Raw genomic sequence first — 71,537 nt, 5'->3', positions numbered from 1 at the left:
GCAGTGCCTTGAAGAAGACCATGGTGTGCGCCGGCGGGGACATCCGCTCTGGGTGCAATGTGAGTCAGCAGCTCTCGTCTGCCCGAGGTGGTGTGGGGCTGCAGCCACTCCGCTGGGTGTGCAGGGCCCAGGGTACTTCTGCTATCTGCCTGGGAGGAGAGGGAGGAATCTTGACTGCTGGGCTCATTCAAGCCTCCAGGCCAGGCAGGACTTGGAGGAAGTCACTGCGGCCCAGGCACACAGCTCTGGTCTCTGGACTCTAGTCCCAGCTCACACACCGACTTGATCCGGGACGAGTTACTGTCCCTTCCTCGACCTCAGGATTCCCATCAGTACCGCAAGGGATATGGACACCATGATCTCTAAAGTCACCTTCAAATCTGGGGTCCTGAAGTTATAATTAAGCAATACTCTCACTGTACTACAAGTGAATATGAATAACAATATTAATAACTAACTGTGGTACTAATAATCAGAACTACCATTTATTGATTGCCTCCTCTCTACCAGGCACTGCGCTAAGACCATATACTTATCACCTCATTTAATTGTCACAAAATCTTGTAAGATATATATCATTCCTCATCACAAAGGAGCAAACTGAGGCTCAGAGAGGTCAAGTCATAGAAGGGTTTCTGAAAATCCCCAAAGTCTGAACCAATTCCTTAAAGCTCAGACACAGCTCAGTCCCCCACTGCTCTCCAACCATTCCAGGGTGACTCTGGAGGACCCCTCAACTGCCCGGCAGCAGATGGCTCCTTTCAGGTCCATGGCGTGACCAGCTTCGTTTCTGCCTTTGGCTGCAACACCCGCAAGAAGCCCACAGTGTTCACGCGAGTCTCGGCCTTCAATGACTGGATTGAGGAGGTAAGCAGGACAGAGCAAGCAGCGAGGGCTCTGGGTGCTGGCTCTTCTCAGAGGTGCTGGGGGGATGGGTGAGAACAGCAGATCCTGATCCTAGGAGGTCAGCAGTGGGAGTGGGGCACATGCCAGAAGGGTTTGAGGATGTTTTCTGCTGCAGTGTGGCCCTAAGAATCTCAAGGGCTTCTGGGTGGAGCTTTGAGCTACTGCTGAACTTCCTTTTTTCAACAAGTGTATATGAAGTGCCTCCTTTGGTACAGGTCTTTTCTTGTCATGGAGGATAGAGTGATGTGTGGCTTGTGGGGAACAGACGATTAAATGAGCAAAATGATGAAATGTGGTGGAAGCTGTGATAGGTGAAGCTCAGGCCCCAGTGAGAAAGCAAACCTCATCTGGCAATGAGCGGTCAGGGAGGATTAATACTGTTCGTGACAATAGGCTTAGCCACCATTTATGGACTCTTAAACATATGCCAGGCACTGTGATGACACCTTAGTTAATAGTTTAATTTAAAACCCCCATGAGGTAAGTACTATGATTACCCCCATTGTACAGATGAGAAAACTGAGGCTCAGAGAGCTCAAGTCACTCTCCCAGGGTCATACAGCCAATGAGTAACATGGTTGGGAGTTGAACTCAGTTCCATATGGCGTCAGAAGCTGTGTTCCTGACTAGACTATTCTGGTTTTTCCCCTCTCTTTTTTCAGACCATTGCAAGCCACTAGAACCAAGGCCGGGGTGGCAGTGCCCATTCACTCTCTTTGTGAAAAATAAAGATCTCTCAGAAAATTCCAAATTGAGTCTTTCTTCCTTCTTTGATTCACCTCTTCCCCTCTGGCCTGTTCCTAAAATCTTAGATGTGATATGTAGAGATGAGAAGAGAACCAACCCTCTCATATGAGAATGAGAAAAAAATGAGGCCCAGAGAGAAGGGAGTTGGTGTCAAGTGACCGACCATCACAGTTTTCCTGGGACACAGGACTTTCCGCGGTTAAAACTGGGTGAAGGGGCTTCCCTGGTGGCGCAGCGGTTGAGAGTCCGCCTGCCGATGCAGGGGACATGGGTTCGTGCCCCAGACCAGGAAGATCCCACATGCCGTGGAGCGGCTGGGCCCGTGAGACATGGGCCGCTGAGCCTGCGCGTCCACAACGGGAGAGGCCACAACGGTGAGAGGCCCGCGTACCGCAAAACAAACAAACAAACAAACAAAAAAACTGGGTGAGGGACTTCCCTGGTGGTCCAGTGGTTAAGACTCCGTGATTCCACCACAGGGGGCACGGGTCAGGGAACTAAGATATGTCCCGTGGTGTGGCAGAAAAAAAACAACAAAAAATCAACATCAAAAACAAAACCAAAAAAAACCCAAACCGGTGAGTCTTGGGAAGTTGTACAGCCACGTGCACAATCACTGGCTTTTCAATGCAGGCATAAAAGCATGGTAGAGTCTGCAGAAATACTGTCCTTACCAGCCCCTTGGGAGGCTCATGTTGGAATTGACAGGGCTGTGCATTTTCTGCTTCCATTGATGGGCTGGGGAAGGAGGACTGCAGTCATTCATTCATTCAACAAGCATTCATTCCTTCTTCTTGAGGAGGGCTCACAGGGGGAAGACGACGTGGATCCTGCCCTGAAATGGCTCATTATTTAGATGGAAATGAGCATATCAGAGTCATTCATTAAACATTTACTAGGCACCTTCTTTGTTGAAAGTTCTGGGCTGAGAGAACAGAGGTAAGCAGGACAAGGTCAGGGAGAGCCCTTGCTGCAGGGCGGAGACGCACACACAGATGCACACACAATGCGGAGACCGAGGTCGGACCCCAGTGGGCTGTTGCTGAGGTCCAAAAGACTGCTGCCATGCCTCCAACTCAACATAAAAACAACCGAGTTCTTTTACTCACGTTTCTCCTGAATACCATGAAAGGAAGCATGGTCCCCACAAGGACACACGTATACAATTTTTAATATTAACGTTGTTCCATTGCTCCCTTCCTTAAAAAATTATGCTTCCAGTGTTGAAAAGTTTAAAAGATACAACACGGAGAATAATAAACAAAACACCCAAATAGCCTCCCTCCACAATGAACAAATTTCACATTTTTGCTTCATATTTTCTAAAACAACTACAGTTCAGGTGGAGGCCCCTTTGTACTCTTCCCAGGGGTCTTCACCACCATGGGTGTGGGGTTATCCACCAAATATTACTGCTTTTCCTTTGGGGCACATAGTAGGATAGCTGTTACCTTCCCTCTTGAAGTTGAGTTTGGCCATGTGGCTTGCTCTGGCCAAGGTGAAGATTTGAGAGACAGGACGATTTCCCTTTGCCTCAGTAACTGGTGGCGCCAGATCAGCCTCGGCCCAGAGCGAGGAGATGTGGAACACAGCCTCTCTGCTGCCCCCTGATGGACATGCAGCACAAGCAAGAAATACAGTCTTGTTACAAGCTGCTGCGATTTTGGGTGTTTGTTACACTGGCATGGACCTAACCTATCCTGACTGATAAAAGGAGTTTGGTGTTTATCCTTTCACTCCATGCTATTATATTTTTATCACAAATATAAATATCCATAAACAATATATTGCATTGCTTTGGTTTTTTAAAATACATGCATGGCTTCTTGCCATATGGATTATTCTGCAACTTGCTTCCTTCACCCAATATTTTCACCCAGTGTTTTTGACGTCTATTTATGCTGATTCATCTATGCTGATTTATCTATCTCCAGTTCATTGCTGCTAGTTTTGTAGAGTATTCAATTGCCCAAGAACACTAGTTATTTATCCTTTCCCCCTCCTGATGGACATTTAGAGCAGGGCCAATTTTTTCTGATTACAAATAGTGCCTCAGTGAACATCCTTGGACATATTTCCAGGTGCACATGTGAGAGTGGCTCTAGGGCATATTCCTAGAAGTGGAATGGCTGACTGGGAGAGTGTGCTCATTTTCAACTTTACCAATTGCCAAATTGCTCTCCAAAGTGATTGTATCAACAGTATCTCTTAAAATTCCCTTTTTTTCTTTCCCCATCCACTGGTTCCACACACTACAACTGCCACACATTTTTCTCCTAAAACCACCCCTGGAATCTCAACTCTTTCCTCCAAAACCCTCTCCTCCAGTCCTTAGCCCCACTCCAGCTCCTACAAAAGCCCAAGAACCAGTCTGACAAGGCCAGAGTGAGGGCAAGGAAGGAACTGAGTCCAGCAGAGCAGAGACCTCTGCATCACAGGAGAGTGGAGGAGGATGGGAGAAATTCTGGAGCCAGGACACGTTAATCATTTGTATGGAGACAATGCTGAATGGCATATGCAACTGTCAGGCGCTCCCAGGGCACTGCAGTATCTACTTCTTCCCAGTGGGTCAGGGAAGAGCCCTTAGACAATTTTCCAAAACAATTTTAGGACAAAGGGCAGCCAAACATGTAAAATTCCACACTGTGGCTGGGCGATGGACCCTCAAGTGTCCTCCACCCAGCTTCAGGGGAAGGCTGAGAGCTTCTATGACACCCTCCTCATGTATGGCCAACAGGGAGTTAGGACATGTTGCCTAAGAGTGCTAACAATTCAATGAATAATTCAAATTTATTTTTTAAAATTTCCAAGTATCAACAATTCAAATCCTTTAAAAACTATATAGACAATAATTTAATTTTTTGAGTAATGATTAGAGTATCAACACCAACAATTTTTTGTTTTTGTTTTCTAAATCATGAAGAACAATCCACTTTTTGAAGATGCACAACGTCAATACTTCAATTCTCTTCTAAAAGTGACAAAGGGGGCTTCCCTGGTGGCGCAGTTGTTAAGAATCCACCTGCCAATGCAGGGGACACGGGTTCGAGCCCTGGTCCGGGAAGATCCCACATGTCACGGATCAACTAAGCTCATGTACCACAACTACTGAGCCCGTGTGCCACAACTACTGAAGCCCGCGCACCTAGAGCCCGTGCTCCGCAACAAGAGAAGCCACCACAGTGAGAAGCCCACACACCACAATGAAGAGTAGCCCCTGCTCGCCACAACTAGAGAAAGCTCGCGTGCAGAAACGAAGACCCAATGCAGCCAAAAATAAATAAATAAATAAAGTTTAAAAAATAAATAAAATATAAGTAAATAAAAGTGATAAAGGATCAGCGTGGCAATGCTCTTTTTTAACCACAATGTCAACAACTTAGTTCTCATCTTAAAATCATTGAAGTGTCAATAATTCATTTTTTTCAACTCTACCTCAACTAAAAAATTTTTTTTGTTAATTCAAAAAGAAAAATAAAAACATGGTCACCTTAAAAAAATTCACTTTTTTAATCTTAAGAGTCAACAATTCTATTATATTTTCTTTTTTCAGAACATTCATACTGGTTATGTTTTAGAAACTTCCACTTTGGGAAAGATTTGTAAAAATCACCCACTTTCCCTCCTCTCTTACACAGCTGCTTCTATCATTTTGATATGCTTCCATCCACTTTTTTTTCCCATCTACTTCTTTTTCTTTCCATTTAGAAAATCTATCACACAGACATAGAAAACAAACTTATGGTTACCAAAGGGGAAAGGGAGGTGGGGGGAAGGATAAATTAGGAGGTTGGGATGAACATATACCCACTACTATACATAAAATAGTCAGCAAGGACCTACTGTATAGCACAGGGAACTATACTCAATATTTTGTAATAACCTATAAGGGAAAAGAATATGAAAAAGAATAGATATATACATATATACGTATAAATGAATGGCTGTGCTGTACACCTGAAATTAACACGATATTGTAAATCAACTATACCACAATTTTAAAAATTTTTTTAAAAAGAAAGAAAACTTATCAACAGTTAGATTCAATGGACATGGACTGAGCAGCTACTGGTATTCTGTGCCAGGCATGGGCAGCGGAGAATGACCTCGACTTGGGCCGGACCCTCGAGATTCTAGTCTGGACGGGAAGCATGGGTGGAGACTTGGTTCATTGTTCTAATGAAGGCCCAGAGTAGTATGGGGCCCAGGGAGCTGGGGTCATACTGCCATGGGAACCCTGGAGTACTCGATGGCCCTCACATCCAAGTGATTGAGGCATCAAGGGACTCCTGTGAAACATGAAGCTGTCAAACCTTCTTTTGTCAATTAACACCAAAGACAGTGCTGAGAAACCTCATTCCCTAAAACCAGAGACTGTCAGAAACTTTTTGAAATCATGTCAGGGAGAACAGAACATTCCCCTCTTGTCTGGTGGGTTGGAGCCAGATTTGACACAGAGAAGCAGCCTGGATTACCAGCCCAGGTGCAGAGCTTCAGATAAGGGGTTTCTGGACACAGTAGTTCTATATTGATCTTAACTTTGTGGTGTCCAAGGAAACAAGACCATGAGTTCGCTTCTCAGCCCAAGTCAAATGTTAACCCCTCTCCACACAGTTAGGTTTGCTTTGAGCCTATCAAGACTGCTTCATTTCATTTCCACCTAAATTCCACCCTGCCCCCTAACCCTATGATAACCCTGTTTCTTCCTTTGTTTGGCTCCTCTGGGTGTTGTCTCCCTGGCTGCAGCAAGTTAATAAACCAACCTAACTTTGTTAAACTATATCTATGTCCCTGCTGGTCTTTATCAGTTTAGCTTTATCATAAAATCCAAGCCTTCTCTGTTCATTCACTTACCCATTTATTCATTCAGTGAACTTTTCCCCAGCCCATGCTCAATTGTATGTGTTGGAAGCATGGTGAGAGGACAGGCAAGGTCCTTGGCCTTGTGGACCTTGCTTCTAGTGGATGAGATAGAATAATGAACAGTCAATAAAAACAGGGTAACAGGCTATAAAGGAATGGGATGGGTGCCTTTAGAAGGGCAGGGCAGGGACTTCCCTGGCAGTCCAGTGGTTAGGACTCCGTGCTTCCACGGCAGGGGGCATGGGTTCAATCCTTGGTCGGGGAACTGAGATCCCACGTGTCGAGGTGTGGCCAAAACAAAAAAAGAATAAAAAATAAGATGGATTAAATAAAAGACTGGATAGATATGTGATTAAAAAAAAAAGAACTGAAGGGGAGGAATGACAATTGGAAGTCCTTACTCAAGTTCAATGCCCCTCATTTTACAGATGGGGAAACCAAGGCTAAGAGGAGGCAAAGGTGGTGACTGCACTGTAGGAGTGAGTGGGAGAAGGGCCCACAGTCGCTAGGGGAGGTGGGGGTAGGGCCATGGCAAGGAGCTCTGGTTCTCCAACCACCAACTCGAGTACCTGGCCATCTAGGAGTTTACTGACCAGTGGTGGCTGTGAAGACAAATGGCACATTTTCCCTTCCCCAGGGACATTGGCTCTGGGGTGATAACCCAGCAGGAGGCACTGAGGTGCCCCTCTTAATTTCGTAGCCCATTCCATTTTGGATAGGCCAGTTGGAAGGAGAACGGGACGGCCAAGTCCCTTCCCTTCAGAAATAAAAGTGAATTGGGAAGTCTGCCTTGGTTCGCATCTCTGCACCTTCTCTTACAGGCTGTGCTATTTAACCTGTGTGCCTTGACTCAAACCAGCTTAGTAAGAATTCTAAATTTCAGTTCTTAACCATGGCAACTGGAAAGTCTGGAAGAGACACACAGGGCTAAGATTCCGCCTCCTACGCACACGGGGTCTCCCCTTGGACAGACTGTCAAAGCTCCACGGGCACATGCTCACTATCTGGGGGGTGGGGGGTCTCTTTGGGTACACGGAGACACCTAACGGACCTGCGCCCTCTGTCCATCTGGAGTGACTCCACGGGAAGCCATACAGACCACTGACAGCCAACAGCAGCCAGCCAGCCAGCCCTCTTATTTTGGTTTCTTTCCTCTGGGTGGTGCAAAGGCTTACGGGTGTAACCTCAGGGTGGGGCGCTGACTCAGCTGCCGGCAGTCTCCAGGAGTGTCTCGATTCCTGCTTCATCCTCTTTCCATTTTGTTGGGCAAACTGCGGCTCAGAAAGACAAAGGCCTTCGCCGCAGCGGAAAACCTCCTAGGCCGTGCCCAAAGCTCCGCACGGTCGGGAGAACTGGGGACTGAGGGAGGCCAAGAGACCAGAACGGGTTAAGATCATGAAGCTGCGGAGCACCGCCAAGGCCTAGAGAGACCGGGCGCCTCGAACCCGGTTCCCCCTCCGCTCCCAGCTTCCGGGTGGGGCGCGACTTCCGGTTCCGGCGGCGGGCTACAAAGCTTGGCGCCGGGAAGCTGGTTTCCCGTTCCTACAGCCGGCGGCGGGGGTTTCGCGTGTCATCGGCAGCCGCCCCGTCCCCCCGCCCTCGGAGGGGCACCTGCGCAGGTGAACTCCCCTTCCCGACCCCTGCGCCTCCCCTCCCCCGCGCATCGTCGGGTGGGAGCGGGCGGCCCTAGGAGCAGGGAGCCCCTGCCCGCGGGGTGTGCCGGCTGCTCGGCCTGCCGTGGCCTTGGGCCCCGCTTCAGCCCTGGAGGAGTAGGACTTCCCAGCTCTGGAGCCACAGACGCGCCTTTTCCGGCCGGACCTCGGCCCTCTGAGCCGCGCCCAGGTGGTGGGAGGAGTCGGGCTCAGATCCCTGCGGAGACGCCGGGGATTTTTGTACTGGGCTGAGTGGTCCCGCCACCTCCTAGCCTTGTGACCTTGGGCAAGTCCCCTTTCTCCGAGCCTAAGTTTGTCAGTGGAAATGACAGTAACTGTCATACTGGGTTATCGGGAGCATTGGATGAGGGAAAGCTGTCGCGCAGTATCTGGCTTATAAAGTTCAACAAATGTAGGGGCGGAGGCTGCCGTTAATGGAGATAACCGGGGCGGTAGAGAGTCCTATCGAGAATTTAACCTGAGTGGCTAAGAGGATCACGTAGAGAATGTGAAACGCTTAGCAGAGTGTCAGGTAGGAAATAAGGGTTCCGTAAACTGGAGTTATTAACTGGCGAGGGTCAGCATTCTGTCTGGCAGCGGGGCTTCTAAAACGGATAGGATTTAGAAGCTGGGTAAATCGTGGAGCTGGTCCATCTTTCAGAGCCAACCTTGAAAACTGGCCTACTGACAATTGAGACTGTTCCTAAAAGTCAAGCTTGTAAAAACTTCTGGTGCTAGGAACTAGACGAATTAGTAAAAGGGTGTTTTTCTAAGTGGATTAGGGGTTTTCACACAGAAAGGGTTTGAGCAGGAGGGGAAAACCTGAAAAGTTTCTTCCTCTTGAGTTGTCGCGAAAGTAATATAGGTGTAGTTAAAAAGAAAACAATACAGAAAGATAGAAGAAAAATGTTTCCCTCTCACTGTTGCTGCTCCTCAGAAGTAAAAGGAATTTCTTTGATAACTTTCCAGGTACTGTTTGGCGATATATCAGGTCATATATGCTTATGCTAACTTTTAATTTCCCCAGATGGGATCATACTACATATACTGATCTGCACCTTGGTCACGGGGTGCTGTGTTATGGACAGCTTTACATATCAGCTCTCATAGGCCTCCTTCATTCCTTACGAGGCTGCATAGTAGTCCACTGAGTGGGTGACAGTACTTTATTGAATCATCTCCCTGTTGATGGCTTAAGTTGTTCCCAAGATTTTGCTTTCCTACAGTGTTTCATCCAACCTTTCCTTGACTAAATATTTCCTTTTAATTGAAGGCACTCCAAGAATATCTCCGTGATGGGGTCTAGAATCAGTTCAAGGCTCCTAGAAAATGGGTCAGTGAATGTTTAGAGAACAGGTGATTAGGAGCAGAGAACCATTTAATTCACGTCAGCTGGTCAGTGTTGTGATTGTTGGCTTCTGTCAGTTGCTGCGCAGGAAACAGATTTGAGAATCTTTGACGCAGGAGAGATTTTAAACATCAACAATTCTGCAATATAGAGTAGGAAAGGACTAATCCTTGGGGGAGGTGGTGTTAATTTAAAAAAGATGATCCTTGTAAAGTGGCTTCATCACAGGGATTATGATTTATGATTGGACATTCCTTGTGTGAAAATTAATATAGTCATTTCTATACTGTCATCTGAAGTCTCTCTCTTTTTTTTCTTTTAAATAAATTAACATAGGATGTGGTTTTCCTGTAAATAATCCCTCTTTGGACTGGGGCTCTAGCCCAAATGAAGCAAAACCTTTTTTCCCAACGTTTCACAGGTATTTGATTTGCCCACCTGACCCCCATCCTCCTTCCTCCCACTACAGCTGGTTTGCTAATCCTGGAGCCGTCAAGCATCCGATGAGTCAGAAATGTATGCTGCTAGGCTTCTGACAAGTTCAATTTCCCATACACGGTGGGAGCTTAGGATCTTGATCTTAACATAAAGGCTTTTTTCCTTTTTTTTTTTTTTAAATTGCCTTAGACTCCATCCTGATGGTAGCTCCTAAAGTACCTTTTAAAAAAAAACTTATTTATTTATTTGGTTGCATCGGGTCTTAGTTGCAGCAGGCGGGCTCCTTAGTTGTGGGTCGCTGGCTCCTTAGCTGCAACATGTGAACTCTTAGTTGGGGCATGCATGCGGGATATAGTTCCCGGACCAGGGATTGAACCTGGGCCCCCTGCCTTGGGAGCATGGAATCTTAACCCCTGCACCACCAGGGAAGTCCCCTAAAGTATTTTAAACACTTGCTATTCTTTCATTCTCATGAAAGAGAGGGAGGGACATGGAAAAGACAGTAGAGTTGGATGTAAATGAACAGACCTTTTTCTCCTGTATTTTAGCACTTCTTCATAATTTGCTTTTGGACATAGCAAATGCTCCATAAAAGTGGCTGGAGGAAGCAAACACCCATGATTTTAAAGATCTCCCCTACAAATCATATGCGTATATGTTTGTATTGGGGGAAAAAATGGATGAAAGGTTTTCCAGCTAGCAAGGCCAGCATTCTTCATTCTTTCTTCTTTGAGAATCTACATCTTACATTTTGGCAAACTATTGATACATTTTCTCAATTGTGTCAGTTGATCCAGCAAGAGGAAACAAAAACAGAATTTCTAGTAGCTTTTTTTTTTTAACAGTTTATTTTTTATTATTATTATTATTATTTTGGCTGCATCGGGTCCTGGTTGCAGCACATGGGATCTTTGCTGAGGAATGCGGGCTTCTCTAGTTGTGGCATGTGGGTTTTCTCTCTCTAGTTGTGGTGCGCGGGCTCCAGGATGCATGGGCTCTGCAGTTGTGGCGTGCAGGTTCCAGAGCATGTGGGCTCTGTAGTTGTGGTGCGCGTGGGCTTAGTTGCCCCTTGGCATGAGGGATCTTAGTTTCCTGACCAGGGATCGAACCTGTGTCCCCTGAATTGGAAGGCGTATTCTTTACCACTGGACCACCAGGGAAGTCCCTCTAGTAGCTTTATTAAGAAACCCCGTTAAGTTTGAAAAGTTGGTGGAACCTAGGTCTGGACCAGATCCATGTGATCAAAGAGGTTTTAACATCCTTTGTTTTTGCTGACCCTGACTTTTCTCTTTGTGCCTAGGAGTCTGAGAAATCCTTTTCCAGGGTTCTAGAATGGAGACTGAAGGGTACCCAGAGATACAAAGAAATAGAGAAATCCAGAATGATGAAATAAGGTCATCACCAAATGAGAGGATGGCTGAGGAGCCAGAAGTTGTCCTGATAGCACTTCCCCAGGTCCAGGTTCCACCAGAGAGCCTCGATGAAGACTCTGAAGAAGACCTTGAGACTGTGCCCCGAGGGAGTCCTCTCAACCCTGCAGCCTCCAGGCAGAGGTTCCGGCAGTTCCACTGTGAGGATGCAGCTGGCCCCAGGGATGTCCTCAGACATCTCCAGGAGCTTGCTGGACAGTGGCTGAGACCTGATATTTACACAAAGGAGCAGATTGTTGAAATACTGGTGCAGGAGCAATTCCAGGCTGTCCTCCCTGAGGAACTCAGAGCTCGGGCACAGAGATGTCAGCCTGGGGTCAGAGTCACTGGCTAAATCCTACTGCTTGCTTCTTGCCCAGCCTACATGTGAGAAGTAACCAAAGGCTCTCTTTGTTACAGGATCCAACTGCAGTCATGGGAAATCTGAACTTCGGTTTTCTTTGAGCTTGCATTTGACTAGCTGTAATAAGAATTAACCAAAACCTTTTTTTGGCTGAAGCAGCTCTATTTCCTGGGACTGTGAACTCCAGAATGAGTTTCCCGGCCCTCTTGTAAGGACAGTCAGCCCGCTGCTTGTTTCTGCTCTGCTGAATGCCTCCTTTTTTGCACTTTGTGACATGCTTTAATATATTAAAGCATGTTTTTATGTATCCAAAGAGGTGATTGCTTCAACTTTAATATTCTTGATTCTTGTTGTGGTGGCATGAATGGAAGCTTCTCATTTGGGATGTCCTTGAAATATTAAAGCTCTGTTTTTAGTAAAATGTCCTTTGATGATTTACCAGTTTAGCTCTTAGTAGTCAGCATTTGAGAAAGGTGAGATAATTATCAGGAGTAGATGTGAGCTCGAGATAAGAACTGTGTGGCATTCGCTGAGCTGGGAAATAGGAACAGGCCTGGCCTTTGTTTTCAAAGTCAGAATTTAAATTGGACAAAGCTGAGAGGGGTAAAACAGGGTCATAAGAGGTAACTCTCAGGCAGGGCTGTTTGATTTGCTCTTTCTCCATTTTCATCACCTTTGTTCTACAGCTCCTCTTCCTGTAAGAGGACTCACTCAACCATCTGACAATTCTGCTCTTCCCGAAACAGAGGCCATCCTGGCTTTGTGTGTGTGTAGGCCTGTACTTTGGTTGACAGCTGAGACAGAGCAGTATCTCTGGTTGTGACAGGCAGAGAGGGAACAGCAGCTGCTTCCCCAGCATGACTCAGTCTTGAGGAACCTTTCTGTCTCTGCGGCCTGGCTTTGGGATTTGTAGATCCGTTCCTGTAACACACTTGGTACCAATTTGGAAACTAATCTTTTGGGATAGGGGCTGCTTAACTCCATGCTGGAACTCATGTTGATTCTGCTGATGTTTGTTTAGTACTTCATGTGCCTTTGGGACTCTTCTAGATGCTAGCATATAAATACTATAAAACCAAGTTTGAAGGAAATGTATAGTTTTTGAGGAGAGGAAGAAGCTATCCAAATATATCATTAGACATGCTAGAGTAAAGCTAGTTTTCCTTTTGGCATCTGGTTTTGAGAGAGCACTAAGAAACATGATGACCTAGAGGGGTGGGATAGGGAGGATGGGAGAGAGGCTCCGGAGGGAGAGGATATGGGGACATGTGTATGCATATGGCTGATTTGCTTTGTTGTACCACAGAAACTAACACGGTATTGTGAAGCAGTTATACTCCAATAAAGATCTATTGAAAAAAAATGTTAAAAGCAAAGAGGAAATAGCTAAGGGAAGTGGCGTTTTAATTGAACTTTAGGAGTAGGAGATCACTGGACAGAAGGTGCACCTTTTGCAAAGAGTAAAATTTAACATTGGCAAAGGAGGAACTCTAAGTGTTGTATCTTCAGTACTTCAGTTTGTTCCAAACATTCTGAAGGTATTTCCTTTAGTCTGCAGGCATTAGGAACTCCTGGTGTTAAGGAATTTCCTGACCTGCTCCAGTTTCTCAGCTGCTTCAATGGCCTAGAATTTAGCATGCAAGTAAAGGACCAGAGTTTACAGGTGGACCAAAAAGTTTTCACTTTGTGGGTTTTATTACAAAACAGCTGAGGTTTCCTGGATTGAGTGCGCTTAGCACTGGTTTTTCTCAACCTTGGCACTTTGGGACCAGGTAATTCCCTTTTGTGGGGACTTATCCTATGGATTATAGGATATTCAGCAGCATCTCTATCCTCTGCTCACTAGTTAAAAGTAACACCCCCTAGATGTGACAACCAAAATGTCTTCAAACATTGCCAAATGTTCCTTGGGGGCAAGTTTGCCGCTGGTTGAAAACCACTGGTTTTAAGGAGGAGAGTTCATCCAGACATGCCACAGATTACCCTCAGGTCCATGGTCTCTTAAGGTTAATGTTGAATTGAGAAAGCTATTGGAAAAGTTGTATGAATTGGGCTTTATGGTTCCTTTTTTCTTTTTTAATTAAAAAATTCTTATTCAATGTTTAAAGGTTTTTACACTTACAGTTATTACAAAATATTGGCTATATTCCCCCTGTTGTACAATATGTTTCCTTTATGTGTTCGGGTAATGCCACTTACTCTGGCAAATCTTAAGAAGCGTTTTGGTAGGAAGATTAATACTATGCCTCCAACTTTGAGAATGTTTTATTGGGATGGTTGACTGTGTGCCAGGATCTAGACTAGATGCCTTCTTGATTCATTTAATCCTAACTCATGTGAGGTTACCTATTCAGGTAAATACACCTGCTTTACAGATGAGAAAACTGAGAACCGGCAGTTAAGTATCTTGGCTCATAAGTGGTAGAGCTAGAATCCGAGCCTTGGATTTCTGTCCCCTTAGCCTTGGGCTTTTTCCATCATGTCTGCAATCTCCTGTGTGCAAGATGTTTCTTTGGCTTTTCTCATCTTTATGTTACCATTTAAAATAACATTTCTTAGATTCATTTCACACAAAAAGTACGAAAAAACCAAAAAGGGTCCAAATGGTAACTCCTGTTGACATTTATTTTTTTTGCGGTACACGGGCCTCTCACTGTTGTGGCCTCTCCCGTTGCGGAGCACAGGCTCCGGACGCGCAGGCCCAGCAGCCATGGCTCACGGGCCCAGCCGCTCTGCGGCATGTGGGATCTTCCCAGACCGGGGCTCAAACTCGTGTCGCCTGCATTGGCAGGCGGACCCTCAACCACTGTGCCACCAGGGAAGCCCTCCTGTTGACATTTTTTAAGGTTATAAAATACATTTGCATGTGTATAGAAAAGTCCAATAGTATAGAAGGGTATAAATGGAAAATTTAAAGGCTCTCTTCCCATTAAGTTTCTTATGCATCCTTCCAGAAAATATAAATTATGTAAGCAGATATACATGCATGTGCACACAAATATGTATATCCCCTCCCCACTTTTTTTTTTTTTGGCCATGCCGTGTAGCATGTGGGGTCTTAGCTCCCCAACCAGGGATCAGACCCATGCCCCCTGCAGTGGAAGTCCAGAGTCTTAACCACTGTACCGACATCCCTGTATATCCCTTTTTATTTACACAAAATATGTTATGCATGTTTAGTATGTATATTTTTCATGTCCAGTAACCCTTAGCTGTCTTTTGCTGTCAACATACAGAGGTTTACTGCCTGCCAATGCAGGGGACACAGGTTTGATCCCTGGTCCAGGAAGATCCCACATGCCTCAGAGCAACTCAGCCCGTGCGCCACAACTACTGAGCCTGCAGCTACTGAGCCTGTGTACCTACAGCTGGTGCTCCGCAACAAGAGAAGCCACCACAATGAGAGGCCCGCGCACCACGACGAAGAGCAGCCCCCACTCACTGCAACCAGAGAAAGCCTGTGTGCAGTAACGAAGACCCACCTCAGCCAAAAATAAAATATTAAAAAAAAAAAAAGCAAGGTAGAGGAGTCAGGTATGGAGTCAAATCTCCAAAGCATAAGTGAGGTTTAGAGAGGTAAGTTACAGAACCAGAACCTCAAACCAGAACTGGCACAATGCCCAGCGCTGTCTCCCAGCAACCCTGTGGTACCAACGCTTTCTCATGGAAGTGAACTTACAGATGCAAATCCTCACCCCAAACCAACCCAGTAAGAGGAGAAGCTTGAGTTCATCTCCATTTCGTCTGGCTCTAGTCCCAGGCCCTTGCCATGAGGTCACACTGCCTGGATACTAAAGAGTAAACCAACTTTAAGTGTTTCAGGAGCCCTGTGGGGGTTTGGAGTACAGTCATTCCCGCTCTCTGTCGCCGCTACCCAAGATGATTCCTGGTCTTCTCCACCCAGTCGACTCGTTATCACCAATACCAGTCATTGTCATTTCTGAGTCAATGTAGACCCCAATTCTAAAGAACCCTAAACACTTTAAATTCTGTGAGTGACAGGGCAAGAGGAGGACAATGTAGAGGAGCTAGCGGGAAGCATTTCTAAAATGTCTCGTGTGTCTAATTTTCCCTTTGTGATTATATTGACTCCAGTTCCATAAGAGAATAATTGCATCTAGTTATTGAAACATGCTCCTGCCAGATGGCTACTGGTGAAAACCAGTGTTCTGACCACAAGGTAATATGAGATTTCTAGCAACTGGCTAGAGCCATGGAAAAATATGTCATCTGTTGGGCAGCTACTCCCTGAGCGGTGAGTGGGTGCCAGGCCCTGGCTGCTGGAAAGGAAGCCAACTCTGGGGGGTGTGGGGGCCACGAGGAGTGCACGAAAACGGTGGTGGCTGCTGGAGAATTCAAGTGTAACTGGCCTTCCTAGGAGCACCACGTGTGGTCAGTTTCCACAGGCAGCACAGTAGAATGCCCTTGACAATGAGTTGACTATTTTGCTAAGCATTTTCCACCCACCACCATGCATTTATTGGCCATTTTCCCTTGGCCCAAAATGCCCCATCTCTACGCCTCCCCTGATCTTTGCCAGCCTACTTCTATTCATTCTTTGTGACGCAGATAGCCATGGTCACCTTCGTGAAGCTGCCTTTGATTTCTGCCTTGAATCAGCATTTGAATCCCTCTTGTGAGCTCCTATAACACCTTCCCTTTAGTTCTAAGTCCCTGTTCATTCAGCGAATATGCATTGTGTACCCAATGTGCCATGCCCTGTTTTAAGTCTCACCCTGGAATGCAGTGCCTAGTTTGTGTCCCCAAGCAGATTGTGAACCCCACGTAGAGGGAATCTCTGCTCTTGGCCTCCAACACAGGACCTGCATGTGACTGATCTTCTAGGAATAGCTTAATTTTTGTAGGAGACACATGGTGGCTGCCTGACTTAAGGGGCTTCCTTCTATTGAACACAACTAGAATTGATGGGAAACAAGCATTTCATTGGGGGCGGGGGAGGGAGATTATTAATTCCTGTTTAAAGTTGGAGATGATGATGAAAATAAGACCCCCCAAAAGAAGAAGGCTTCACTCAGGCTTCACTGGGGTGGCTGGCTTTCTTCTCTGTTCTGTACCTGACATTGCAGTGAGGTGAGGTTAACTGCCTTTGGCTGGCTCTGCTTGAAAGCTCCAGGGCCCCCTTGGTGCCTAGCAACAACCTGACTGCCCAGAATAGTGATTTTGAAGCTGGGTGTGTCTTCTGCGCAGGAAGCCACCAACACCACCAAAGCAGCCAGGGCCTCCCCTTCACTTCCTCTGAGCTAAAACTCCACCTTCAATTGGGGCCAGTACTTAGTGTTTTGGAGCCCTGTCTTAGGATCCAGCACAAATGGGATGTTTCTAGCAAGGGTAACTCCAGCACTTATGAGGTGCGTGATCTCAGACAAGTCATGTCACCTCTCTGAGCTCCAGTTCCCACACCTGTCTTGCTTCTGTCTCATTCCCAGCTAGGGTCACCCTAGCACAGCACCGAAAGCACAGAAATATTCAATAAATGTTATTGTATCTGAATCTGCTTGGCTAAGGGAAGATTCAGTGAGTGACTCCTTCTCAGCTGTCCCTTCGATCTTGTTCTTTCCTTCTGAGCCCCTCTCTCAAACAGCTCTGTCTTCTCATTGCTCCACATAAAATCCTGTTTTTATCTTCCCACTCCTCCCCATCTCTCTCCTTATTGCTTACCTTATCCACAGACATTAAACCTCATCATTGAAAAAATTCCACACTTCTTTAAAAAAACCCAGGTGTTTTAGTTTTTAGGCCAATACTACTGATGTAGTGACCTTTAATTTTTAAGGTTTAAATATAGCACACATCCTGTAAAGTGCACAAATCTTTTGTATGACTCGATGAATTTATCCAAAGTGGGCATACTCATCTAACCACCTTCCAGATGAAGATACAGAATTTAAACAGCTCCCTAGAAGTCTCCCTCATGCCCTTTCCTGGTCATCAACCCCCCCAAAAGTAACTCTGTTATGATTTCTATTGCTCTAGAGTGGTGTTGCCTGTTTCTGAACCGAGTGGAGTAATACAGTATATACGCTTTTGTGTCTGGCTTCTTATGTTCAACATTATGTCTGTGCAATTCATCTGTCCCCTGAGCATCCTGCTTTTCCATGCCTGTGAACCTGACATGCCTGTTCTTTCTACCAGGAATCTTTCTGTTCTGTCAGCACGCCCCACCCTGGCCTGACCAGCCTGTGCAAGTCCTCTAGACTCAGATTAAACCTCGTTCCTTTGGGAAATCTTTCTTGATCACCTCTGGGTTTGAATCCACCTACCAGCTGTATGACTTTGGCCACGTGTTACTAACCTCTCCATTCCTCGTTTTTGTTGGAGATCAGGGTTTCTATATACCAGAGTTCTTGTGAATTTCAAATGAGATAATACATATTAAATACTTAGCACAATACCTGGAACTTAGGAAGTACTTAATAAATATTACATATAACTACTGTGAATACTCTTCTTACTCCCCCAGATCCTTGTACCTACCTCCTAGCAGCACTTATTTTGATTATTGTTTGTCCCACTACATGATCTTAATTCTCTGAGCAGGGATTGTACCTTCTTCATTCATTGTATTTTTTTCAACAGTCATTTATGAGTGTGCACTATATTCTAGCACTGAGGGTACAGTGGTGATGGAAGCCTTGAATTTACTTTTTAATGGGAAGAGACAGATAATAAGAAAAATAAAGAGGTGAGATCATTTTGGATAGTGATAAGCTCTAGGAAGGAAGTAAAGCCGTGTGGTGTGAGAGTGGGTTGGAGGTGCCACTGAAGCTGGGTGGGGAGGAGGTCTTGAAGACGTGATATTTGAGCAAAGACCAGTGGGTGGAAAGGAGCAGGCACGTGCGGAACAGGAGAGAGAACAGCGAGCGCAAGGCTCTGGGGTAGGCACAGGAAGCTCAGATGTGTCTGAGCAATAACAAAGAGGGCAACGTAGCTGGAGCCCAGTGAGTGAGTGAGTGGGTGGTCCAGAGGAGGTCGGAGAGATGGGCAGGAGCCGGAAGCCACTGAAGGGGTTAAGCAGGGGGCTATTGTTCACCTTTGCCTCCAAGGTGCCTAGTACATAATAGACACCTACTGACTGTTGAATATTGGTGACAACGTGCCCATGAGCAGTTAGCCCACATGAGTGATTCTCAGGTCATTTTCAAGTTAAAACTTCATCATTGTGCCATGTGCCTCTGGATTCTTACCAAACCCTACCGGATGGGGAAGAAGTCGCTCAGTTGTTTCTAGATTTTTCTCTTCCCTATCTCGTCTCATCCACCCTTCTTCAGTGACCCAGATTATCTCCACCAGAGATGTGTAACAGATGAAGGGAAGGAGGCAAGCCTGGGCCGGTTAGAGAAAAGGCAAGTAGGAAACAGGTTCGGTCAGTTCCTCTCCTTTCTCTGACTCCAAGAAGGGTCCAGGTCCCTGGACAAGCATAATGATGTGGCACAAAGTGGAGGAGGAAGGCTGAGTGGCAGGAGGGGCTGCAGAAAGGGCAGGAGGTGAGGTCGAAGCCTTTGGAGTAGGCTGCAGCTGCAGCAGCTCTAGCCCCCTAAGGTGTGGCAGGCCAAAGCAGGAGCCCATCTGGAGTCCTAGCAGCAAAATGGAGCTGCTGGCAAGGCCTGGGCCGTGACCAGTCAGAGGAGGGAAAGAGCAGCCAGTAAATCAGAATGGAAGGGAAGGCTTGCGTCTGAGTGATAGAAATTTACACAACAACATCAGCCTTCTAGTAACACCAGCGAGACTTTATTTTTGTTTTATTTAATTATTTCTAACCTTAATTTTTATGAAATGTTACACGTGAGCAAAAAGCACGTAAAACACACGTACAGTACAATGGATGCTTATAAAGCAAACATCCATGTAATCGTCACCCAGGTCACAAAATAGAACATTGTCAACACCATCCCCCCAACCCTGCACTCCCCCATCCATTCCAGGTTACAACCTCCTTTAGAGGCAGCCAGTAGCCGGATTTTTACAATAATCACTTCCTCGATTTTCTTGATAATTTTATCGCCTATGAATCGCACAGAAAGTCTTTTTTTAAAAAATAAATTTCCTTATTTATTTATTTAAATATTTTTGGCTGCATTGCTGCATGCGGGCTTTCTCTAGTTGTGGCGAATGGGGGCTACTCTTCGTCGCGGTGGACGTGCTTCTCATCGCGGTGGCTTCTCTTGTGGAGCACAGGTTCGAGGCGCACGGGCTTCAGTAGTTGTGGTACACGGGCTCACTAGTTGTGACTCGCGGGATCACTGGTTGTGGCACACGGGCTCTAGAGCGCAGGCTCAGTCGTGGTGGCGCATGCAGCATGTGGGATCTTCCTGGACCAGGGCTTGAACCCCTGTCCCCTGCATTGGCAGGTGGATTCTTAACCACCGCGCCACCAGGGAAGTCCCCGCATAGAAAGTCTTAAATTAGGATTTTCTCATGTAAATCCTAAGACTGAAGGCCACAAAGGAGAGCCTCTTTAATATGGAGTCTCCTGTAGTAATCTTGGCAGGCTCTGGGGAGGAGGTAGAGGATTTGCGTTCTTTGGCATTTGGCAGAGAATGCAGTGTTGAGGCTTCTCTCATTCAGCCGGTGTTTAAGTGCTCACTACATTTAAGGCACCTGAAGAGCACTTTTAGGGGCATGAAGATGCACCCCAAACTGAGCCTGCCCCTGGGAGCTTACAGTCAGGCAGAGAAAGCATGGGTAAACATCACAGAAGAGGGTGAGGCCCAAAGAAATCCTCAGATAAGTGCTATGGGAGTTTAGAAGAGGCAGAGATCACTTTTGGCGACAAGAAGCAGAGCAGGCTTTGTGGAAGAGGTGGATGACTCTCATTCATTCATTATTTACCAAACATTTTTGAGGGCTGGCAGAGTGCCAGGAAATTAGGTACAAGGAGACAACAGTGAATAAGATAAGGCCCCTGCCTGCTCACGGCCTAATGGTGTAGTTAGCACAGGTACAGATGATTCCAATATGTATGCTTTAAATACCAAGTGTAATGGGAATAATTGGTGCCTGGGGTTGTCAGCGAAGCTTTCAGCGCCGAGATCTAGGCTAGTCCTTGAAGAAAAGGAGTTCGGCAAACAGAGAAGGGAACCACTGAATCTGCAGAGTCACAGAGGTGGGAAGGGACATAAGGACAGTGTTGGCAAAAGGTACAGTTCGTGGTGGAAAGGAGAGTGGGACTTGACAGGTAGGTTGGATGATCAGGAAAGCTGTTCTAGGCAAGGGGAACAGCCTGAGCAGGGTCACAGAGACCAGAAATCATGGTACCTGCATGCACAATACTACGTAATTTAGTCTAGCTTCAGCATAAGGTGTGTGACAGAAGTTGTGATTATTTATTTTATTTTATTATTATTTTTAAAGTATTTTCTTTTTAAAAAAAGTTTTGGCTGCGTGTGTCTTTGTTGCTGCGCCCAGGCTTTCTCTAGTTGTGGCGAGCGGGGGCTACTCTTTGCTGCCATGCGCAGGCTCCTCATTGCAGTGGCTTCTCTCGTTGCGGAGCACGGGCCCTAGGTGTGCGGGCTTCAGTAGTTGCAGCACGCAGGCTCAGTAGTTGTGGCACGCATGCTCTAGGGCGTGTGGGCTTCAGTAGTTGTGGCGCACGGGCTGAGTAGTTGTGGCCCACAGGCTCTGGAGCACAGGCTCAGTAGCTGCGGCACACAGGCTTAGTTGCTCCACAGCACGTGGGATCTTCCCGGACCAGGGATCGAACGTGTGTCCCTTGCATTGGCAGGCGGATTCTTTCACCACTGTTCTACCAGGGAAGTCCCGTGATGGTTAATTTTGTATGTCAACTTGACTGGGCCATGGGGTGCTGAGATATTTGGTCATACATTATTTTGGATGTGTCTGGATGATATTAATATCTGAGTAGAGAAGATTGCACTCCCTAATGTTGTGGGCCTTGTCCAATCAGTTGAAGGCCTAAATAGAACAAAAAGCTGACCCACCCTTGAGTAAGGAAGACTTTTTCCTGGCTTTGGACTCAAACTGAAACATTGACTTTTCCTGGGTCTTAAGCCTGCTGGCCACTGGACTGCAACTGAAACATTGGCTCTTCTGGTTCTTAGGCTGTCGGACTTGGACTGGAACTATACCAGTTCCTGGGTCTCCAGCTTGCCAACTCACCCTGCAGATCTTGGGACTTATCAGCCTCCATAACTGTGTGATAAATTGTGTATAATAAATCTCTTCAGGTAGATAGATAGATATCTAATAGGAAATATAGATAAATACTATAGATATAGGTAGATGTAGATCTCTGTCTATCTATTTATCTATCTATCTAATCTCCTATTGGTTCTGTTTCTCTGGAGAACTCTGACTAATACAGAAGGGAAAGGGAAATAACTTTGAAAAGGCAAGTTGGTACCAGATCATGGAGGACATAGAATACCTGGCTAAAGGACTTTGAATTTTATTTTGAAGGCAAAGGAGAAAACACGGTTTCCTGAACTGGGAAGTGGCCTAATAAGAATTGAGATCCAGGGAATTCCCTGGTAGTCTGGTGGTTAGGACTTTGGGCTTCCACTGCAGGGAGAAGAGGGAATTTATTGGCTAATATGACTGAAAATTGAAGCAAGACTGGATCCAAGGGCTCAAACAATGCTTCTAGGACTTGGTTTCACTGTCCCATCTCTCAGCTCTGTTTTGCCCTCTGTCTTGGACTCATTCTCAGGTAGTCTCTTGCCTTACAGTGGGAAGATGGCCGCCAGCAGTGTCATGAGTACATCCTGCCCTCAGAAGATAGATTCATTCAACTGGACAGTGCTGACCAAAGGCTCAGAATTGACCTAAGACTCAGTGGTTCTCATTGTGTCATACGCCCATTGCTGAGATGCTGTGGCAAGAGAGCTCTCTAAAATGCTCATTGGCCAAGCATGGGTCACATGTCTATCCCTGCAACTAGGGGTAGACATCTCCTCTAGAGCCACAGGGATTGAGAACTGGGGGAAGTGTTGCCCCAGGAGAAGTGGAAGTGCTGTTACCAAAGGAAGAAGGAACAGACCCTGGGTTGGTAACCACAGGGGAAGGAGGCCTGGAGACCCACAGGCTGCGCCTTCTGCCAATATGAAGCAGCTGCAGCCAGTGGTGTTGTGGGGAAGGGGCACTAGGAGGTGGGGGTCTGGGCTGGCAGCAGGGGAAGGTGTAGACTGGGGTCAAATAGTAACGCTATTGCCTTGGGGGCTGTGAAAATGTTGGGGAGGGTCCTTCTGACAAAAACCTGACAACACGATAGACAAAGTGCTAAGTGAGTCCTTGTCTTCAGAATAAAGGCAGGAAAAGCCAAGTGGGTTGGGTGACACCTCATGAGATATTGCTGCTGAGGGAAAGGGCAGACACTGTCTGGGGACACTGATGGAATTGTGAGATGGGATGGAGGAAAGGTCACTGCCAACTGGTCTTGCAGGGGGAGAAATCAACCAGTTTTCCCTCAAGTTTAAGAAATTAAGCTCATGCATTTTTACAAGAGTCAAAAATTTACAGTAGAGGGCTTCCCTGGTGGCGCAGTGGTTGAGAGTCCGCCTGCCGATGCAGGGGACACAGGTTCGTGCCCCAGTCCGGGAAGATCCCACATGCCGCGGAGCGGCTGGGCCCGTGGGCCACGGCCGCTGGGCCTGCGCGTCCAGAGCCTGTGCTCCGCAACGGGAGAGGCCACAACAGTGAGAGGCCTACGTACCACAAAAAAAAAAAATTACAGTAGCCAAAGATAACCTAAATTCCAACAGTAGGAGATTGATTGAATAAACATCGTAATGCCCATATAGTAGAATGCAGCCTTTAAAAATGATGCTTTATTTGACATGGAAAGATGCTCACAATGTAGTTTTGAGAGAGAAATGCAGAGTACAATCTTTGTGCAACAAATGTGCATACATGTATCTATATCTATGAATATCTGGAAAGGTGTACACCAAAATATTAATAGTTGGCATCACTAGGGGTAGGACTACAGTTGAAGCTTATCTTCTGATTTCTTTGCAATAAACCTGCTAGGTAGTATGTAGGTGAACTAGAGACAGCCTCTTGGGTTCAAGTCCCAGCTCTGCTACTGCCTGGCTCGGTGACGTTGGGTAAGTCCCTTAACACCTTCATGCATCAATGAGTGGGGGTAATAGTTCTTAACTTATAGGGTGGTTATGAATTTTACATTACCTACTATTACGTGCAAACCTGTTAGCACCATACCTATAGTAAACACTCAAAAAATGTAGTTATTCTTCTTGTGTAATTAAAAAGTCCAAAAGAAAATATGACTATTAAGTATATTGGAAATAGGTGTTTTTCTTGGCCAAATAACTGTGGTAGTTATCAATAAACGAACTATTATTAAGATAAGCTATTTCCCTCTAACACTGGGAAACATCTGAGAAAAGACAGAGAAGGTTCCTATTCTCCCGAAGTTTGCACACTAGCCGGAAAGACACATGATAAACAGGTGCTGTGTGGATAGGATGATCAGGAAGGCAGTGACATTTGAAGGCTGAAAGCCAAAGGAAGGGCTGAAGAGGAGGAAGCCAGGAGAACGGGTGAGTGCAAGGCCTTTCGGTGGGGAGGAAGTCTCTAAACCAAAAGACGACCTATGTGGTTGGAGCGAGGGATAGTGGGTTGTTGGCAGAGATGAGAAGCGAGCCCTCAGCTCTCACGCCAAGGCGGAGTGAATACAGGCCTGGGGAGTCAGGAGGCCGTCCACTTGTAGTGTGATCTCGGGCAAGTCACTGCCCCTGTTTGAGTAGCCACTGTCTTCTCTGCAAAATCGGGATGATAAAACTTTGTAAGGTTGCAAGTATCAAAAGACATGTTAGTGGAAGCGCTTCGCAAACGACCGTTTATAGCATTATTACAAATTCCGCGGAACCAGTGGAGAGTTACCGACACCAGCCACCAACTAGCAAGCGGCGCTGGCTGGCGCGTGCGCGTTAGGCGGCCAGAACCCGGGCAGGGGATGAGTTCAGGCCCCGCCCGGAACCGCTCTGCCTCTTTTCGCCTCCTGGTCCCTCCCTTTTCCGCGGGCACCCAACCGTGCGTGTCCTGCGTGCTGACGTCAGGCGCGTGCCCCTGTCCGGCAGCTGAGGAGACCCCGCGCACTGCTGCCAACGCCCCGGCGGAGGAGCTGAGGTGAGTGCGGGGCCCGAGGCTCCCCGCGGGAGCGGCCTCCCCGCGGTCCGGTCCCCGCCGCGCTGCCCCTGGCCTTTCCCCGTCCGGGGGGGGACACCCCATCTCTGGGATCCCTGGAAGCCTGGGATCGTGGGGCGCGCGCGGTGGGGGTGGGGTGCCGGGCTCGCGCGGCGCCGTCCGGGCTCGCGCGGGTCCGGGTTCTGTCGGGGGACGGAGCGGAGGGGGTCGCGGAGGGCAAGGCTTGGGGGGGGCACAGGTCAGGCAAGAGGTGTGCGGCCGGGACGCCGGGGCAGGGCCGAGGGCGCGGCCGGGGCCGGGCTGTCACCTGGCAGCAGCGGAAGGAAAGGGTCACACCCATCCCGACTGCCCTGCTCCCCTCCCCCCGGCGCCGCGGACCCCTAGGGCGGGCGGCGGTCCGGGGCGCCTTGGACCGCGGAGCGGCTGGCGGGCGCCTGGGGTGCGCGGTGTGGCGGTGACCCGGACTCCCTGGCCGGGTCTGCCCCCCGCGCCCCGGCTTCGACTTCCTGCTTCGCCGGGCGCCGCCGCGGACATTTTGCGGCGAGCGGGGGGAGGGGAGCGGACTGCGAGCGCGGCGGGGAAGTGGCGGCCGGGCGGCGCGCGGTTCGCTGACGGCCCGGGGCTTTGCTTGCCGCGCGCCTTCCTCAGCGGTCCCGCAGCCCGACGCCTTGTCCCGCGGGGTGGGCCTGGTCACCGCTTCTCCGGTCTCCTTTATTCCTGCCTTAGGTCGAGTTCCTAATACCATTTACATTTCCTTCTCCAACTCGCCCTGCCCATTCAGCTGAAGCTTCCCTTTCAGGGAGTTACCTAACCACCTCCCGAAACTGTCGTTCTGCCGTTTGCCTAATTCCTCTCTTTAGGGGGAAATTTTCTTTGTTCGTTTTTTTTTTTTTTTTGTCCTCCCCTTTAAGTCCAAGAGAAATGCAGTGGGGAAGATTACGTCATCGCAATATAAGGGGTGAGAGTTTTTAACTCCTACAAGTCAGGGACTCACTAAATTAAGACAGCATTTTGTTGGCTCGGTTGGGTCACCCAGTATCAGATCCTGCCTGTTTCCCAACTCATCGTATTCAGAGATAATCTTTTGAAAGCCTGGCCATCTCATATGCATCTAAAAGCCAGGAAGGTTTAAAATCTCAAGATGAGCTTGTTCCAGGAAATAAAGCGTAAGACAACACTTGCGTAGGCAGTAACTTTAAAGATCCCTTTGAGTACTGGAATGAAGTTAATTTATTTGTGGAAGCATTTCTTTGGTCCAGATTGTTTCACTTCTCCCATATGACTTACTGATTCAGAGTATGTACCGAAGTCTACACTCGTGCAGTATTGTGGCAAGGGTATGGTGAAAAGAGAATCAGTTCATTTTACACCTAATCTTTGCTTGCTAGTCACTTTAATTTTGTAATTAAAAACGGGTTTTGGTTTTTTTAACCAAAAAAACTTGAGTAACATTTTCAGACTTTGGGGATCACAGTATTTGTTCTCCAGAATGTTAGGTACATCCAGGGTACTGTAGCACAGAAAAATGTTAGCATTGTAAAGCCAAAGAGATCCAACTGTGTAATGCATTGTTATAAGGAAAGTTCATGTTGAAACAAATATTTTCTTATTGTTTCTCCTTATTTGTATAGAGAGAACAGATTGCTCGTTAAGAAACACTTAAAAGAAGTGGTAGGTTTAAATCAGCTTTCTGTAGTGCGTAGGTGTTGGTAGACAAGACCCAGAAAGTGTCACAGCCTCTTAAAATTTTTGCACGTAATAACTGACACCTGTACTCAGTTGAACTTAATTTTTTGGCAGTCTGAGGCAGGTGTTACAGCCTAGGGTAGTCAGGGGCTAAAATCAAATATTGGTGAGATTCTTTTAAAGTCCACCAAGCCCAAATCTTGACTTTTTTGTAACTTCAAGATTTGTTTTCTTTTATTTGGATACTTTTTCCACTTATAATTTTGTGGTATATTATAGAAGCATTTCCAGTTATTTTAAAAATGGTTACACTAATAAAATGTTTTGATCCAAGAAGTGTTGCATTTGGAAAACTTTGAAGTACAATTTATTGTGTTGCCTGTCTGGGAGTAGTACTTATAGCCATTCTTGGAAGTAAAAGTCATATTGTACTTTATTTGTAGATATATTTTAAATGCATGTATCATTTTAGGGTCTTTTTTGAGAGGACAAAGAATGCTTAATGAGGAACACTTCAGGCTACAGAGCTTCCTCTGCTGGGGAAGGAGGGGTTAATATTTTGTTAACTTATGTCCCATAAATAGATCTGTATATTCTCCTATATTAAAGGGCTTCATTCTAGGCTTTCAATATTCAGTATTCTCTTCCAAGTCTATTAGTTTCTCCCACTAGAATGTAAGTCTATGAAGGCAGGGCTTTTGACCTGGTATGGTCACCCCTGTATCCCTGGCACCTAGAATAGTGCCAGACTTATGATGTGTCTCAAGAAATGTTTGTCAAATGAATGAATGTGATGTCTGAAGGTTAATATTTTCACTTTCTGCATATTCTGTAGGCCTGTGTACTGTGTTTCCTGGGACCTCTTTTGTGCTTGGTCAGCCATATTCATATTTGGGCTCATTGAAGTGATGATTACTCATCTACTTTTGTTTGACCATATCCATCTGTTTAGTCCTATATCTTCTGCAGCTGTACTGTCTGAACAGTTAACCATTGCTTAGAAAATCTTTTCTGATGACCAGTTCTTATTCTCCTAAAAATTATTCAGACTTTAATGTTTGTTTCCTTCCTGTATTTCTTTGTTTGAAATAGCAGTTTAATTTTTCCATTTCTTCCCCTCAACTCAACAGTATCAAATTCCTGGTCATGTTATGCTTTGTCCCTTACGTTTCTACTTTTAGTTACTCATCCCTTCAGTCCAAAATATTTTTGCTAAAGCAATTTTCATTACTTGTCATTTCAGGTATGTCTGCCACTGCTGCTATTATAAGTCCTGGGTGTCAGAACTCTTCGTTACTAATCGCCCCTGGGACATTGGTCTCAAACTGCTTATTCCATGAAGTGAAACCCCATTTTTGCCACTGAAGTGGTCTCCCATTAAAAAAAAATTTAAAAAAAGTGTTTTTCAACTATTTAGCTATTATGCTGAAGTCCAGAACAATTTCTAATATAGCAAAATACTACATATTGTTAAGTCATGGTGTTCACCAAGCCTCAGTGGTCAGTCACCTGAAGAGAACCTCTGTTGCTCACTCTGTTCTTTAACACTTTACACTTTTAACACTTGCATCATTTTCTCTAAGAGTAAGCCATTTGGATTTGCTGTTTTAATTCTGTTGTTGTATGTTCTTGGGAGAGACACTGTTAGAATAGGGATTAAAAGTGTACACTCTGGAACTAGACTGCTTGGATTTAAATCCTGGCTCTGGCATTTATTAGTTACATGCAATCTGAGTAAAGTCTTTGTCACTCAGTTTACCTTCTGTAGAACAGGGCTGGCAATAGTTTCTACCACACAGTGTTAGGAGAATCAGTTAACCTAAGTGAAGTACTTAAGACATTTCACTGGCACATAGTAAGTGCTCTGTAGGTGTTTGCCCTTGTTATTATTACAGCCTCTCAATGCCCCCACCTTTCAGAAGTTATCTGCGTTTCTCTCAAACATCAACAGTTTAATAACCATCCCCCCCGCAGATTAATCTCATGAAACCATAAAAATTAAATGAGGTGAGGATTGGTGTCTGCTCTAAATTTTTTTATTTTTTTTTTGCGGTACGCGGGCCTCTCATTGTTATGGCCTCTCCAGTTGCAGAGCACAGGCTCCAGACGCGCAGGCTCAGCGGCCATGGCTCACGGGCCCAGCCGATCCGCGGCATGTGGGATCTTCCGGGGCACGAACCCTTGTCCCCTGCATCGGCAGGCGGACTCTCAACCACTGCGCCACCAGGGAAGCCCCTGCTCTAAATTCTTATCCATTATCTTAACCAGTGTCATGGAAGTAGGGGTGTCAAGTATGCAGTATGTAGTCTGTGGACCAGGAGCGTAAGCATCAGCTTGGAGCTCCTTAGAAATACCAGGCTCCATCCCAGTCCTACTGAATCAGAATCTGAATTTTAACAAAATCCCCAAGTGATTTTTATGCACATTGATGTTTGAAGCACCCTCTTTAAGACTGCTGGATTTCACAAAAAGCGTTGAGTGCTTTATTTTTGTTTTTCCCCCACTTAAGTATAACCTGGTCTCTTTCAGGCAGCGTATCAGAATTTATTGCAAGGATTGTAATCAGGAAGTGAATGTGAAACCTATTTGGCTTTTAGAGGAATGAATTGTAGTTTCTTGCCTGTTGTGTAGAATCGCCTCATGTCTGTGTTCATTATCAGGAACTAATGTGTTGTTTAGTTACTAAAGAGTCATTACCCACTTAATAATAACTAAATAATCCTAAATTCTAGTTTTAGAACTGCTTGAACTTGAGTTCAGTTACATGTTTGAACGCAGTGACTTTTTATGGAAAACTGTTACGAAGAGCATATGATTAGGATCGTTCACATGATTGTTGGTTATGAAAACAGGTGAAATTCAAAGTTGGCATTTAGCTGATCAAATGTAAAAAATGTTTTCAGCTTTTTTTTTTACTAAAATAAACCATATCTCCAATCTCAAGGGAAAATGTTTAAAAAAAATTATTTATTTATTTATTTTTGGCTGTGTTGGGTCTTCGTTGCTGTGCGTGGCCTTTCTCTAGTTGCAGCAAGAGGGGGCTACTCTTCATTGCGGTGCACCGGCTTCTCACTGTGGTTGCTTCTCTTGTTGTGGAGCATGGGCTCTAGGCCCGTGGGCTTCAGTAGTTGCAGCACAAGGGCTCAGTCGTTGTGGCTTGTGGGCTCTAGAAGGCAGGCTCAGTAGTTGTGGCGCATGGGCTTAGTTGCTCCGTGGCATGTGGGGTCTTCCTGGACCAGGACTCGAACCCATGTCACCTGCACTGGCAGGCGGATTCTTAACCACTGTACTACCAGGGAAGTCCCAAGGGAAAATGCTAATAACTAAAATCTAGTTTTAATATAGCTACCATCCTGAAAAAATTATTGCTACTTTTAAAGGACTTGATTGAATTTTTCTTTTTTCTTACACTATTTGATGTAGCAGTGTATGCTCTAGAGCAATGTTTCCTAACCCTTTTCAAATCAAGGCAGACGGAAAAATATTGTATGCTACACTGGAGTAAATGGATAAGACTATTCTTGGCTTGCTAGAGGTGCTGCAGCCCCAGGAGAGCTGGGGGATCAATGTCTCAGAGAACACCTGTGTCCATTCTCTGTGTCCCAAATGGCAATATGAAGCTGTCTACTGTTGGATATTAAGCCACAGCCATTGTTTTCAGCTAAAAAGGTGATCACTTTTTGTTACTCCTTGTGTAAACAGAAGAGATTGAGAATAACAGATCAAATGAAACCAGAGGGAGAAATGGAGGTGGAGTGAAAGAATACCATGTTAATTAGTGTTAAAGAGGATGAGATGATAAATTTTGTAGAAGAAATCATAAGCAAGATTTCAGCTACAATCCATTTGCTTTGTTGGTAGGCAATTTAAGGATATTTGTAATTTTTTTTTTTTGGTTTGCTTTTAAATCTGTTTAAAAGCAGATGAAGAGGAGTAGGAAGTGAAAGAATAAAGTTTCTTAACAAAGAATCATTGTTATGTGTGGTTTCAAGGATTTTCATTCCTAATACAACTTCACTATAGTTACTAGTATTTGTTTCACCAGCTGAATGGTATTTGAGAGGAGCTCAATTTTAGAATCTTCTGAAGTGGAATTAAACCGTCTATATCACTTGTTACTTTGCCAGAGAACTATATTTTTATTGTGAAGTTTAAGATTAACAGTAAGATTTAAAAATAAACTTAGATTTTAAAATGCAAATTTTCATTTATCAGATAATTAGGAACGAATGGATAGTTCCTGTGAATATTAGAGTGCTGGGGTTTAAATCAATATCTAATACCCTCATTTGTTTCAGAAAGTGTACATATAGTATACATACTACAAAATATAAGCTATGAAAATGTTTGAATTATTTTAGGTCATATGATTTATTTGTTCATAAGGCCAAAGGGAATGTTAGTTCATCCTAAGAGTTTATAATAATCAGTGGAGATGGGGATAAGGGATAATTTAAATTTTAAGAGTAATGCCGGTATTGTTTCTCTGGTGTGTTTCAGAATACCTGGAAGAGATTTCCATGGGGGTAGGTATCAAATAAATTGGAAACCCTACATATTATATCCCCATCTTGGAAATTCATGATGTGTGTAAGTTTATTAAAGGTTCATAGAAGTTAGATCGTCAGAGAATCTGTTTAATTCAGTGTTTTTTTTGTTTTTTTGTTTTTGGCTGCACCATGCGGCGTATGAGATCTTCCGTGACCAGGGATGGAATCTGCACCCCCTTCATTGGGAGTGCGGAGTCTTAACCCACTGGACCGCCAGGGAAGTCCTAATTCAGTGTTTCTTAAACTTGTTTGATGACGGCCCTGCCTCCCCCACCCATGGAACACCCTGTAAAGCTTTGAGAAAGTGAACTGGGAGATGCTGGTGTCTCGTGGCTTGTTAATCTCTGTTAGGTTCAGGGGCTGTTGGTGTGGCTTTGCTATGGGTAGAAAAATGGGATAATTTTTCTCAAGTTACTGAGGCACGTGAAAGGTAAAGACTTCAGCAGAGGCCATAGATTATCTATTCTTCCTGTGGCCTAAACCCCACTCAAGAGCTATTGTAAAGAAATTGCTAATATATAGTTCCTTGGGATGGAATTTAGCATTTTACATATAAAACCCATCTTTGGGGTGTCTGTGGGGGATTAACTCCATCTCAACTTAAAAATGGGGAAGGTATTGGAAGGGAAAAGCAGACCATTATTAGGGACTGGGGAAGTGATTGTCCAGTGGCTGCAAAGGAAATTTCTGAAATGGAGTCACTGTCTCCAGTTTCCTTTGTTCTTGGATCAGTGATCCTAGTTTAGGTATTTATTGTTTTCCAGTATTCTGAAAAGCTTGCAGTAATTTCAAAGCCATTTTTTTAAAGCTCTGAAAGTCATATAATTTTTAACTGTTTTATTTGCGATCCAAAGAATTTCTATGTTAAAAAAAATAATTGTTAATGTACACGAGAAGTTTTTTAGGAGTTTGTGGTAGTAATCTGTAAGTTTTTTGTATTTTATAATTTGACATATTTCCTTTTCTTGTCGTATATACTGCCCAATCCAGTTCTCCCTCACAAGAATAAAAACTCACCCCAGATCCCATCTTTTACATTAATTTTTTTTTCCTGGTTGCATGTGTTACATGGAAATGAAGATGTATTTGCCTTAAAACTTGTCCTTGGTTCTAGTTAAATCAGAGCCAGGAACAGAAAAATCATTTTACTTATTATTGGATAGTTATCTGAGAGAGGTGGGGGTATGGGGAAAAGACATCATTTTGTGTATCATGATTGGGGTTAAGGACTTAGGTTGGGCTGTCTTAGTTCTTTTTAAAAAATTATTGTTTTTTGGTAATTTAGTAATTTTTCTTCAGGAGCAAGATTAATTCATGTCTTGGATGTGACACATATGTTGAAAATACGAAAGTTTGTTTTCTGTTGGCACGTTCTTTACCTCTGCTACTTTCAGTTGGAGAAATTGGTATAATTTCTGCTCTTATAAAAAAATCTGTCTCGCACTCTGCCTCTCTTTTTTTAAATATGAAGATGAGATGATTCTTTACAAATATTAAAACACACACTCTAAAAAAAGAAACCTAAGACATAGAAGCAGCTTTTAAAATAGAACTAATCAATGGCAAAGATTTTTTGAAGATGCAGATTCTGGAGATAACTTTTTGGCAATTATGTGATTCCTTAAGTTCATTATACACTATTTTTTTTTAAACATCTTTATTGGGGTATAATTGCTTTACAATGGTGTGTTAGTTTCTGCTTTATAACAAAGTGAATCAGTTATACATATATTCCCATATCTCTTCCCTCTTGCGTCTCCCTCCCTCCCACCCTCCCTATCCCACCCCTCCAGGCAGTCACAAAGCACCGGGCTGATCTGCCTGTGCTATTATACACTATTTTAATTGATTTAAATCTGAGTGAATTGTTCCAAAATTAGAAGCATGTTTTAATTATAAAATGACAATGTAAGATTGGTTACATTAACTGTGTCACTCTGATATAGTTGCAAACACAATGTGATACACATACTTTGTGGGGATCCTGCTGCTTCTAGGAAAGTATCGTTTTTTTGCTAGTTTAAAAATTGGTAGAGGGACTTCCCTTGTGGCCAAGTGATTAAGACTCTGTGCTTCCACTGCAAGGGGTGAGGGTTCAATCCCTGGTCAGGGAAGTAAGATCCTGCATGCCATGAGGCCAAAAAAAAAAAAAAGTCTGTAGAATTGTGCATTACTAGAACAGAATAGAGAATAGAGTTGCTAGAGATGATACAGGGTGTTTATTCCCAAAAATGATGCTGGGTGGCTATTAAACACTTGCTGTTAACTACTTTAGCTAATTCAGACTGTGGAAGTGACTTAAGCTTTAGGAATAGAATCCTTCTCTCTCAGAGGGTATTAAATTTTGTTTTGTTTTGTTTTGTTTGATCCAGATAGTAATAGATGAGGGTTTAGGAGATTAGAGGACCCACTAACGGGTATATTCTGAGTCCAAAGAACAAGTGTTTTTGACTTGCTGCATCTCTAACCCATACTATTTTATTAATTTGTGAATTCAGCAACCCTTTGTGTGCAAAGTCACTGTTCTAGGTATTGGGGATATAGCAGTGAATACAGTAGACCAAAACAGATCTCTGTCCCCATGAAATCGACATACTAATGTGTGCGTTGGAGATAAGTGTTTGACTAAAAATGAAGAAGGAGAGGCAGGGTACAGTGCAGTGCTTCTGGGTTTGTAGAACTTGGGTTGCAATTTAAAATAAGGTAGTCAGAGGAGTTCTCAACTGCAGAATGACATTTGAGCAAAGATCTGTAGGGGATGTGACTGAATGAGTCATCCAGGGAAGAGCATTATGGATAGAGGGAATTACTGTAGTCACTCTTGATCAGTGACAGGTACTGTTTTGCTTAATTTTATATGAAGTCTTTAAAAATAGACATTAAACAAATGTATTCCATGATACATCTGGAATATCATTATAGGAACTTAGCTTCTCGAAATACGGCGTATGTATATAGTTTCCATAGAAACAATTGATAATCAAGGTAGAAGTTTGTGCTTTGATGGTGTTGTCTTTGGTTGCAAAGTGTGCTTTAAAAGGCAGATTTGTTGCCAACACATATTGGTTGTTTTTCAGTCTTTGCAACTCTTATCTTTGTTGTTTTTGTTTCTCTTGATCTCTTTTAGTGAATAGAACTATATTGTTACTCACTGCTATGCAGCCTGCAGTCATGCCAGCTGTACTGCATTGACATAGAATTTAGTGCAAATGTTATAGCATCTCTTATTCTTTGTCAAGTTATTTCTTCAAGCACACAGTTGAATGCTTCTGTAGAAGTTCACCCCGTTAACAGATTTTACATCAAAATTGGTAGACTGCTTTGATTCAGAATCTTGGTAATCTGGTTTAAAAATGGCTTGTAGTTTGTAAACTAGATTGTATGATGATCTGAATGTAGGTACCTCTGCCTCATTAGATATAACAAACTCTAAATGATCATGTTAGTTTTGTAGTTGGCATCTCACCTGGTAACCTGTTCAAAGAAAGGTTCTCAGTTTGTCACTCATTTTACTGTGTGTGTGTTGTCTAGGTAATATAGTAACTTTTTTTTTTTCCTGCAAACGTATGCTTGTATGTGGGATTTCTGATACAGACTGGCACGTGATTTCATCCTTGATAGACTTAGGACCACAAGAGTGCTTTAAGAATTTTCTGAGCAGATGATGATTTGAGCTGAGATCTGAAGGATGAGAAGTCAACAGCGTTAGGAGCAGGGGAAGGCATATTTGGCATGTATAAAGACCTGCAGGCAGGACAGGGCTCGGCATGTTTGAGGAATATAATGAGACTTGTGTGGCTAGAGCATGGTGAGTGTTAGGCATAGGAGTATGAAATACGAGATTTAAGATCTAAGAAGGGCCTTGCTATGGAAGTTCAGAGAAGTTGGGCAGTTTTTTTTTTTAATATTATTTATTTGGCTGCACTGGGTCTTAGCTGTGGCACGTGGGAGCTTTTAGTTGCGGCATGTGGGATCTATTTCCCTGACCAGGGATCGAACGTGGGCCCCCTGCATTGGGAATGTGTAGTCTTATCCCCTGGACCACCAGGGAAGTCCCCATTTGGGCAGTTTTTGATAGCTGGAACAGTTAGGGAAGGTGTTTCAGTTAAGGTGGGATTTGGGGGTGGTAAGTTAGGATAGAAATAGGATGAGTTGTAAGGCTAGACATCCAAGGTTTGGAGAGATGATATGATGTGGATAAAGGCATAGACATTGAGATAAGCACCAAACCATATTGGATAATTTAAATAGTGTCAGACAGTTGGCAGTTGATTAGGTGGGCCAAGTAAGACGCATACTTAGCTGTGCAATTTCAGTCCTATTCCCCAGGTTGTCAAGACCTCAGAGCTGTGGCAGATTGAGGCTTGAGATTTGGGATGTGTGAAATGCTCTATCTTTTGTTATCCGATCTTTTGCGGGAAACTGAGGGGAGGTTTGAGTGTGTTTTAAAATCTCCTTGCCCTTTCTTAAGAGAACAGAATTATGTTGCCCTTAATTAAGAGACCAGAATGGGAAAATTGCCTATAAGGGTGTCAATATTAGTAATACTATTAAGGAAGAATATGGGGGGGGGTGATGCTTATTTGGTTATTGTCTGTATATGCCACTTTGGATTGTTGCCCCAAAAGGACATGAGCTTTGTTCCAGGCAGAGGGGGATATGGCTATGTATAGGACAATGCTTGCCACTTATTAGGTGCCTAATAAAGGTTTGTTGACTGAATGAATAAATCTACAAGTCTTGAATATTTTGAGGGAAAATCTTATTGTAATATCTATTCTCTTCTAATCAGATACTTAGTACTCTTATACATTATTGTATACTCTTCAGTTCTTCCAAATTGTTTTGAAATATTACATTCAAAAGTTATATAGCTTATGTAGATATTTACTAATTGGACTACCAATTTTTTTTGGTCACAAAGACAATATAAAATGATTACTTTGGCTAGCATCCCTTAGTTTTTGCCAATTTGAAGAAGGAAAACTCAGCATGGTAGTAAAAATAAGGACTCACGTTCTTATTGGATCAGACATTTCGGAATGAAGTCATTTTCAGAAATGAAGCTGACTCAGCAAACTTCTAGCCCTGCTGAAAACATCTTTTACCACATAGAATCATAATCTTTCATTTTTTAAGTGCTACTGTCAGCACTCTTTTCCCTGACAGTCGCTTCATTTTTGTGGTCTCAAGGACCCATAGAACCTTAATTTGACACCCGCTTCTCTACTCTTTCATGTAGGTTGTGGTTTCACAGTATTTATCAGTTTCTTTCACAAGTGACAGAAAATGGAAGAATTGAATAATTGCTTTAATGAGTGCCTAATGTTTGCCTTTCATCACTTTGCATATGTTAATGCATTTAATTGGCAGCTGGAGATATTAGGAATTTTGCAACCATTTTGTGGGAGAGAGATACGTGAAGAATTGGAGATGTTTTTGCCCAAAGATACTTTTGTTTTATGAAACATCTGGAAAGTACATTTAGGGGAGGGGAGAAAAACCCAGTATCTTTCCCAAAAAGCAAAGGCTGCAGTAGTGTTATCACTTACATTCTGCCCAAGTTTACTTCCCTGATTCCTTTGACTATATTTTGGTGAAATATCTACCAATTTTGCATATATTTGCCAGTCTCACGTTAAAAAATCAACAAAAAATCAACAACAGGGCTCTTGGACATGTACTATGGAGACTTTGTCCTTTAACTTTCTATAATGACTTAATTCTAGAGGTAAGTGGAATTTTTGGGGTAAATAAGCTTACAGCTATTTAAGGATAGGAAAGAACAAAATAAGGTTTGGTTTTTGAAAAGTTAAAAATTTTTTTAGCCTTATTTAAAGCAAAACGAGTGAATACTTAATTTCTTATTTTTATTTTACCACCTTTTTTAAAAAATTAATTTTTTTGGCTGCGTTGGGTCTTTGTTGCTGTGCGCAGGCTTTCTCTAGTTGTGGTGAGCGGGGGCTACTCTTTGTTGTAGTGTGCGAGCTTCTCACTGTGGTGGCTTCTCTTGTTGCGGAGCACGGGCTCTAGGTGCTCAGGCTTCAGTAGTTGTGGCACATGGGCTCAGTAGTTGTGGCACATGGGCTCAGTAGCTGTGGCACACAGGCTTAGTTGCTCCTCGGCATGTGGGATCTTCCCGGACCAGGGATCAAACCCGTGTCTCCTTCACTGGCAGGAGGATCCACTGTGCCACCAGGGAAGTCCCTACCACCTTTCTTGATGATAGGATTCTGGCCTTCACTAATTTCTTCCTGTTAGAATAGACACCTAGAAGATGGAACATAAACAATTGAAACAGCCAGTCAGCTCCTAGGGAACATGTGCTGGCTTGAGTGAGGAGGACAAGGCGCAAAAAAATGTTAATTATTTCAGGAGGATTTTCTATAAAGAAAACTTCTGGGTAATGAATGAAATATTTGAGACCTGGTGTTCTTACCTAGCCTCTACTCTAATAATTCTAAGAAACCATCTAACTGCTCTATTATTTACTTATACAACTTAAATCCACAACAAAATCATTATGTCTCACAAAGCTCAGTCAATTAAGTAAACAGGTTTGGGGATTTTATTTTACTCTCCTTACAAGCTAATATGTTAGCCTGATATTGTTTTATGGCTGCTGGCAGAAGACATGAGACTCTAGGGTCAGAGACAAAGAATTTAATTAAGCCACAGCCAGCAGCAGGAGATCAGTGTGTTGTGTGCTGCTTCCCCTTATCCCTAAGACTTCCATGTGGGAGATGCAGTGGGTTTGTGTCATAGCTGAGGAACACCGAGCTTGGGGAACCTACTATTTAATAGCATGCAGAAGGCAACCCTGCTCTTTGTCCCAGAGGGAGACATTACTGTATCCTTCAAGGTTGTTTGCTGCAAACACAACCCTATGACATGGCCTGGGTAGAGTGGTCAGAGCCTTGCATTCTTAGCATACCTAGCAAGATGGGTAGGACCACAAGAGACCTATGGGGTCTCTTCCAACACAGGGTTGTCTACTTTTTAATAATTGAAAGTTATTTTATAGAATTCCAATTTTAACTTATTTTTCCAATTGGAATGCATACATTTATTATTCGAAACGAAGGCAAACTACTTGATTATATTAAGCTTCTTTTGGATTTTTATTAGGGCAAATACGTTTGAGCAGTAGTTGAATTGCTTTGACTTTTTTTTTTAAATAAACTTATTTATTTATTTATGGCTGCGTTTGGTCTTCATTGCTGCGTGCGGGCTTTCTCCAGTTGTGGTGAGCGGGGGCTACTCTTTGTTGCGGTGTGCGGGCTTCTCATTGCGGTGGCTTCTCTTGTTGGGGAGCACGGGCTCTAGGTTTGCGGGCTTCAGTAGTTGTGGCATGCGGGCTTCAGTAGTTGTGGCTCGAGGACTCTAGAGCACAGGTTCAGTAGTTGTGGTGCACGGGCTTTGTTGCTCCGCGGCATGTGGGATCTTCCCAGACCAGGGAGCAAACCCTTGTCCCGTGCACTGGCAGGCAGAATGAGTGCCAAAGTTTTCTAAGATTATTTCCTATTTACTGAGGACTCTGAAAACAAATTATGAAGTTCAAAAAGAACTGTCTTTATGTGGCTTGTTCTGTATTTGCCTGAATTCTGAAGAGTTGGGAAAGAATGTCAGGATACATGAGTGTTAACTATCTGGCATAGGGGCAAGTCCTTTGCATTTAGACCAGAATATCTGCAAAATGATGGGATTTAGTTAGTTCATTAAGGGATATTCCAATTCGGAAAAAAAATCTTATTCTTTATTTTGTTTTTTTAAAGTAATATTGGGTGAACTCTTAAATTTTGGTTCTCATAAATTTTTTTGAAGCTAAATGTTTATTTCAAGGTTTAAAAACATTCTTCTTACAGTGTATTGCTTGTTTTGGGGGAGAAAGGTAACTATGGTGGAGGTGTAATGACAGCAAAAGGTTATATAAACCATATTCTCTAAAGTGGCTGGATTTGATACGAGAGACAGGTGATGCCGATTTTATTTATTCTGTTTAATCCTTTAACCAGACCAGCTGTTTCATTGGATAGGTAAGGAAGGCTTGTTATTCAGGGTTGTTACTCTCTTGATTCTCCATATCTCTTTCCTGTATCCTAAGTATGAAAATGGATTACTTCAGGGGGAAATGTGTTTCAAATGAAAAGAGCATTACTTTGAGTGTATTTTGTGTTAGTGTGAATGTAGTGTCTTTTTCCGACATCACTTCTGTCAATTCCATTGTAACACTAACTCTCAGAGTTAGTGTAGACCCCACAGCTTAAGGGCTCAGCCCCACAAAACTGCCTCCACTGCAGGCACCAGCTGCAGATGGGGTACCCAGGCTATCCACCCTTCTGCATGGCTGATGGCAAATTTGGGGTATGGAGTACGTGTCCTCCCCAGGCAGGCACTCTCCAGCACGACGTGTTGACTAACTTGGAAGCTCTCTAAATCTTGTTCGCCAGTTTTCACAGAGCTCAATCTCCAGTGCTCCCCTCCCCGTCCTCTCTTCCTGAGGTTGGCAGGTAGGGCTGAAAGTTCTAACGCTCTCATCACTTGGTCTTTCTGGTGAGCAGTCCCATCCCAAGGCTATCCAGAGGCCCCATCCTAAGTCATTATTAGGAAGGGGCTCATTATGAATGACAAAAGGTACTGCTACCATTTAGGGGAATTGCAAGGGTTTTAGGAGCTCTGTGGAATCCTGGACAAAGACCAAACACTTATTTTCACCACAGTGAATACCAAAAATTGGATGCGGCTTTTATTCACACTGTTTACTGTTAATATTTGACATCTTTTTATAAGGGATATAATAGTCTGATTGAGAATGTACATTTTTTGCAAAACAAGCTTATTAGCAAATACCTAACCCCCAAATCTTTTCATATGCTCTTTGTGCCTTGTGCCTAGAATGAACTGTGGGGCATGGGAAGATAGGGCATCTGTAGCTGGGAGCGTTTTCCCTTCCCCACATACGAATCCTTTTCCTCAGGGATTGCGTTGTTTGGTGGAGTTTAGTTGGCATCCAGCCAATAATAATAATGATACTAAGAGTTCCATAGCCTCTTTAAATCCAGAGCTCAAGAACCCCAGAAAACTAAAGGGGCTTTGGTTTTGAGATTCTCAAAGGGTAATTTGGACCTCCAAAGCATTTAAGAATGTAGGAGATAATGGTTTTGGTGTGGCTGTCAGGAGGAGTGATAGGTATTGGGAAGGAGTGTGGAAGATCCACCTTATTTCACAATTTATCTTCCTTATGATTGGCAGAATCATTTTTTATGCCTTAAGTTGCTCAACACCAACCAATTCCAAGTTCTGGTACAAATGAACTTCATTATTAAAATAAATAGTGCTTAGTTATTGGTGCAGAATAACTTTTCTAGCCACTCTGGATAGCAGAATGGTACATTGGTACTACATAGCCTCTTTGCTGTTATAGTGATTTGACGTTGTTTAAATAGGAAGTTAACATAAGGAATTACAAATATGTCTGGCTTAGTTTCCTCCATGTTGTTGAAGCTGGCATTGTATATATTGCAAGAACAAAGTCTCTCCCCTGGCCCCCCTACTCCCTCCCCATCTGTGGGTCATCTGGTGACCTTTCAGTACATGAAATTATTAATAATACATGTCAGATGCTTTGCAGAATAATCCTAATTAAATTGGAACTTGACTCTGAAATGACCACCTTTGTAGTGGTAGCTCTAAATTTGACTACATTTGTAGTAAAGACAATGAGTACTATAAAAGTACCTTTACTCATTTAAGAGTAGGTGCAAACATTTACTAAGCATTTACCAGAGGCCAGGCACTGTTTTGAATTCCTTACATATATTATCTTATTCAATCAACTTACCCTATGAGAAAAGTATTACTATTTTCATTTTTGAGATAAGGGAGAACTGAGCAGTTATACAGCTTGCCTAAGGTCACATAGCTAGAGTGGTAGAGCCAGTCTGACTGCTGAACCAGTGCTCTTACTTAACTGGGGATCCACAACCAGTTTCTGATAGATTGCTGAACTGTCGGGTGAGGAAGCATAAGAAATGGAAGATTTGTGGGTATATAGATAGAAAGGGGAAGAGTGAACTCTATCTTAAAAATTCTCTCTTCTCGCTTCCCTTCTCCCCAATAAGATTGAGTGGTTGTCTGCAGGGTGAAGAAATAGGAAGTGAACTTAACCCCTGTTTCTTGCTTCTTCCTCTGCCTTCCTCTTCCCAGTCTGGCAACTGTCATAGGTATATACTTGCCTCTCCATTTGTAGTGATCATATTTGTTTTGATTAATGTCACTTCTTAGGAGAAAGTAGTATAGTATAGAATTTTGGAGCAGAGCCTTGACAGACTGTTTGGGTTTAAATTCCAGTTCTGCCATTTACGGGCTCAGTAATCTTGGTCTATTTGCTTAACTTCGCTGAGCCCTACTTTTCTTACCTGTGAAATGGGGACAGTATAGTACATATCTCAGAGTTGAGAGGACAAAATGTATGAATATGTGTAATATGTTTAGAACAGTATGTGGCATATAGTAAGTGCTATATAAGTATTGCCACTGGCACTATTATTTGAGAACACTTGGGTTGAACCAGTTTTTTTTTTTTTTTTGCGGTGCGCGGACCTCTCACTGTTGTGGCCTCTCCCGTTGCGGAGCACAGGCTCTGGACGCGCAGGCTCAGTGGCCATGGCTCACGGGCCTAGCAGCTCCGCGGAATGTGGGATCTTCCCGGACCGGGGCACGAACCCGTGTCCCCTGCATCGGCAGGCGGACTCTCAACCACTGTGCCACCAGGGAAGCCCTGAACCAGTTTTAAAGCACCTCTGAAGTATCTTGGTTCGTGATCTCTCAGTATACAACATGAGTTTTTCATTACTAAATATGTAAAGTGCCTGGTTGATACAGATAATTCACAGTGATAATTTGGATTCTACTTTTAAGAAACTCACTTCTGGGTGATCTAAATGTCAGTAGTGTTTATCTTAGTTTAGATTCTTTTGTTACTGGTATTTTTTGTCTTGTTATCATATAGGGCAGTGGTTCTCAAACTTCACTGTGCATTAGAATTTCATAGGAAGTGTTGCGCTCTGATCTATTAGATTTGGGGTGAGGGCCCAGGAATCTGAATTGTTAACAGACTCATTTCAGGTAATTCTGACTCTGGTTGTCCGAAGTGATAGTTTTGGAATTGCTGATGTAGAGGCTGAATTCAAGCCTAACAGGAAAAAGAGATTATAAAAAACATTATCAATAACAATGTGAACATTAATAAACAGAAACCTCATTTAAGATGGAGTCAGGTGACCAGAAGGGGGAGCTCTCACACCCTACCACTAGACTTTAGTTGTAGACCTGAGAAGTACCTTTGTATCTCCAATAGGGAGAAGGTAAAATAACTGGCTGTTTTATTGTTTTAGGTTAACAACTGTCACATTTTCAGTAGTTTGCATGTAGGCAGTGATAATTAATAAACTAAAAAAGCATTTAATTTGGTGTTTAAAGATAGTGATAGGGTCTATTCCAACACCTAAATTATATTGTTAACACCTGTTAAGTAGCTTGGTTTTAGGGACTGCTCTGTAAATACAGGGAAATGCAGGAAATACAGGAAAAAAATAATACGGGAGTCTTCAAGTGAAGAAGGAATACTTGGGTGGATTTCTTGTTTTTTGTGTCATTAGCTAAATAGCAGCAAATATATTCAGTTCATTTTAGCCTATGTTTTTGGTGCACCTGCTTTGTGCAAAGTGTGAGAAGTTTTGATTAGGTAATAGTCCACCAAAGAGAGAAGAAAGTGCAGTGCAAGTTTTGATCCTCTGGACGAAAATAGGTATGGTGGGATTGACTTAACTGGCACAGTTGGTAGAGGAATTCATGTATATTGAATATGTGCTAGGAGCCAGGTCCTTTTATATTACTTAGTCTTTATAACTTTGCAAGGTGTTGGTGTAAATTATAATTAGTTTGTTTTACAAATGAGAAAATTGAGGCAAAAAGAGATTAAGAAACTTGCGTAGGTCACTAGTAAGTGCTGAGCAGAGGTTAAAACCCAGGGTTTTCCTGACTTCAGAGTTAGGAAAATTATTATTGTTATGTATTTAGTTTCTGTAGTTCGGAAAGTCTTCCCAGCTTTACTAAGCAGGACATGCAGGAAGGGCCTGATTGGCTTGGGGGCTGTTTCTCCTGCTGAGAAAAGATCCAGACTTCTGAAAGTTCTCAAAGTAGTAATGTTAGTGATCTTGCCAAACTGTTTGCGGACCACATTTCTCTCACAAGAGTTCTAGTCACCCATTATCTTTCATTGGAAAAGCTTAAAGATCTTCCTCAGAAAGTTTGGCATTTAGTTGTAGTGATTTTGCTCTTAAGAATGCAGAGAGGTTTTGGGACTTCCTTGGCGGCCCAGTGGTTAAGACTTTGCCTTCCAATGCAAGGGGTGCAGGTTCGATCCCTGGTCAGGGAGCTAAGATCCCACATGCCTCATGATCAAAAAACCAAAACATAAAACAGAACAATATTGTGACGTTCAATACAGCTTGTGATAGTTGTGACTTAACCATGTGGCAGTCATATTCATGTCTTTAATTATGGAAACTTTTTGTTTTCAATTTCTTCTTCCTTATTTCCTAGAGAATTTTAATGAAACTTGCAGGAAATGGTAGCTCTTCCTTCACTAGAAGTTTCAGGTTTATAAATGGCCTGATGATTTTGTATTTGCTAGGTAGTATGGGTTACAAGTCTTAAAAGTGAATACCATAGGTAGACCGAAGATAAGGATCTTCATATTTAGGGATGACAATTGATTTTAACCATAGTTAAAATTTAATAATAGCATTTATTTTATGTGTTTTTAAGACAAAGTCTCAAAAGTGGTCAAGTTTACTGTAAAGTTACTTGATAAATCCAAATATTATTATAATTTTATTGATTCTAAGACTTTTTCTCTTAACATTTAACACCTCTAAATTTAGGATGTATTTTAAAAATTGTTGTCTTCTTAGCATCCGTGAAATATAGTAATTAGGATTCAGTTCTGCTGCTGTAACAGAGAAGTCCAAAATAATAGGGGCTTAATGAAAGAGAAGTTTCTTTCTCATGTAAAAGTCTTGGAAGGCAATACAGGGCTGGCCCTTCCTATTGTGTTACTCATCCTTAGCATGTAATTTCTGTCTTCTGGTTCAGTGTGACTGCTTCAGCTTCCATTATCATGTCTGCATTCCAGCCTAAAGGCCGGGATAGCAGAAACTATTCCCCTTGTTTTTAAGGCTAGTCTTGAAAATTGCATCCATCGCTTCCATTCCCATTTGCCAGAACTTGGTCACATCTAGCTGCAAAAGAATTTAGGAAATGTAGTTTTTACTAAGAGCCATATGCTTCAGTAAAATTCTGTTACTAAAGAAGAGAGGAAGAATTGGAAGACCGCTAGCAGTGTCTGCCACAGTGATCAAACCTTACTTTCTGTCCAGTGCTTATGATTAAACTCTGTAAAAAAAAATTGCCCCATAATAATGGTCATGAGAAATAGAAGATACAGGAACTGAACTTGAAACTGATTTTTAGGCACCTGGAAAATATTCTGTAGGATGATCAGAACTCTCTCTGCTTACCTTTCTTTTCTTTACTCTGAATTGGAAAGAAATTTTACAGAAGACCTTGTTTCTTAGTAGAATATTATCCTGTTTTTCAGAGGTGGACTGAGGAACCATGAGAAGACAGCTATTCCTGTTTTCTCTTCTTTTATTATTAAGTAAAAGACATTCTTCTAGAATAATTCTCTAGAACTAATTTAGTGCTTGGTTTAGTGTGATTATTTTGATAGGTAATTTGATTTAGTTTAGGGATTAAGATCCTTAACCTAGTATGAGTACTCCTCTAGTGCATTACAGGGAAAATGTAGTCAAGATGGTTTTGATGAGGAACAGGAGAATGTATATTTCCTGTAGGTTACTCACTTGTATATACAGAGATTTTTTTTTCTTTTTTTTTGGAAATTAATTAATTTTTGGCTGCATTGGGTCTTTGTTGCTGCACGTGGGCTTTCTCAGTTGTGGCGAGCGGGGGCTACTCTTCGTTGCGGTGCGCAGGCTTCTCATTGTGGTGGCTTCTCTTGTTGCGGAGCACAGGCTCTAGGTGTGCAGGGCTTCAGTAGTTGTGGCACATGGGCTCAGTAGTTGTGGCTCGTGGGCTCTAGAGTGCAGGCTTCGTAGTTGTGGCGCATGGCCTTAGTTGCTCCGCTGCATGTAGGATCTTCCCGGACCAGGGCTTGAACCTGTGTCCCCTGCATTGACAGGCGGATTCTTAACCACTGTTCCACCAAGGAAGCCCTGATACAGAGATGTTAACAGACTTATAAGTCATGATTAAGAGTTGTGAAGGTTACTGTACGATCATATAGGTCTGGCATCCAATCCACAGTTAGATGGTTCTGTGACATTTTTATGTTTAATAAGGTGGCAGCTTTAGCTAACAAGAAATTGTAATCCCTCAGAATTATAACTGAAAAAGGATTTTATCTTAAAATATAGGTATAGAGGGTGTGGTGTTTCTTCTTTATTCTTCCAGAAAAACTGTTATAATTTTTCATTGACTCTAAGATGTCATATATCCCAATTTCGTAGATGTCAAAATGTGGGGGAAAATGGCTGGTAACAAGGGTAAGGAACCTTCGGTAAAGATACGTTCTGATTTTAGAAATGTTTAAGTGTAAAAACAAGCATTCAGAATTGAAATGTAGTAAATCCTTGGCACATTTGTAATCAATAGCTTCTTAGAATGGAGGACTACAGTAAGAGAAGCTAAAGTAATTGTATCTGTTTGTAAGTTAGAATGCTTTAGAGTGATCTGACTTTTTCATTATAAAAATCTAGGTTTTGACCTCTTCATGCCATGAATATTGAATTAGTAACTAGGCAACTTGGCGCTAAAAGAGCTACTGAGACCAGGGATCACCCTGATCTTTGTCCCGTCCCTCATGTTGCTCATCTATTACAGACGGGAGGTGGTGGTGCTCTGCTGCTTATTGGTTATAGCCTGAGTAACTATAGCTCTAAGGTTGGGTAAATGGACCATTCATTGAAGCAGTGGTCTTTGTATTGCAGTCTAGTACACATATACCTGTACACACACATGTGTGGGCATGTACAACTGAAGGAAAAGTTGCACAAATTAACCTGACACACTACGTGGGATTCATTTTCAAATAGCCTCTTCTCTTTCATTATAAAAAGACATGCTGCTCTTTATGCTACTTTTGATTTTTTAAAAAACACTTATGTCGAAAACAACCGGGCTTCCCTGGTGGCGCAGTGGTTGAGAATCTGCCTGCCAATGCAGGGGACACGGGTTCGAGCCCTGGTCTGGGAAGATCCCACATGCCGTGGAGCATCTAGGCCCGTGAGCCACAACTACTGAACCTGTGAGTCTGGAGCCTGTGCTCCGCAACGTGATAGTGAGAGGCCCACACACCGCGATGAAGAGTGGCCCTCACTTGCCCCAAATGGAGAAAGCCCTCACACAGAAACGAAGACCCAACACAGCCAAAAATAAATAAATAAATAAATAAATTAAAAAAAGAAAAAAGAAAACAGCCAAGGATCAGAAACTTAGAAAATTGACTCTTATTTGCAAGTCACTATTTCTCTTTTTAGGTTCTTTTAGCCCTAGTAGTTGGGTTGCTGGTTCTGTTATTGCTCTGAATGAGAGAGCCTGTTGCTAATTGAAGGAAAAAAACACATGTATAAGTACAACTAATTAACAGAAATATCTTTAATCCTTTTGTAGGTCATCATCAAATTTGAAATATTTAAAGTGGATACAAAACTGTTTCAGCAATGCAGACAATTAAGTGCGTTGTTGTGGGCGATGGTGCCGTTGGTAAAACATGTCTCCTGATATCCTACACAACAAACAAATTTCCTTCTGAGTATGTACCGACTGTAAGTATAAAGCTTCCATCTATTAGTGAAATATATTATAATTTGATATCCTTTTGAAAACTTTATGTACTGAAATTTTTCTGTTGTCTGCCTTTGTTTCCTGTTTTTAAAGATCTTGACTTATCATGGGTAAATTATATACACTTTAAAATTAAACAGCTGAAAAATCAGTGGAAAGTCAGAAGGGGTGATAAAAGGGTTTGCAAGAAGTGCTGGGAGGCAAAACTCCAATAGACAAGATTCTAAAGAGTGGTGGTCTCAGTCTGGAGAAGTATGCCCTACATTTTGGAAAGAGGTGATTTTTTTTGATATCTTGGCCAATGATTAATCAGTGCTTGGAGATCTTCTGGGATGATTTTGGGGGTCTTGTAACTTCAGGGAAAGTAGTATGTGTCTCCACTTATTCTCCTTAGGGAATAGAAGGAAAGCTTATGGAGCTGTTGTCCTAGCAGTAATGGAGCTCCAGACTGGTTTTTAGAGGCACAGAAGACCTGTTTTTCTTATGAGTACATCAATAGAAGAAGCCTTTGGGGATTCTCTCCCACAAATGCTTTTTATCAGCTCCTTGGAAGAGTAGAGGGAAAATGGGAATAACAAAGATACTGAAGTGAGAGAGACAGTTATTCAGAGTAACACTCATTGTGAATGTGTTTGGGGATCCAGTGTTTGTCCCAGGTTGGTTGACCAATCCAGTGGTGTAATTATATTAAACATAGATGTCTATTCTGTGGTGAGAGAGGAGCTAGGGTTGGCCTGGCCTGGCAATAACCACCTCTGTGAAGTGAGCTCTTTTAGGGGTGGGTTATGAAGCACCTATGTATGATTAATATGGAACTAGTATTGTTTGGAAGTAAAAAGGAAGAAAATGTATCATTACTTTAGGTTAATCTTCAGAGATGAGAGCATTTTTAAGAGGGTGACAGGTTAAAGGCTTGGTAATTATGTTAAATTATAATTGAAAGTCTATAATGTCCCAGGGCATATAAAGTGATTGAGGTAGGCCCAGGCTTTTGGAAGAAAAATTAGGTTTCTTTGAGGGGGAGAAATCATATTTTTAAATACGAAATCGTATTTTTGAGTTGGCCCATTTGGGGACATTCATAAGTGAAAGAAGTTCTGAGGTTGAAAGGGACTTTTAGGGGACTTTTAGAGATACATCGATTTTGTAGGTCTTGAGTGAGGGCAACTGTCAGATTATTTGTGTTTCAGTCTCCATTTAAAGTTGTTTTCTTGTAAACATGGTTTCTGAGTCTAGGCTTTCTATTTAAGGAGGGCTTATGGGTGTTTTATGTATGTGTTTGTATGTGGATCTCTGGAAGAGGGTTAGGTATGACTTAAGAAAATAACCTGAATGGTTTGAGAGCTTAACCACATTCTTTACACTTCCTTGTTCTTGTTATCAGGAACTGACTTTCCCTTAACTACCACCTCCCCCAAAGCCCTTGCTTCCAATCCACTCTTGCTTACATTTAAACAAACTCCCAACAACCCACTAAAACATGAACCAGAAAATTAGTGTTAAACAGAGCTGATCTTAAAATGTAACATCCTTCTCCTGGTTGCAAAGCCTTGCTTTTCAATTGTAAATTAATTCAGGAGTCCATGAATTAGTGTTGGGTCTTTTTTCATTTAGCACTGTTAGCTCCCATTTTCACAAATAACTTAGTACAACCAATATTAGTATATACTAAGTTTGTTAATGGGTTTTACAGTCTGTTTACAAATAGTATACCCTATTCACTATCCTTAAGTGTACATAAACACACACACCCCCCTACCTATATACTATCCTTAAGTATACCCAATTCAAAGACGATATCTTAGGTCATGTGATTTGTACCCAATAACATGAGTTTTATTCATGAAGTCCCAACAAATAATCTGCCAGCCGTTTCTTAGACACTTTCCTTGAGTACCTTGAGGGAACCTACATTTCTCTCTAATGGGAATGTTTGCAACAAGGCTGCTCCTGTCTTCAACCCTGAAAGGAAAAAGATTATCATGGATCTAGGAGATTTTAATACTAGATTAAAAGGAAATGGTCTATGAAGAAATAATTTCTTAGAAATCAGGTTGAAAATTGAGGTAAACTTTAAACTACTGTCTCAGAAGTTTCAAACTTGAATAGGATCATCTTGTATAGTCAGGGGACTCTGCTCCTGTGACACCTCTAAGCCTTCTGTGGATTTTTATCCAAGCTGCTGGGGTAGAGCAGACATCCCAGAATACATCTCCTGCCACTTTTTTCTAGAACTATTAGGTCATGGAAGGGCTTAGTTGGCAAGGTTGGTCATATAAGAAAGATGGACTAAGAGATGGTTGAGTCTTGGGAAAGAAACATTGTCTTAGCTTAAGAGTTGTCCTGTCCTGTTTTGACCATCCCCTTGCACACTAACAATGTCATATTTTTATGTTTTAGGTTTTTGACAACTATGCAGTCACAGTTATGATTGGTGGAGAGCCTTATACTCTTGGACTTTTTGATACTGCAGGTGAAAACTTGATGTCTTTTACAATGTTTTGGTCTGTAACTATAACACTTGGTGGTTGTCTTTTTTTGGACATTTGGGAAACTAGAATATTAGCAAACCATTTGCCTTTTGTTAATAGCAGGATTGAATATTATGATGGTCGATGCTTGACCAAGAAGCAGTCCCAGACCTGGAATAGCAAATAGGCATTTGGGGTACCCTGGATGGATGGTGTGGAAGGAGATAAAATAGGATGAGAGCAGAGTACCTTAGACAGGCTGTACTATCACTCTGATATTTGAAGACTTACTTAATATATGTGTCTGCATATTATATGTACAGATAGCTTCTTATATTACACTATAACTTGTTATTGTATACTATATTTGAAAATATTTTGAGGGCAAACCAATAATCTAGCTCACAGTATTGACATTTGTGGTCAACTTTTCAGATTTAAGGAACAGATTTCTTTCTTCCTTAAGTATTCCCAATTTCTCAGTGTTTTTTCCTTGTTTTAACAGTAGCTGCACATCTTCATTTCTGACTTTTCTCTGTTGTTTCTGTTGTCATCAGCTCAGTTAGGCAAAGGAAAAATTCAGAAAGGTATCCTTTTGGTATGTAGGAATCCTAACTTTTTCACTTTTTATGAGTTACCCTCTCACTGTCTGTCAGCTGACATATTGCTCTTATGGAGTGTATCATACTGCCCACTTTAAGGAACTGTCTAGATTCAATTGGGAGGGTGAAATGGAGAGACAATAGTAAACAGTTAAGTTTAGAGACCAGTGGCTTTCTTTATTTTTTTTGATAAAGTTATTTATTTTTATTTTGGGCTGCGTTGGATCTTCATTGCTGCACGCGGGCTTTCTCTAGTTGCGGCGAGCAAAGGCTACTCTTCGTTGCAGTGCACAGGCTTCTCATTGCGGTGGCTTCTCTTGTTGTGGAGCATGGGCTCTAGGCATGCAGGCTCAGTAGTTGCGGCGCACGGGCTTAGTTGCTCCGCGGCATGTGGGATCTTCCCGGGCCAGGGCTCGAACACATGTCCCCTGCATTGGCAGGCGGATTCTTAACCACTGTGCCACCAGGGAAGCCCCAGAGATCAGTGGCTTTCTGATGGTGTTTTAGGCCTTTAAAGTTTTTATGAATTAAAAATTAGGGGTAATGGTATATTAGAGGAAACTTGGAAGATAGACAAAATGAGATAATGACCTACATTTCGTGGTAGGTGAGGGATTTTTTGTGTTTCTGTGTGCCCTTGGAGGCAATCTATATACAGAGAGAAGACAATTTATGGCTACATGGGGTTGAAAATTAATTTAAAATTTTATTTTCAAATTTCAAAGCTTATTTTTATAAACCTTTATGGTTTAATCAGTGTTTAATTTTTTAGCTTTACTGAAGTACAATACAATAGAATTCACTCATTTTAAGTGTTCGGTTTATTTTTGCTGACCATATAGTTGTGTAACCTCCACCATAATCAATATACATCATCCTAAAGAGTTTCCTTTTGCCCTTTATAGTCAGTCCCTTCCCTTGACCTGGCCCTAGGCAACCACATATCTGCTTTCTGTCACTATGATTTTGCTTTTCTAGAATTTCATATCAGTGGAACCATACAGTCTGTAGCCTTTTGTGTTTTACTTCTTTCACTTAGCAAATTTGTTTGAGATTCGTCTATGTTATGTGTATCAGTAGTTTGTTTCTTTTTATTGTTGAGTTGTATTCCAGTCAATGAATATAGCACAGTTTGTTTTATCCATTTACGAGTTGCTGGTTGTTTGGGTTCTAATTTTAAGCTATGATGGATAATGGTGCTATGAACATTTGTATGCAGGTCTTTGTACAGTGTTAGTTTGGGAGTGGGTAAGCCTTTAAGTTTAGTTGCACACTTATTAAATCTTTTATTAAAACAGTCGGTTTTGACAGATTGTTCTCAAGGTGGCCTAGGGTCCTTTAATTAATATTGGTTTATTTAATTTGGATTGGTCAGACTTTAATCCCAGTCAGCCTCATTTACAACTGTTAAATTTCTTCTAACACTTTAGATTGCATTTATAAATTTAATGTATTTACTTTTCTGTTTTGAGCAATTCAGTTTGCTTGACCTGACAAGTGAAACATTTCCAAGTTTTTACATATGTAACTTTAATAAACCTGATAATTTATGATTTTCTGTATTTGTTTTAATTTATCTTAAACAGTATTATTTACAACTTTCATAAAATTGTTAACATTTTCAACAAAAAACCTCAAGATCAGTTACTCAATTACACAGTTTAAATTGGAATCAGAAAACTAATCTATTGTGTTCTTTAACATGGTGATAGTTTTTTAAAAAATAAATAAATTTATTTATTTATTTTTGGCTGCGTTGGGTCTTCGTTGCTGCGTGCAGGCTCTCTCTAGTTGCGGCGAGTGGGGGCTACTCTTCGTTGCGGTGCGCGGGCTTCTCATTGCAGTGGCTTCTCTTATTGTGGAGCATGGGCTCTAGGCAAGCAGGCTTCAGTAGTTGTGGCACGCAGGCTCAGTAGTTGTGGCTCATGGGCTCTAGAGCACAGGCTCAGTAGTTGTGGCACATGGCCTTAGTTGCTCCGCGACATGTGGAATCTTCCTGGACCAGGGCTCAAACCCATGTCCCTTGCATTGACAGGCGGATTCTTAACCATTGTGCCACCAGCAAAGTCCCATGGTGATTGTTTTAAATACTATAGACACTGAGTGTTAAATAAGAATAGGTTATTCCTAAATGTAACTGAAAATTAACAATAATAATGTTGATTTATTTCATCTCTATATTAGATTCTGAATCTTTCTAGGGGTTAAAGGCCATTCACTAAGGAAATTATTTTACTCTACCAGGCAAATTGGGGAGTTTTCACCTCAACTGGTTAAGGTCGCTATAAGCCAGAGATCTTTTTTGACAGGCACTGGAGACCTGGGACTGTAGGCATCCAGATTGAGTCTCCTATCTTTGACATACCTACAAGGAGACTCTGTGTCTTTCTCCAAAGGCCTTAATCTCAGAGTCCTGGTTCAAGTCATGCCATTAACTCAATTTTCTTTCTGCTAAAGCTTTCATCCCCACTGAGATAGCCTCTGACTTCCTTTAACTGTTTGGTTACTTTTAACCTGTTGATTGTGTTATTTTATTTTGAATTCTTTAATTTATTCTTTTTTAAAACCTTTTTAAAATTGAAGTATAATTAATTTACAATGTTGTGTTAATATCAGGTGTACTGCAAAGTGATTCAGTTTTTTATATATATATATATATATATATGTTTTTCTTTTTCAGATTCTTTTCCATTATAGGTTATTACAAGATATTGAATATAGTCGTTTTGAATTCTTTTTATACTATTCCTGTCTTTGGCTGAAACTCTTGTAGATATATTAAAATAATATCACTTAAGACCAGAGATAGGACTCTCCCTCTGTTTCATAGCTTTATTTCTGCCCCTGTGGTCACAACACCAAATTCTGTTTTGTTTTTTTTTAATATTTTTAAATTTATTTGGCTGCGCTGGGTCTTAGTTGTGACTCGCGGGGTCTTTTTAGTTGAGGCATGCGAACTCTTAGTTGCAGCACGTGGGATCTAGTTCCCTGACCAGGGATCAAACCTGGGCCCCCTGCATTGGGAGCACAGAGTCTTAGCCTCTGGACCACCAGGGAAGTCCCCCAAATTCTTGTTTAATGAGTTTCCACAGTTATTTATTTATTTTTTTCATATGTTTTACTATTGTGTATATAGTTCTGTACTTAAATTTTTTCACAATATGTTTATCATAGGCTCTTTTTCATATTGAATAATTCCAATTCCACCACCAATTCCTTTCTATGTCAAAATTAAAAATATTATTCTTTATTATAGAGATTACAGGTTTTGCTTATTACAGGAAAATCAAAATATAGATAAGCTAAAGGAGAAAATGAAAAAGCATCTATATCCAGAGACAATCACATCTTAGTGTATGTCCTAAACAGAGCTCTTCCTATACATTCATTGTATTTATACATAGGAAAAAAAAGGATATTCTTCTCTCTGTACCTGACTTTATCTCTTAAAAGAAAAGCATGGTGATACCTCTCAGTGTTGTACTTGTGTGTCATAGTCTTCATGGTTCCACAGTAGTCCGTTGTGTGGCAGTTCACACCACAATTTGTTTAACTTCTTTTGTTAATATAGGGGTCTGTTTGCAGTTTTCTTTCATGTTATGATCTTTACTACAGAAACATTTTAGTATTTGGACACACATTCTTTTTTGTCACTTTTTGTCTTGATTTAACTTCAGGCTTACAGAAAAGTTGCTAATACAAAGAACTCCTTACCAGATTCACCAATTCTTAACCTTTGTGACATTCTCCAGCTCTATATGCATATTGCTTTTATTTCTACGCCATTTGAGAGTTAGGTTGCATACATCATGGCCTTTTGTTCCTTAATGCTTCACTGTATATTTCTTAAGAGCAAGGATATTCTCTTATAGTGCACTTACCAAATTTAGGAAATTTGACATTATATATAACATTTTAAACTTTAACCTGTAGTCAACTCTCTAATTTTGTCAATTGTCCTAATATTGTCCCTTAGAGCAATTTTTCTTGTATAGGTTCTGACCTAGGATCGCACATTGCATGTAGTTGTCGCTCTCTTTGGTTAGTATCCTTTAGTATGGAACCTCAGCCTTTTATGGTATTGGCATTTTTTTAAGCAAACAGGCCACTTATTTTACAGAATGTTTCTCAGTTTGAGGTTGTCCATTTCCTCATGAGTAGATTCAGGATATTGCATATTTGGTTAGAATACCAGATCAGTAATGTTACGTCCATCTCAGGGTATCACCTTTTGGTAAAAGTAATTCTGATCACTTGATTAAGGTGTTGTCCAGTTTTCCTACTATATGTTTAGAATTTTTCCTTTTATAATTAATAATTAATTGTGAGGAGATACATTAAAATGGTGTAAATATTCTGTTGTCATTAAATAGCACCCCCTCTAGATTTAATAACCATTGACAATTCTTGCCTGAATCAATTTTTCCTACAGTTGTTGCAAAATGGGAATCTAGGTGCTAGATATGCTCATTGCTACAGAGGTCTGGACAGAGATAAGACAGCAAACAGCTGTAACATGCTAGCGACTTGTTCTGCACCACAGTGACTTGTCCTGAATATCATTCATTCAACTAGGGAAGAAAATATTAACACGTTTATTCTGGATAATGAGTTTTTGTTGATACCTCCAATTTAGTCCAACTCAGGCAGTCTTCTTTACCTTCATCAATTCCATATTTTCATCTCCATTTCTTCTATAGTTAGAAGCTAGGTTCCCCAAAAGATGTACCTGTTTTCAGTCCTGCAATACACACAAAATAGTTTCAGAATTGCTATACCATACCACTGTGAAAAACAAATATGTAAGAAGAGTTCAAGATTTGTTTGCAGTAATTTTTTTCTTTGGTCTAATAGCATACACAGTTCCTTGTTCAAAAATTACTTGGATTTGTTATCCCCACCCCCCCCAAAGTGTGGCTATATTATTTGTAATACAGTTGGGTTCATTTATGTTTACATTAAATTTGTTTTTCCCCATTCTCATTTATTTATATATAGTCTTAATTGTTTTCTTAGGTTCAATTTTCAAAAGCTAGCTTCATTTTTAAATTTTAATCATTGTAATCACAGTCAATCATTCCGGGCTTACCATGGTAATAAACAAGAGAAAGGTTGGACTTTGATGCTAGAAAGAGCAGTTAGCTAGATAGTTGACAAGTTGCTTAACTGTGTGGGGCTTAATTACCTTGATATGTAAAATGTTTAAAATATTTTCCTTTTAGAGGTGTTGTGAAGATTCAGTGATAGTTTAATAAAGTGTATACATATGTAAAAACTCAGGAGCTGTGTATTTATGATTCACACACTTTACTATTAAAAAAACCCAGCACAGGGACTGGAATGTGTTTGGTGTACAGCTAATATTATTCTCTTCCTTAGCAGAAGAATATTCAGAACAAGTCATAGTGGTGCACTTTGACCTGGTTTAGCTGATTCTGTTTTTTGTTTGTTGTGTTTTTTAAAAATAAACTCCTTTCATTGAGGTGTTTTCTAGTATCTGGCGACCTTCTGCAGTTACTGATCAATTACATTATCAGGAATGACAACGCTCTCCATAGAGATATTTATAGCTGCTTTGGTCTCTAGTTTAGTGCTACTGTAGAACCTTCCAAAGGCGTTACGACTAAGATTTGAATCTTCAGTAAATTCTGCATTAACATGCAATAGTATAGATTTTTACAGATGTTATACATAACATGGTAGGAATCTCAGGTTCCAGAGTGTCCTCATTTATTTTTGGATTTTTTTTCTTTTATGATATAAAAGGTACGGGATTATTTAGGAGTAAGCTCCATAGCACAGAGGAAGCAGGGATCACTAAGGGCCATTAAATTTTGAGTACTTGCTTGTAGAAAAAATGTTTAGGTTTTAATTTGTAGCGGTAAATTTTGTGAAATCTTTAATTTGTCTTCTTGGGTTTACAATGTCCTACTGGAATTCTCTGAAAGTGTTGTTTTTTAGCAGTATTCTTATTTTTCATACCATGAGATCACTTCAGATTTTTCATATGGACCAGAGCCCTCAGTTCAAACTGACTTAGTTCCTCTTGAATTCAAATTCTGAATATGGAGGAAGGAAAAAAACCAGCAACTCATGAGATGTATCCTTGCTTTTTGTCAAGTATTAGAAGTTAAGTGATGAGCTGGTGTACCGTTAGAGTAGATATAATTTAAGACTTGTAGTCAAAACCTGTCCTACGCAGTAGAGTGAAAATTTCTTGATCATGTTGTGTACCTTAAAGTATGTTAAATGATAGTGCTGCCTCATACTTAGAGGATAGATTTTAGCTGGATAAATTATGCTTGGATATTGAAGAATCTTGCTCATCTAAGGGACCGTACTCATTCTGTTTCCTTAAATGTAGCAATTGTAGCAAATGTAGATGTAAGGTAGCCTACTTTTTGTTTATCGAACAATTTTAATTTTTTTCTCCTTGGGAAAGGAAAAGATTTATAGCTTTGAGGGCTTGTTCATTGCAAGTAAATGGACAGACCAGTACAGCTTTGGATCTAGTGTTAAGAAAGAATGGCTGGGGCTTCCCTGGTGGCGCAGTGGTTGAGAGTCCGCCTGCCGATGCAGGGGACCACGGGTTCGTGCCCCGGTCCGGGAAGATCCAACATGCCGCGGAGCGGCTGGGCCCTTGAGCCATGGCCGCTGAGCCTGCGCGTCCGGAGCCTGTGCTCTGAAATGGGAGAGGCCACAGCAGTGAAAGGCCCGCGTACTGCAAAAAAAAAAAAAAAAAAAAAAAAAGAATGACTGTATTTGTTTTCTGTCACCAGTCCATCTGAATAGAAGGTTGGTTGCATGTAAAACATTGGGCATTTATTTAGATGCCCCTAGTGGTGCTCAGGAATACAGACTTGGATCTGTTTTTGTTGCAGGGGCTGAATGACTAAAAATGAAGCCTTTTCTAGTATGCCAGACTTAATTTTTGTGAAATATATTCCATTTGAATAGGGTCTAGGGCTAAGAAAAGGTATGTGAATGTCTGTACTTTTTACACAGCTTGGTTAACTGTTTTGTTGTCTTATTTTCTACATTTACTTTTTGTTTTGTTGTTTTATTGGAGCTTTGGTTGTGATGCCTCAAAGCTCCAGCTAGCGTTAGAGCTCAGGCAGTTTGAGACAATTGTTAAGAGTTAGGCTGATTTTGTTTTCCCCATTCTTTCTTTTCCAAATCCCTTCTATGTCTACAGTTGTACATTATATTAATAATTTAAGAAGTGAGAATTACACATCTTAGTGCATACCTTTGAATTCCTTTGATTCTAACCCTAGCATATTGCTATAGTAAGTATTCAGTAAATGCTAGAGGTACTGATGGTGGTTTTATTGTTTTGTAATATCTGCTGTTTGGACTTCTCCTTCAACCTTTATTTACTTTCCATAGAGTATTATCCTGACAGTACCTTTATTGTCTACTTATGTTGTATTATTTAAGTGGCAATAAGAATGACATCGTTAATTATCATGTTTTGATAGCTACCCTAAATTCTTGTATTCTCTCTCAATGCTGGCAAAAACAAAACAAAACAAAAAAAATCACTGGCATACAAAATATTTAACTTTCCTTTTTTCCCCTTAAAGTTTTTTTTTTATTGTGGTAAAATAATATAACATAAAATTTACCATTTTAACCATTTTTAGCATACGGTTCAGTGTCATTAATTACTTACCTATTCTTTTATTTGTTTGTTTTTTGGTTTTTTTTTGTTTTGGGCTGTGTGACATGTGGGATCCTAGTTCCCTTACCAGGGATTGAACCTGTGCCCTCTGCAGTGAAAGTGCAGAGTCCCAACCACTGGACCACCAGGGAATTCCCTTTTTGTTTTGTTTCTGTTTGTTTGTTTGTTTGTTTTTTAGGGCTATTCTTTTAATACATAGGATTGTTGTAGCTCACTTTTGAAATTGGACTGTTAAATCCTTCCTCTGTGACTCTTCCCTTCCCTTCACAGTTCTGGAAATGTGTATGGATATTTTAAAACACTTTTTATCTGGCAATAATTTCAAACCTACAGAACGGTTGCAAAAATAGTATCAGGAGCCCACATACATCCTTTAACCAAATTTACCAGTTGTTAATGTTTTACCCTATTTGCTGTATTTTTCTCTTTCAACATATTCATACATAATTTTTTCCCCCTGAACTATTTGAGAGTAAGTTGCCATTTAGCCTTGAATAAGTATGTATTTCCTAAGAGCAGAGACATTTTTGTATAATGGTAATCAACTTAAGGTAATTTAGCATTGATACCATACTCTAATCTAACATCTATATTCCAGTTTTATCAGTTGATCCACGTCCAGTTTTTTCTGCTTTTAGCATAGGACCATGTATTGCATTTAATTGTCATGTCTCTTTAGTTTCTTATAATTTGGATCAGTTCTTCAGCTCTCCTGCCCCCCCCCCCTTTTTTTTTGGTCTTTCATGATGTTTTTATTGAATACAGGCCCAGGAATCCTCTCTCCCTCTTCCCCTTACAAAAATGTTCTTCATTTTGGGTTTGGTCTGTTTCCTCATGATTAGATACAAGTTATGCTATTTTGGTTGGAATACTACCTTAGTGATGTCTTTCTCAGGATATAAATGTAGAGGCATATGATACTCATCTGCCACTCATTGGTGATGGCAATCTAGATCACTCAGTCAAGGTGATGTTGTTTCTTCACAATGTAGTTACGTTCTTCCCCTTGTGGTTTATTAATAATCTTTAAGACCATACAAATATTCTCCTTTTCACCAGAGTTTCCTCCATATTGATTTAGCATCCATTGATTCTTGTTGAATTTTTTTCTGTGTGTTTTCAGTTTCAGGTAGTGGTCTTACATGTACACATTAACTAAACATGTGAATCTGCTTTGGTAGTCATGGGCAGTGGATTTTGTCAGCTGGGTTTCATTGAGATTTTTCTTCCCTTAGATAGTTTCACTGTGATTGTTTCTTAATCAGATAGGAGTAGATTTGATTTTTAACTATTTCTATAGCAACAGTTTATTTTTGTTACATTATTGTTTGGTTGCTAGTAGACACAAAGATTGAAAACTACAAATCAGTAACAAAGCAAATAATTAATACATAACAAATTCATTGCTGTTCTAAGGACCTGAAATTTTTTTTTGGTTTTTGGTTTTGCTTTTCTTTACTGATGTGTAGTTGACTTACAATATTATATTAGTTTCAGCTGTATAACAGTTATTTGATATTTTTATATATTACACATCATACAAAGTTATTATAATATTATTGACTGTATTCCCTGTGCTGTACATTACATCCCTGTGACTTATTTATTTTATAACTGATAGTTTGTACCTTTTAACTAGAATTAGCTGAGTGAGAATATTGCTCAAATATTCTATTACAAAGCCATATATTTTGTTAAATAAGTTGCCTTCTTATTAATGATAAATGTGCTGTTAGCTGCATGCTTAGTCTGTTGACTGATTTGTGATTTTAATGCTATGAGGGCACCAAGATTCAGTTGCTGATTTCTCCAGTTTTTTTTCCCCTTAGGGCAAGAGGATTATGACAGATTACGACCGCTGAGTTATCCACAAACAGATGTATTTCTAGTCTGTTTTTCAGTGGTCTCTCCATCCTCATTCGAAAATGTGAAAGAAAAGGTGAGTTAGTCAGATATTCTTGTCCTGAAAAAAAGGTTGTCATAGAACTTCTGTTGATTGTAAATAGCTTTGGAGGCTTGTGGATTAATGCAGGTGTATTTTTTAAAATATCTTTTCTCTAGTGGGTGCCTGAGATAACTCACCACTGTCCAAAGACTCCTTTCTTGCTTGTTGGGACCCAGATTGATCTCAGAGATGACCCCTCTACTATTGAGAAACTTGCCAAGAATAAACAGAAGCCTATCACCCCAGAGACTGCTGAAAAACTGGCCCGTGACCTGAAGGCTGTCAAGTATGTGGAGTGTTCTGCACTTACACAGGTGAGGACTGTGGAACCCCACGTTTATTTACAGTGGAGTGGTTTCGAGCAGCAGTAGGATTCAGGGCTTATTTCTGACAGCGGTCTGCAGTGCTCAAGAAAGCTGCCCAGGAAGACTGTGACCAGCTTCACAGTATATATTCTTTTGTTAGAGGTCTCTGTTTTTATGGAGAAAATTATTAGTTTCTAAATAAAGCTCTTGTGTTGGTGAGTTCCCACGTTTTACTGAATCATTTGTAGTGGTCAGGGATTGTGTTAAAAACAAAAATTAACGGAAAGGTCCAGATTAGCACACACTTACAAGAATCTGTGAATGATTCCCCTCCCTCCCCCCCCAAACTTAAAATCTCATCTAAATAAATCTGATTTTTTATCAGTACTGACAATTGATGGTATACTGTTTCTGGGGTAATTCAACTGGGATAGGGAATTGGTTGTAATCATTGAGACTTTCATGTCAGAGAAAGCTACCTAGGCCATTTCTCAAGCATGCCTTTATATAGTGTCACTATTCTTATGTTTTTGGAGGCATTCCTTCTTTATGCAGTCCTCTTTTCTTTCTGAACGATTTAATTGGAACTCTTCTCATAGTTTGATGGGAAACTTCAGATTCTGAGGACAGGGAGCAGTGTTAGGGTATTTAGAGTGAGAGTTATAAGTGACCTGTGTGATTTCATTTTCTCTACCTTCATGGTATCACCAACCAGTTCTCCCCTCTGAGTACTGTTCTGGGGACCAAAGGAAAATATTATGTAAATAATTAGCACAGAACTCTTTTATTCTACTTTGACATTTGAACAATGAGCAAACACGCCTAAATAAAATAAGGCAAGACTGAAGGGTGGAGATTTCTTATAATTACATGAAATTCACATATTTCTCATGCTACTTTTTCAGGTAATTTTTCTTTTTTATGAAGTTTGAAAAAAAACATGTACTAAGTATATAGTGTGTAGCATGTAGACATAATTTAATAATCTCCAGTTTAGCCCTGGGTTGGATGTGCAAAGATAAAATTTTTTTTCTTAGCTGGATATTTCACAGGATGACTTCAAGGGCTAATTTCTTCTCCCAAACCCAGTTTTCCTTGGCAGTTTAGTCCTGTTGTATTGCTATTGCAGATATGTAAAAGTTGAGAAGATTTTACATCTTCTCACATGTAGCACTAACTGAGATTTTTTTTAAATGCCTGATGCTTTTGTGTTTTGATACCATCCCCAGAAAAGTGTGTGTGTGTGTGTGTGTGTGTATTGAAGAAGGATGTGTGTGGAACATTTGAGTCAGATAACTGTTACATATCCCCATTCTCTAAATACAGGTTGCTTTGGGGGGAAATGGAGGCAAGTAGGCCATGTGGATCCAATTTTAGGTCACTAGTGAAGCTTATTTTAGAGAATTGGATGCTTCCATGTAAAGTTTTTTACAGTATTGAACAGGTTTATATAGTAAGTCACTTTCCAGAGAACAGAAATTTGAAAAGGTCTTAGCAACTACATTTTTCTTACCAGATTTTGAAGTTTGGAGAAATCAAAAGAGAAGATAGAAAATGGGGTCCCTGGGTACTGTTTGGGAGCTATAATTTTTTAGGATTCCAGATTCTGTTTGTTGGTTCCTTTAAAACTGAGCTTTTAATATAATCAGATAGTGTGATTAAAGCAGGGGTTAGTTTTGTCTTGTAGGGGATTAATTGATCTTTGTCAATAAGCAAGAAAGTATTTGCTTCTTATTAAGGGATGCCCTGGTTTCTGATTGTCGTCCTCCTCTTTTTTCCCTTATAAAATTTATTTTTCTTTCTATCTTCCCTCCTTCCTTTTATGTTTGACAACCAGAGTTTGCTCCTAGATGTGTAGAAAGAATTTCAGAGGAACTTTAACTTTCATCATTTCTACTTTGTAAAAGACACAGAAGGAAGGAAACTTTTTAACCTCTTTGCCTCTTTCCAAGTGCTTACTGTTATTTCTCATTTATTTTGTCCCTAGTGGAATGTGTGAGTGCCAGTTCTCGAGGCTTCTGTGGTGGGGGGAGGGCAAGGTGGGGGCGGCTGGGGTAATCTGGGCCTGGCGCTCCTTTTCGGAGCCGTGCTCTGGGGCTTTGGGGAATGGTTTTACTTGGGATCCAACTGACCTAAAGAACATGTGGAACTTCTTTGGGAGGTATACCTGTGGCTGCAGATTTAGGTGAGTTTAGGTGAGTCTGTAGACCTGGTACCAGTACTACTGAGTCGCACTGTCACGCTGGAGTTCTGGCTGAGGTGTAAGTGTATTTCTGCATCTTAATCCCTGTAGATCTGAGAATATTCTTTGTTTTTCACTCCATGCTTTATGCTCTGATAACCATGCGGACATCTAAAAGCATTGGACTGCTTGCTAAAATTCATTCTAGGACCCTGTTCTTTGTTTTCCTATTGGGTGGTGGTTACTTGCTCTAATAACATTACTGAATAACTGAGGTGTATGCTGTTTCTAGAGTCTGTTGTTTAAACTTCTCCCAGTTGGTACTGCTGAACAATTAACACTTTTTCTAAGTGTCTGAACCTTTTGTTCTGGGAAACTGGTTTACTCTGAAATCCTGATTAATCCCATCCAGATATGTCATTGGATCTAGAAACATGTAGCATGCCTGTTAGCCTGCTATTTGTGTCCTTCAGTTATTCAGGGGATGAATTCACAGAAGCCTGCAGTTGTAGTAGGTGTAGTTCCAAAATGTGTGTGCCATTCTTGTCATTAGAAGTACTAGGGAATTCTGCAAGGCCTAATTATTCACTGCATGTATCTTGTGCTTACATATCCATTCCTCTCCTCTGGCATTATTTTCATTAAAATGTTGTAATTTAGATTTCAAAGTGTGATTGTTATAGAAGTCAACATATGGCATTTTCACAAAAATTGCTTTCTTGCTCAGTTAACCTTTTTTGAGGTAAGAAATTTGTTCTGTTATTTACTGTCTTGCTAATGGGCTTAAGATCTAGCTTTCTGGCAGTTATTTTTCTTAAGGCACATTGCTTCTGTGAATTCAGCCCAGTTAATCCAGACTGCTGTTGTATCTGCTGGTCTTTCTAATCCTCTAACCTGGCTGCTATTCTCTCTCCTCCCCTCTGTCTTGTAGAGAGGTCTGAAGAATGTGTTTGATGAGGCTATCCTAGCTGCCCTCGAGCCTCCGGAAACTCAACCCAAAAGGAAGTGCTGTATATTCTAAACTGTTTTCTCCTTCCCCTCTTTGCTGCTGCTTCCTGTCCCACTACTGTAGAAAGATCGTTTAAAAACAAAGGAATAAAACTATCCTGTTTGAAAGCCTCTGCGTCTTTTTACTCACCACCTTAGAGCAACCTCTGTATTAGTTTTTGATCAAGAATGCAATATCTTATAGAATATTTTTTGTGATCAGTAGTCAAGTTGGACTTGTTTAACTTTCTGCTGCTTGAGTTGCCTGATGCTCAGAGCTGTTTGGTTTGGATTACTATTGCAAAAGGGAACTTGGTCTGGCATTAAGAATGTCCTCTTGGAGAAAATAAGAAGAGTTTAACACTTCTAGATCTTAGTTCTAGATGGAGAAAATAACACAAACATCATTTTACTCTTACGATCAATTGTTAATTGTAATTGCATGACAAAATTTATGGAAAAAGGGTGACCTGCTAGTACAGTGTAATGGGGAAGGGAGGATTCTTTTCTGGTTTTCCTTTGTGTAGTGAAACTTTGTGTTGCTATTGCTTTGGCTGTCTGTGCTGTAGTGGAGTATTTGTCAGTCTGGGTGGGAAAGATAATTGATGTACCTGCTACTGCTTTATGAGATCATTTGTTACATTATCTTTTAAGAGTAGCATCCATTTTAACAGTTGACTTAAGGTTTGTTAATGTTGAGATGTAAAGCTGCCATCTTTATATTTTCCTGCTTCTGATTTTATTGTTGTGAGGGAAACATACAATTATGGTTACCTTCAAATTTTGAAATTAAAAATATACAATTGTTTGTATAAATGCCTGATGAAACTTTATTCCTGTTGCACTGACTGGCTTTAGTGTTACATATGTATCAGGTACCCACATTTTTGCTTCCTTGAATCCCCTTGGCTCTAATTGGTGGGATAAAGGGAGTTTAGAGTGACTATTTTTGATGCAGCTACTGTAATCGCTCTCTCCATCTTTGCCTGCGCCTTCCATATGATAAGGATGCCACTGCCCGGTGCCCAGCCTCTCAGTCCTGTTCCATATCCAGCTGTTTCATTCGAATGCAGAGCTGCTTACTTGTTTTTATGTAAAATGTTCCAGCAGCATACTACAAAACTCATATTGAATGAGCAAATGACATGTGCTTGTTCGCTTCTTGTGACATACATTGGTCTGCAGAAAGCTTTCTCAAAGGACCACTGTCTCACTCATGAATATCTGCTCCTCTCCTCCTGAATTGCTGGATCCTTCCAGTGCCCTGCCTGGACAAAACTTGGTGAAGTGAGATGATTGTGTTGAGATTCAGGGTTGTTTTTAATGTTTCGTTATTTGCCAACTCCTGGGGGTTTGAATGTTTTAAATTTGATCCTCAACTGTATTATACTGAATATCAGACTGCCCATTTTTTTTCTTTCTACCCCTTTTCAGAAAGGCCTAAAGAATGTATTTGATGAAGCAATATTGGCTGCCCTGGAGCCTCCAGAACCGAAGAAGAGCCGCAGGTGTGTGCTGCTATGAACGTCTCTCCAGAGCCCTTTCTGCACAGCTGGTGTCGGCATCATACTAAAAGCAATGTTTAAATCAAACTAAAGATTAAAAATTAAAATTCGTTTTTGCAATAATGACAAATGCCCTGCACCTACCCACATGCACTCGTGTGAGACAAGGCCCATAGGTATGGCCCCCTTCCCCCTCTCAGTACTAGTTAATTTTGAGTAATTGTGTATTGTCAGAAAAGTGATCAGTACTAGTTTTTGTTTTGTTGTTTCAAAAAAATTATTATTATTTTTTTTTGTTTAAAAGCAAGGCATGCTTGTGATGACTCTGTAACAGACTAATTTGGTTGTTGAAGCTGTTTCCGGGTTCCACTCTGGCGAGTAATCTGGGATATCTAGTTTTCTTTTTTCTTTTCTTTTTTTTGGGGGGCGGGGGAGTGTGTGTGGGATTTGTTTTTATTTAGTCATGTTTTTTAAATTCATTAACCATTGGACAGCCCTTAAGGGGAGGAGGATAGATTGATTCCACATTCCACTTCCTAGATCTAGTTTAGAAAACGTGTTCCCCACCTGGTGCTCTTAGGAAGGAGTATAGTAAACGCCTCATTTAATAATATACTCCTTTTTGAAAGTTGCCTTTTCTCTCCACCCTTGAGTAGGTCCAGTATTTGATGAAACTCATGAAAGTGGGTGGAACCTGTCTTGCCCCTCCTCTTTTCTAGGATGCACTATATATGTGACTGTGACTCTCAAGGAAATTTGTTTGCCATTTGCTGATTTTTTTTGAAGTTAATTTCTAACTTCTTTCACTGATAAATGAAGAAAAGTATTGCACCTTTTGAAATACACCAAATGGATTGAGTACGTAATTAAAAAACATTTTTTTTCCCTGTCAGTCATTGTCTTAATATGCTTAGCATAGATGTGCAGCTTAATAGTGTATGATACAGTGTTCCTAGAACACAGCTGAAGACCTGGTATATAGAGGAAATCCGAGGGGTGGTGCTAGAAGACAGATGTCTATGGGATGATTCACATCCTCTTTCAAGTTATGAGGATGGAGACCTGCTTCATTAAGAAGCTGGGGGTGGGGTGGGGTAGGGTGGGGGTGGGGAGAACATTTAACAACATGGGGACCAGTCAGGGAAATCCTCTTATTTCTGTTTTGCATATGAGGAACGCTAGAGCAGCCAGGTGAGGCTCTCTAGTTTAATAAAAATCCTGGGGAGAGTCTTATGAAGACTCTTCATAAGTGTTAATAGGGATTTTATCAGCTTATTTTGGTTGCAGTTTCCAAGTCTTAAAAATGTTAGGTAATCTTCCCCACCTTCCCCAAATCCTACTTCTTGTAGATTTCATTAGTGTTGAACCAATGCTTTCTCATGTCTGAATTCTTTGTATATGCATTCTTTTCAGATGTATTAAACAAACAAACAAAAAAACCCATTACAAGTCAGCCTGGGGGTTGTTATTTTCCCTCCGCCTCTTAATTTTTAGATATTTAGGAATGGGAACTTGACTCTTATTGATATCAATTTCTAACAGATTTCAAGATAAAGATTTAGAGCACAAAGGTTTAATGTACTTTGTTTTGTGGAATTCAGTTTGAGATTTTTTTTCCCCTCACATTCAGGTTTGTGCCTTCTCCCCTAAGTTTGGCAGGTCGCCTACAGACTCCTCTTTAATACCAAGTGGGTTCATAACAGTTCTTAGTGAAGAAATGTTCTGGAAGCTCACTGCTCATGTTTTTGGAAGGAAATGGCAGCATACTTCCAAATCCATCCATCAGTTGGAAAGCAGCCATTTTTCTCCAAGTTTTCTGTATCAGTGGTTTTCAAACTTTGCTGCTTTAGTAGAGTGGAGCTTGAGCAGTGGGTTATTTAAAAGCTTTCCAGGTATTTACATTATGCAGCCAAGTTTGAGAACTACTGCTCCTAGGTTGTTAACCTCAAACTGCTTCTAAAAGATTCCAGATTCTGTGCTTTGAATCTGAATATGGGACACATTTTCTGTAGGTGACAAGAATGATTCATTTCCCTTAAGGGCATTATACTGATCTGTATGAGAGTCTTAGAAACTAAGGACTGTTAATCCAGTTAATAAGGTTGATACAATGTATAGCCTCATTTTGATAGTTTTCTATATGGAGTCATGTTTGACTTGATTCCATACTGTGCTAGAACTAAGCTGGGCTGATCGGGAATGGGTTAGGAAGAGGCAAATCTAAGCTTTGCTGTTTTAACGAATGTATCTTATTCCTTGTTGACCATACCAGGGAGAGACACCTGGATCATGTTATGAGACTGAGGGGAGCAGAAACTGTGTATGTGTATCCCTAGTTCTTAGTACAGTGGCATATAGGTCCATCCTGATTATTGCTGTAGCCCTGGCCTAGAGCAGTGTTTGACACATAAGAAATGACTCTAAAAATAGTCATTGGATGGGTACATGTTTTCAAGAATGAATAAATGAAATAAAGCAGGTTACATGGTTGTGTTGATGAATTATCCACACGTCAGAAGAGCAGTGGTGACAAGAGGATTGATTGAAGCTAACATTGTTTTCTAATTAAATATTTTCAATTTGATTTACACATATCAGATGAACATGGGTGGCAAATGGATGAAGCTAACATTGTTTTCTGTTTAAATATTGTTTTCTATTTGACTTAACAGACTTGTCTGTTATCTTTGGCTTAGTGAGTGATACTGCCCAGGGAGTGTGATCTAGGGATTGGAAAAGCGCTATTTTGAAACAGGCCTTAGCAGATTTAGCTTATGGCAAAATTTACAGTATCTAGGCTAATACAACGCCAGTACATCACTGTTTTTCTAAAATACCCATGTTTTACTGAAGGTCTTAGAAATAGGCATCCTTTGAGCTGGATTTTTTTTTTTTTTTTTCTTTTTGGCTGTGCCATGTGGATTGTGGGATCTTAGTTCCCCGACCAGGGATCAAACCCAGGCCCCTAACAGTGAAAGAGCCGGGTTCTAACCGCTGGACTGCCAGGGAATTCCCTTTCAGTTGGATTTTATGCCAGTAGAGGGAATATATTCTAAGGGGAAGAAAGGATTGATTGTGGAATCTAAGAAATGATTGCAATATTCCTTTATTCTGAGGTGTATTTTTCCTTTCTTGGGGGGCTCATTTTCATAGTATGATCAGAATACCTCTTAAAATTTGTGTATACATTTAATGTGGTGCTTTTTTTTTTTTGGTTCCGAAAAACTGTTGTTAAATCATTGGTGTCTTATTGGTATCTTCATAATACCTTCATAGAATGGATAAAATAATACTTTTTCTTCATTATTAGGTTTGGACTATTTTCTTTTTTTCCTTCTCCCATTTTGATGTTGTTAGTGGTTATTGGGGTGCTGAGTGCTAAGAAACTGGTATACGAGGACCCTGCTTCTTGAGGTTTGGAACTTAGCCTCCGCTGGGTACAGCTAACATACACTACAAATTTGGTATATAACAGTCTGGGGAAGGGACGGTATTTCACCAAGAAGTAGCAACTCCATTATCTTTCAGAAAGGGCTGAGCTCTTCATGGTTAGTGTATCTGAATAATATGTGAGGGGAGTATCTTTAAATCACATTCCTAATTTAGCTCTCATTGTTTTCTGTAAGACTTACCCAGGTTCCCCGAACTTCAGAGCATGGTGATTTAACTACATAGCTCAACAGAAGACCTCATCTTAATATTTTCTTTCCAGGGCTGTTACAATACTTTATGTATTACTTTGAGTTTTTTCTGAAGAGCCCCTCCTCTTTTTAAAAAACATTTTATTAGCTATTGCTACAGTAATGTTGCATTACAAACCACCCTAACACTCAAGCGGCTTACTCCAACAAGCATTTATTTTTCTTGCTGAGGGGTCAGTTGGGCTTTGCCTCCAGGCTTCAGATTAGGCTCAGGTTGGCTTCATGTTTCTCATTCTGGAGCCTGGCTCCAGAGAGCAGTGCCTTCCTGAGAGGACTTCATGTGGTGAGCCAAAGGGGGTACAAGGTCAAGCACATTTGAAATTTCTCACGTTCCATTGCCCAGAGGATTCCACATAGCCAAGCCCAAAGTCTGCCACTCATATATTCATTCCCTCATATTTAGTAAATTCAAAAATAGGTTTGAGCTCATTTTAAAAAAGGAAAATAGGGCTTCCCTGGTGGCGCAGTGGTTGAGAGTCCGCCTGCCGATGCAGGGGACGCGGGTTCGTGCCCCGGTCCGGGAAGATCCCACATGCTGTGGAGCGGCTGGGCCCGTGAGCCGTGGCCGCTGAGCCTGCGAGTCCGGAGCCTGTGCTCCGCAACGGGAGAGGCCACAACAGTGAGAGGCCAGCGTACCGCCCAAAAAAAAAAAAAAAGGAAAATAATGGAGATAGGGTCTGGGCATCACAATTTTTTTCAAATTTTTTTTTGTAGGAGCATCACTTCTTTTTGTGTGTGTGTGTGTGTGTGTGTGTGTATGTGTTACCCGGGCCTCTCACTGTTGTGGCCTCTCCCATTGCGGTGCACAGGCTCAGCGGCCATGGCCTACGGGCCCAGCCGCTCCGCGGCATGTGGGATCTTCCCAGACCGGGGCACGAACCCGCGTCCCCTGCATCGGCAGGCGGACTCCCAACCACTGCACCACCAGGGAAGCCCAGAGCATCACTTCTTTAAAGCTCATCAGATATTTTAATATACCCCCAGGTTTGAAAACTGTGGCACTACATGATCTCTTAAGGTTTCATTTATGTCTGACATGAATTTTAGAGTAATTTTGGGCTACAAATCTTTACAGCATTTTTCCTTTGAGGAGGAGGTTTTCCAAACCAGCATTCAGTTCTTACCCTTAATCAGAAAGAGGGTTTACAAAATTCATAGTCATATGGTTTTACTGGACTGGCACTGAGATAGTTTGGGCAGTCACCTAAGTAATTAAATTACTTAGGCAGCAATTTGAGAAGGGGGCAGGTATTTGAGTTGTTGAGTTCAGCTAAGGTTTTCTAAGTCAAAGCTAGAATGTAGAGGAAGGCTGTATTTCCCTGATAACTTCAAGACAAGTGTACTATACAGATTTCACTGGAGATGGATATCCTCTTCACTCGTCCCAGGAATATTCTAATTCATCTGCAGAGAGTACACAGGTCCAAATTCCAAAGTGTAAGTTAGTGCTAGAAATGAGTATGAAATTGAAGTTATTCCAACAGACTAAATTGGACTTCTAGGAGATGAAATCTCTTGCTAAGTTAAAAACAAGGTCACTTTGTTTCTCTGCTGCAGATCCCCAACGCCACACACACCCTGGTTATTTTTCAGACCTTTGGGCAGGGTGTGAGCCAGTGTCACGTGGCTTTATTTCCTCCTCTTTCTCGTCAGTGAGTATAGTTCCAGGTGGATTGATTTTTTTTTTTGAAGTCTGACTAAACAGAGAGTTGCTTCGTTGTATTAGCCTCATACTGATGCATTAATATTTGATTGGATGGGGTCTTAGTTTCTGTGTCTTGGTTTGTCGTTTAGCTGTAGTTGATGCAGTCATGTGACCAGTCTTCTCAGAGGCAGGAACTGGAGCAGAGGACCTGTGTGGTTTTGCAAATGTTCAGTGCTTTTGAGCCATAAGCTCTGAACTGGAAATTCTTAACTCCCTGATAATGGGCTATTGGGTATTGGGGCATACCCTCACAAAAGTGGGGAAACTTGTGCCTGTATCGAGCTATCTCTTTCTTCTTTTAAACAGTTTATTGAGCTACTTTTTTAAAAAAATAAATTTCTATATTTTATAATTTATTTTTGGCTGCGTTGGGTCTTCGTTGCTATGCACGGGCTTTCTCAAGTTGTGGCGAGCAGGGGCTACTCTTCGTTGCTGTGCACGGGCTTCTCATTGCAGTGGCTTCTCTTGTTGCAGAGCACGGGTTCAGCAGTTGTGGCGTGCGGGCTCAGCAGTGGTGGTCGCGGGCTCTAGAGCGCAGTATTGAGCTAGTTTGAAATCCGGCCCCACTGTTCTCTCTTTCCCAGTGAGCTAGCCCATGAACTTCTTGGACTGTTGAGATTACCTCCACCTAGTGGTGAGTCTAAGTTAGAACTGCCAGTTGACTCCGGGGTGCTCTTTATCTAATATCTGAACACCATTCTTTATGTGGGTGTTTCGTTCGTATGTTTTTGTTTTATTTATTTATTTGTTGTGGGTTTTTTTTTTTTTTGGCCGCACTGTGCAGCATGGGGGATCTTAGTTCCCTGACCGGGGATCAAACCCGTGCCCCCTGCAGTGGAAGCGTGGAGCCCTAACCACTGGACTGCCAGGGGATTCCCCATGTGGGGTCTTGATGGCAGAGGGTAGGGAGAAAGGAATATTGGCTGAGCAAATTCACTTGTGGACTAGGGGGATTTCTGAATTATCTAGGAGAGGTTAAGAGTCAGAGAATTTGTAGTCAGTCAAAATATAAAAATCCAATGTGCTGTAGGGAAATAATTGCCCCAAGTTATAACTCTGGCCTTATTAGCTGTGTGATCTTGGATAAGTCAGTGAATGTCCCTAAGCTACACTTGCTTCATCTGTAAATAGGAATAATGCTAATTTCTACGTCTTGGGGGTGAGTGTGAGGATTAAATGATATCATATATGTGAACATGTTTCGTAAACAAAGAAATGCAATGCAAATATTAACAGCTACCAGATTTGCTTTGCAATGGGAAGAATTTAGGTTTGTGTGAGGAAGTACTTACTAACATCATTGTGACATGCTACTGGGTGTATTTGGAGATTTTGTGTTTTAGTAATTATAGGAGTACAGATTCACTATTTATAGAGCTAGGATGGTAGAGCTCAAGGTAATTCAGAGCTT

The 71,537-nt window shown here is 41.6% G+C and overlaps 2 protein-coding genes and 1 long non-coding RNA gene across 4 annotated transcripts in view; all 3 read left to right on the top strand.

Annotated features, from left to right (window-relative positions):
- Positions 1-1,586, top strand: part of CELA3B (chymotrypsin like elastase 3B) — a 5,851-nt gene extending 4,265 nt beyond the window's left edge. The window contains exons 6-8 of the mRNA XM_004316118.4: positions 1-59; positions 715-867; positions 1,569-1,586. The exon at positions 1-59 is cut by the window's left edge and continues 84 nt beyond it. Coding sequence (XP_004316166.2) covers positions 1-59; positions 715-867; positions 1,569-1,586 — 230 coding nt within the window. The remainder of the gene's footprint in view (positions 60-714; positions 868-1,568) is intronic.
- Positions 1,587-7,717: 6,131 nt separating this feature from the next.
- LOC141276915 (uncharacterized) lies at positions 7,718-17,782 on the top strand. The gene is made up of 2 exons (XR_012327275.1): positions 7,718-8,135; positions 14,964-17,782. It is a non-coding gene; the product is annotated as an uncharacterized lncRNA (long non-coding RNA).
- Positions 17,783-24,733: 6,951 nt separating this feature from the next.
- On the top strand, positions 24,734-66,163 carry CDC42 (cell division cycle 42). 2 transcript variants are annotated; one of them, XM_019938559.3, is made up of 6 exons: positions 24,734-24,855; positions 46,866-47,020; positions 49,440-49,512; positions 59,626-59,735; positions 59,858-60,055; positions 64,650-66,163. In XM_019938559.3, exons 2-6 carry the CDS (start codon positions 46,916-46,918, stop codon positions 64,737-64,739), a joined length of 576 nt encoding a protein of 191 aa, XP_019794118.1. In that variant the 5' UTR covers positions 24,734-24,855; positions 46,866-46,915; the 3' UTR covers positions 64,740-66,163. The 2 variants fall into 2 exon arrangements, with proteins under 2 accessions (XP_019794118.1, XP_019794117.1); XM_019938558.3 differs by lacking the exon at positions 24,734-24,855 and adding an exon at positions 25,497-25,831.
- Positions 66,164-71,537: the final 5,374 nt, after the last annotated feature.

Source organism: Tursiops truncatus, chromosome 1, assembly GCF_011762595.2.
Source record: "Tursiops truncatus isolate mTurTru1 chromosome 1, mTurTru1.mat.Y, whole genome shotgun sequence".
In the NCBI taxonomy this organism is placed as follows: Eukaryota; Metazoa; Chordata; class Mammalia; order Artiodactyla; family Delphinidae; genus Tursiops; species Tursiops truncatus.
The sequence above is the reverse complement of the archived record's forward strand: the minus strand, read 5'-3'. Positions and strand labels throughout refer to the sequence as shown.

Bases quoted from the DNA above. Each gene is read 5' to 3' on its own strand.
- CDC42 (XM_019938559.3), top strand. From the start codon at position 46,916: ATGCAGACAATTAAGTGCGTTGTTGTGGGCGATGGTGCCGTTGGTAAA. The intron at 49,513-59,625 runs GTGAAAACTTGA...TTTTCCCCTTAG, and splicing joins TGGACTTTTTGATACTGCAG to GGCAAGAGGATTATGACAGA. The intron at 59,736-59,857 runs GTGAGTTAGTCA...TCTTTTCTCTAG, and splicing joins TCGAAAATGTGAAAGAAAAG to TGGGTGCCTGAGATAACTCA.